The sequence below is a fragment of the Lactuca serriola genome, chromosome 6, assembly GCF_051521515.1.
Source record: "Lactuca serriola cultivar US96UC23 chromosome 6, Lser_US96UC23_V15, whole genome shotgun sequence".
In the NCBI taxonomy this organism is placed as follows: domain Eukaryota; kingdom Viridiplantae; phylum Streptophyta; class Magnoliopsida; order Asterales; family Asteraceae; genus Lactuca; species Lactuca serriola.
In genome coordinates, this window is record NC_136413.1 from 171887032 (window position 1) to 171959120 (window position 72089).

The following is a 72089-nucleotide window of genomic DNA, read 5'->3' on the forward strand; positions in this document are numbered from 1 at the left end:
AATAGGTTTACTCACAAAAAATCGGCTCATACACACAAGTATCATAGGGTTAACTGATTTTTGGCTTAAGGAGGTTCTTTATATAGTGTTTCAAACTCTAGGGTTTCATCCATGTAACCCTAATGCACCATGAACTTCCACATTCCTTAGGCTCCATGGGTTAAAGCTCCATGGACTATCCATGAACCATTTATCCCACCCTAATGAATCATTGGCCCACACTATAAGAATGATTGATTTACATAACGATTATATTTAATTAGTCTCTTTTGACCACTAAATTAATTCCAAATTAATTCTTGACCAATACTAATTAAATAATATTTTTTTTCAATTAATATATTATACTTATAATATATTAATAAATCATCGATAACCTTATTCTCAAAAGTCCATCCTATCGAATTGCACTAGTGAAGGCAACCCAAAAGGACCATGCTACTATCGGGTCAAGTACATACCAGATATAGTTATGGGCTTAGACACCAAATCCAACACAGATATCATGTTAGCTATAAAAGCTACATATACCACATAAGCCATGCATACTAACATATAAGGATACCATGGGCTCCCCCAGGGTCTTATACATTCATGTCATGGGCTCCCCCACATGGTCTTTACCTAGGAATGTCATGGGCTCCTCCACGTGGCCTTATATCCAATTGCCATGGGCTCCCCTTGGGGTCTTCCATGCAATAACATACACAAACAACTAGCATATCATATATCACAGAAGTGTCTATCATACTACATAACACATACATAAACATATAAGGATGTCGTGCTCCCCCCCCCCCCAGGGTCTTATAACATCATGCCATGGGCTCCCCCACTTGGTCTTTACCTAGTAATGTCATGGGCTCCCCCACATGGTCTTATATCCAATTGTCACGGGCTCCTCCCGGGGTCTTCCATACAAATATCATATAATCACTAGCATACCACTTAGCTAAAGCTAACTATCATACCACATATCTCTACTACAGCTAGTGTATCACATCACATAAAATGGGATGGACTTGGTTCCTTAGACCCATTGGTATGGTGAGAAGACTCACCTCTCACGAATGCTGAACTGACAAGCTAGAATCAGATACGTCCCATGTGCTGCTCCAACTCAACTGCCTATAAGCATCATAAGATAGACTTGTCATCATCCCAAAATTACCCTCAGAGTCAACCTTGGTCAAAGTCAAGGTCAATAGTCCATACCTCAACTCATCGAGTTCATCTAGCGACTTGTCGAGTTCCTATCGAGTCCTGAAAACTTGCTTAAACCTTGGCCAACTCGTCGAGTTATTTCATCAAATCGACGAGTTCACTTGATAACCAGAAGGCGGGGAAAAACGAATCCAAATCGTTGAGTTTCTAGGGCAACTCGCCGAGTCCCTCTTCCTGTTTGCTTGTTATGATGATACACCGAATGCAGGGACTCCACGGCTTGGATCTGAAGCCCTAAGGTGTCTTGAAGGATAAAGTTTCCAACTTTCCCCTCCAGAACCATTCTAAATGCTCTAAGGCCCTTATCAAAGGTTGGAAAGCTCTAAAGCTTTTCCATAAGGTCCAAAACTCTTGGGATCTGGAATCCCTCCTTTCCAAAAGAGTTTCTAGTCCTCAAAACGTTCCAAAGATGGAGGCTTTATGGACATGCATGTCCAATGCATGTCCTTAGGTCAAAATGGCCAAAAAGAGGGAAATAAATCCTAAAATCCCTTGCATGGCATCCTTGCTTGACCAAAGGCTAGATCTAGCCTACCTTGGGACCATTTTGACCTAGAGATCCATAAAGTTGCAAACTTTATGAACCCTATGCATGCAATCAACAAGAAGGATAGGAAATGAAGAGTAAACTCAATATCTAGCCATATTTTAAGATAAAAATCGAATCTTGAAGACTTACAACAATCCACAAGATGGTCAAGCTCAAGAGTGAGGGCTTGGTTTTCTGGATATTCTCCTTCTTCTCACTATCTCCTTCTTCTTAAGCTTCAAAAGTCACTCTAGCTCACAAAATGAAAGAGAACAGGGATTAGGGTTTATCATATACGTTCTTAGGGTTTGGAGGTTGATGGAAGGTCAACCTTAAGGCTCTTAAGGAGATTATATAGGGTAAAGACCCTAAAATTCGGGTTTTTCCCTTACAGCGCCTACTCATCGAGTTGGCCTTCCAACTCGTCGAGTAGGGTGTAGATCCCGCTGATGGGTTTTAGCCATAAGAACTTTCCTATGTGCGCATGCAAAACCCTAATGCTTGGATCTAGGCTTTCTAATTAAACATGCTTTGAATCCAAGACTTCTAACAACTAATTAAGTATAAGAACAATACAAAATCAGATCTAGAAGTTTACCTTTGAATCTCTTGTTTTGATCTTGTTGTCTTGGAGCTCTTGAGTCACAATTGTCACTCTTCTAATGGCTTACAAACACCAAATAACAAAGAAGATGATTTGAGAGAGAGAGAGGGTAGTAGGAAATCGGCCAGGGGTTCTCTACTTTAGATGAGATGCGGATTTCCCTTGGCCATGGGGTCTATTTATACTTGTAGACTCCTTAAGGGTTTCACCTTAAACCCTAGTTGGATAATCCTTCCTTAAAGCAATCCAAATCCTTTCCTTAGATAAGCATTGGACGATTTAAGGCTATCCCTAGCCCTAGAATCCGTCCACCCTTCATCCAATAAGGATTTACAGTCTCAAGTGTAACTATCAAACAATTGACAGTTTATACCCTCTTATTTAATTAATCTCTTTAAGTCACCAAATTAATCCTAATTAATTTATGACTTATATTAATCAAATAACAATATTATTATTCCTTATATTATTGTCATAATATATTAATAATATTTATTCTCTCATAATAAATCATCCTACCAAGTTGCTATGGTGAAGGCAACCCAAAAGGACCATGCACAATCAGGTCAAATACTTGCCTAATATAGTTGTAGCCTTAGACACTATTCCAACAGTCTCCCACTTTGATAAGTCTAGCAATTATATGCACAAGTACAATTCGATTTGCAATCGTAGCTCTCAAAGACGCTGTCAAATTCTGATCTAATCAATCTTGTCCTTTAGATAAGGGATTGTATAGTCATCTGTTAGATATCACGCTGACAATTCTATGGAATGATTAGTCAAGCATTTAGGTTTCTCGATCTCCGATTTATTTGACATAGAACTTAATCAAACACATCAATTCAGTTCTGACCGGGCCCGGCACATAAGTCAAATCAAATCATCGAGCGGCCGAGATATCGCTTTTACCTTCTTAGGATAAAAGTTACAGATAAACTTCGACTTATATGAATTTACTTATTCATTGATCAACTATACACAACAATGTGTTTTATAACACCGAGTTACTGATGCGTTTTCGCATCATCAATGTACAACCAATTAACAAATAAAAAACCATATATCTAGGTTTTAAGACTATATTATATTATCGTCTTGCGATCACCCTTTTATATCATATTCCATAAGGTGATTCCAGCAAGCGCGGGTTTGTTCCAATGCTCAAAACTAGTTCATAAGCACTCATGAACGTCGCAGCAATCTCTTGCTATGTCTAATACCATTTAGACAATCTACGCACCAATTCACGACAATCTTCATTCATACCTACTTCCAACATATGAACGATTGTGGACAATTTGAATAATTCGATTATTCTTAATAAACTCAATTATTCTAGAGTCAAAACATGCAAAAACGAAACAATAGTTAAACAATTAACATAAGACAGTAACATTACTCATAAATAAAACTCCTTTATTTAATCATCAAATGTTAATTACATTTATCTATTACACGTTTCTACTACTATCTAATCTATGCTAATATCATCCTTCAGCCCAATACTCCTAGCATGCTGCAAGTGCTTAACTCTACTCAGTCCCTTCGTAAGCGGATCTGCTGGGTTATCTTCTGATGATATCCTCTTCACTACGAGTTGTCCTTCTTCTACACGATGCCTAATAAAGTGATATTTTCTGTCGATATGTCTAGATCTACCATGATCCCTCGGTTCCTTGGTCAAGGCAACCGCTCCTTCATTATCACAGAAAATCTCCATGGGCTCCTTTATGGCAGGTACAACTCCAAGATCACCGATGAAGTTCTTCAGCCATATTGCCTCCTTCGACGCTTTGCTCGCTGCAATGTACTCTGATTCGCACGTTGAATCAGCTACGGTTTCCTGTTTGGAACTTTTCCATGTCACTGCTCCTCCATTCAGGGTAAAGACCAAGCCCGACTACAAACGGTAGTTGTCCCTGTCGGTCTGAAAGCTGGCGTCACTATACCCTCGCACCTTCAAGTCATCACTCCCTCCGAGGACTAAGAACTATTCCTTCGTCCTCCGAAGGTACTTAAGGATATTCTTCACCGCAATCCAATGAGCTCTGCCAGGGTTCCCTTGATATCTACTAACCATGCTCAAAGCAAAGGCTACATCAGGGCGAGTACAAGTCATAGCGTACATGATTGAGCCAACTGCGGAAGCGTATGGTACTCGGCTCATTTCTGCTATTTCTGCTTCGGTACTCGGACTTTGAGTCTTACTCAACTTGGCATTACTTTGTATTGGTAATTCTCCCTTCTTCGAGTTTTCCATCCTAAAACGTTTCAGTACCTTATCTAAGTAAGTGTTCTGACTAAGTCCTATTAGTTTCTTACTTCTCTCTCTTACTATCCTTATTCCCAAAATATAAGAAGCCTCTCCGAGGTCCTTCATAGCGAAGCACTTCCCGAGCCAGGACTTAACCTCCTGCAGAGTTGGGATGTCGTTTCCTATGTGTAATATGTCATCGACATATAGGACGAGAAAGCTTACTATACTCCCACTGGCTTTGACATATACACACGATTCATCTTCGCTTCGTACAAATCCAAACTCTTTGATTTTCTCATCGAAGCAAAGATTCCATCTGCGAGACGCTTGCTTAAGTCCATAAATGGACTTCTCAAGCTTACACACTCTATTCGGATGCTTCGGATCCACAAACCCCTCTGGCTGAGCCATGTAAACATCCTCAGCCAACTTCCCGTTAAGGAAAGCGGTCTTGACATCCATTTGCCAAATCTCATCATCATGAAATGCGGCAATCGCTAGCATCACTCTAATAGATTTTATCTTCGTAACTGGTGAGAAGGTCTCATCATAGTCAACTCCGGGAGTTTGAGTAAAGCCCTTCGCAACCAATCGCGCTTTATATGTGTGTACGTTTCCATCCACGTCGGTCTTCTTCTTGAAGATCCATTTGCACCCAACGGTCTTACGTCCGGGCACATAATCAACCAAATTCCAAACTTGGTTATCATACATGGATTGGATCTCGCTATCCATTGCCTCTTTCCATTTCACAGACTCCGGGCCTGCCATGGCTTCCTTATAGCTATTAGGTTCATCAAGGTTTATTAGTGTACCATCACTAATATACATGTCCCCTTCGGTAGTAATATGAAAACCATAAAACTGGGGTTGAACTCTAACTCTATCGGAACATCTAAGAGGTAAGGACTCGTCAATCGGTTCAACCGGAGTTTCCTCCTCGGGTTAAGTGCCAGCGGTAGAGGTTCCTTCATCTATCGACTCTTGAATCTCTTCAAGCTCGATTTGCCTCCCACTGTCTCCTTGGTCTATGAGTTCTCGCTCTCGGAAAACCCCTCTCCTTGCAACAAAGACAACATTGTCCTTCAGTCTATAGAAGAGATATCAAAAGGATTTCTGCGGGTAGCCGATGAAAATACATCGCTCACTACGAGGTTTGAGCTTGTCGTGAGTATCTCGTCTTACGAAAGCCTCGCAACCCCAAACCTTGATATGTGCTAACGAGGGAGCTTTCCCTGTCCACATCTCGTGAGGTGTTTTGGCAACCTTCTTAGTAGGGACTCGGTTAAGGATATGGGCGGCAGTCTCTAAGGCATTCCCCCAAAAAGAGATAGGTAGTGAAGCACGACTCATCATAGAGCGAACCATGTCCAGCAAGGTTCGATTATGCCTTTCTGCCACACCATTCAATTGTGGTGTCCTAAGTGGCGTCAATTGTGAAACTATTCCACACTCCTTGAGATAATCGTGGAATTCAAGACTTAGGTACTCTCCTCCTCGATCGGATCAAAGCATCTTGATTTTCCTGCCCAATTGATTCTCCACTTCATTCTTGAACTCTTTGAACTTTTCAAAAGTTTCTGACTTTTGCTTGATTAAATAGATATACCCATATCTACTATAGTCATCGGTAAAAGTCACGTAGAAGCGGTTCCCATCCTTCGTGGTTGATCTAAACGGTCCACATACATCGGTATGTATTAGGTCCAATAGACCCTCACACCTTTCGCAAGTACTTGTGAAGGTGACTTAGTCATCTTTTCAAGTAAACAAGACTCGCACGTGTCATCTTCCCTAAGGTCGAATGACTCCAACACTCCATCCTTTTGGAGTTGGGCTATGTGTTTCTTGTTGACATGTCCAAGACGACAATGCCACAAGGATGCTCTATCCATACTATTGGAAGAATCTATGTTCAAAACATCGTTTCCTAAGTTATCAACAATCATAACTGTTTCATATATTCCATTACATGGTATAGCTTCAAAATAAAAGACACCATTTAGATAAGCTAAAATAGAACCATTCTCATTATTAAAAGAAAATCTAAAACCTTGTCTAAACAAACCATGAAATGAAATGATGTTTCTAGCCATTTTTGGCGAATAGCAACAATTGTTCAAATCTAAACTTAAACTATCCCTAAGCACTAAAGAATACACTCCAATCTTGGTCACAGGCGACGATCTTCTGTTCCCCATGATTAGATTTATTCTTCCAGCCTCCACATCCCTACTTCTTTTTAGTCCCTGCACATTAGAACAAATGTGGTAACCACAACCGGTATCAAGAACCCAAGAAATAGCATGAGATGAATCGTTAGATTTGATTGTGTATATACCTGCGAAAGACGGCTTGATCTTTCCTTCCTTGATGGCTTGCAGGTACTCTGGGCAGCTTCTCTTCTAATGTCCTATCTTGTGGTAGTGGTGGCACTCTGACTCCTTTGGGTTAGGGCAGGGCTTAGTAGGATCAACCTTGGTCCCACTAGAGGAGGCACCATCTTGGGCTTTAACCTTACGATAGTTCTTAGATGAAGCCTTCCTCTTCTTTCCCTTTCCTTGTCCAATAGCCAAGGCAGGAGCAGCAGGCGGATTGGGAGTTGGTGCAACAGACTTGTCCTTGAAGTTGCTCTCAGCGACCCTCAAGAGACCTTGGAGTTTGCTTAGGGTGACCTCCTCTTTGTTCATGTGGTAGGTCATCCTAAATTGATTGTAGCTCGGAGGCAAAGAGTGAAGCACCATGTCGATCGCCAAGTGTAACGCCCGTAGATCAGGGCTAGTCAATTTAGAGACGATAAGCGTCAAAAATGACTTTTTGATTGAAGATATTTTAGGATGAATAATCCTAACTAAGTTTTAGTATTTGTTACAAGGTTTCCGTGCATATAATGAACGCCAAAATCCGAGTTACAACGAAGAAGTTATGACTTGTTGAAGTTTCGCGACAGAACCGGCACAACGTTGAATGACGTAAAAAGTGAATTTACGTTAGAGTGATATTTAGCCTTAGCGATCTAAACGAGAATCGAAGATCTCGTTGTTAGTAGCGAAATGATGAAAAGTTAGGCAAGAACGGACGTCAAACGAAGAAGTTATGAATTTATAACGAAATTTTCAGTCCCGGCCTGTTAAAAATAAATAATAAAAATAAATTTCAAAATTAACCGACGGAGTCTAAACGAAAGTCGTAGAGCGTAGTCTCACCTACGCGTGGATATAAATAACGTTGAAAACGGAGTTCGTATGAAGAAGATATGAATTTTCGAAGTTTATTAAATAATTAATAATTAAATTTAATTATTAAATCCCGGTATTATCCGAAGACGAGTCATCGGAGTCATCCGAAGTACGCCCCGCGTACAGCGAAGCATGACGACCTTCGCACTCGAGTTCTTCGGATGACGCATGCAGTGACGTTTCGGACACGTACGCCCCGCGTACTCCGAGGCTCCAGCCTCCTATAAATAGGATGCGAGGGCAGCCGGCTCATTTGCTCTTTTTCTCTCTTCTCTCTCCCGTTTTGCATCGTTTTGCGTGCCCGAAGTGTCCCGAAGCCCCGGTATCAATCCCGAGTCTCGAAGCAAGATCTGAAGCCCCGAGAATCCCGAAGAGCGTGATTCCCGAGCCGAAGCTCTGCCCGTGAGAAGTTCAATTTTTGTGAAGATCTTCCAGATCTGCGGAGATATACTACTTCTGCAAGCCGTAGTGCTGTCTGATCATCTTCTGATCAAGTGAGTGTATACTACCTTTCATAAACACGATAATAATACAAGTATGGTTTGAGTGTATTAAGTATATTGTTGTTTATATGCGTGAGTGTGTAGTTACTTTCTTCTAACACATAAATATGAAGTATTTGCTATGAAATACGTGCTATGTGTTTATATATTATTTGTCTATTTGAGATGGGTGTGGAATTGATGTTTTATACAAGTGTTAAATGATTTAAACTGTGTAAGTATTTATATCTACGAAAATGTTGAGTAGAACTTGGGTAGATGGGATAGTTGGTGACTATGGAGTTAGCGCCTATTGTATAAACCTTGGCGACGATGTGACTTCATGCCTATTTGATGAATCTTGGCGACTATGGAGTTAGCGCTTGTTGAGTAAACCTTGGCGACTATGGAGTTAGCGCTTGTTGAGTAAGCCTTGGCGACTATGGAGTTAGCGCTTGTTAAGTGAACCTTGGTGACTATGGAGTTAGCACCTGATAACTATGGATTTAGTACTTGATAAATAAACTTTGGCAGCAATGGAATTCGTGCCAATTCCTTACGAATAAATGAATGAAGGATAGTTGGTTCTTAGGGTAAAACCTTAAGAAGATAATGGGGATGGGTAATTGGGTTGATTGTTTGCTGATTAAATATAATAATTATATTATTGTGGGTTGAAAACCCTATATGCTCACCAGGCTCCCAAGCCTGACCCACTCAGTTTTCTTTTCATTACAGGTAATGGCACAAGTGTATAAGTTGGCGGACTTAACGAGAGATTTTGGATTATAGATCAGTAGTCATAAATAGCTATTGTAAGGTCTATTTTATATTGTTTATGCTTTTGGTCTGTATCGAACATGACATCCCAAGGTTTTATTATTTAATGAAAATACATTCTCTTTGAGAAATGTTTGGATAAATGGTTATCATATTTTTTGTTTTTGGGAACAAATTCCGCAACAGTTTTCTTTAAACGATTACTCTGATTTAAAAAAAAACAAACCATAAACAAATCGGTCTTTTCTGGCCGTGAAATTAGGGATGTCGCACCAAGTCTTCCCCAAAGTCAACATTTAACTTGCGAAGGCGGTCAACATACCTTTGCATCTTTTGCAGGTGCACGGTAAGAGACTTTCCATGACCCATCTTAGCGGAAATCATGTTAGTGAAAATCTCATAACGCTCTTGTCTCGCATTTTGGTGGTATCTCTCCAATAAGTCTTGATGCATCTCGTACAGTTACATGTCCTCATAGGACTTTTGGAATTCAGAGATCATGGTGGCTATCATGATGCAATGTACCTTCGTTGCATCGCGCTCATGAGTTTCAAAAGCGGTCATTTCAGCCGGAGTAGCGATTTCAGGGTTAATTTTCTCGAGCTTCTCATCGAGGACATACTCCTTATCCTCATAGCGAGCAATGGTGCGAATGTATCTTATCCATTTGCTAAAGTTCGTCCCATCGAAAGTGACCTTTTGACAAAGGCTCATCAATGTGAAAGAACTAGCAGCAGCGTTGTTTGCGTTCGACATCTACAAATAGAAAGGACAAAGATAGATTAGAATATGAATCCCTAATTATCACCCAATAAGAAAAATTAGGGCTAGGATCCAACAACAATATTTACATATTAGAAAAGGGACGCCGTAATCCAACATGAAAATAATATGAAGGTAAGTGAATGACGATTCACTAATTCTCCACCATAAAAACATAACTTTAAGTCCTAAATGTATTGAGAATTCCTAGGTTCGGATGAGATTCATTGAAACTATTCAATGGCATGTTTAAATCTCGATATGCCCCTCTTGTTTGTGACTGAGATACTGAGGATCACAAAGCGGGTGTGAATTACCATGCAAATTCACATGGTGCCTTCATTGTAATGATCACCTATTCGGTAAACCACACACGATCCATCGAACTATGATAAACAATGAATCACCCTTTGCCACCTTTGCTTAGAACCAATTAGTGTGCCGGTAAACCACACACGCTCCACTAACTTCTTAGCAAGGGTGCAAAGTGTAATTTCATGGGATTGCATCAATTCACTTTTCCTAAAGTAACTAAGATTGGGAAAAAAAATTTTAAATATGTAGTTACTTTGTATTTCATATTATACTTTTAATGAGAGGATGAGGTTTCCCTATCCTACCCGTTCGGCTAACGACCCTCCACTGATCAAGCAAGCGGTGGGTGTGAGTGTACACCCCTTAAGCGCCATTTTATAGGCCGCAACCTTATACACACCTTATAGATCAGCTTCGTGAATGAGGCCTACTAACGGTAAGACTAGCATTTTAGTTATACATATATATATATATATATATATATATATATATATATATATTAATGTTGTAATATTATATTAGTATAGGGTTGTATTTTAAACTTTTGAAAAATCTAGGGTTTGAAATTTAAATTGTCTAAATTAAAACTTTTAATCAAAAAACATAAATTTCAAAACTTGAGGACAAGTTTTAAACATTTAAAACATGGAGGATCAAATATCAAATAATCTTTATTAACAATTAATTCCATAATTATCCATATTTGATTTTTTTAAAGATTTCTTGCAAGATAATTACCAATTTAATCAAAATAATTAATTAATTATCACATAAGGAAATTAAATATTTTATTATTTGATAAATATCTTTAATTAGATCAAGATTATAGTCATATATATCAGAAAATCGGATTAAGATTGATCTAATATGATAAAGGCAAGTTTCCATAAGATAAATATGAAAAAATCCCGAATCTGGCCCTTCCTGACGCTCGAACTCGTCGAGTTCCCAACTGGACTCGTCGAGTCAGACCAACTCGTCGAGTTCATGACACAGAGACACAAAATTCGAATTTTGCAAACAAGATTCAAACAAACAAGCAACAATTTAATAGAAACCAATCTAGGCTCTGATACCACTGATGGGTTTTAGCCATAAGAACTTTCCTATGTGCGCATGCAAAACCCTAATGCTTGGATCTAGGCTTTCTAATTAAACATGCTTTGAATCCAAGACTTCTAACAACTAATTAAGTATAAGAACAATACAAAATCAGATCTAGAATTTTACCTTTGAATCTCTTATTTTGATCTTGTTGTCTTGGAGCTCTAGAGTCACAATTGTCACTCCTCTAATGGCTTACAAACACCAAATAGCAAAGAAGATGATTTGAGAGAGAGAGGGTAGTAGGAAATCGGTCAGGGGTTCTCTACTTTAGATGAGATGCCGATTTCCCTTGGCCATGGGGTCTATTTATACTTGTAGACTCCTTAAGGGTTTCACCTTAAACCCTAGTTGGATAATCTTTCCTTAAAGCAATCCAAATCCTTTCCTTAGATAAGCATTGGACGATTTGAGGCTATCCCTAGCCCTAGAATCCGTCCACCCTTCATCCAATAAGGATTTACAGTCTCAAGTGTAACTATCAAACAATTGACAGTTTATACCCTCTTATTTAATTAATCTCTTTAAGTCACCAAATTAATCCTAATTAATTTATGACTTATATTAATCAAATAACAATATTATTATTCCTTATATTATTGTCATAATATATTAATAATATTTATTCTCTCATAATAAATCATCCTACCAAGTTGCTATGGTGAAGGCAACCCAAAAGGACCATGCACAATCGGGTCAAAAAGTTGCCTAATATAGTTGCAGCCTTAGACACTATTCCAACACCCGCGTCCTTGAAAAGTCCTCTACTCGACGAGTCGGTGATACAACTCGTCGAGTCCCATCATCAAATTCCTAAAACTTGGAAAAAATCAAATAATACTTGGGAGAAGTGTTACATATATGATTAATAAATAGCAATAAATAATTTGTTAATATATTATGCGATTAATATATTAGTTAGAAATAGTATTACTTAATTAAAAATTAATCAAAAATTAATTAGAATTAATTGTGAGATTAATTAAAAGTGTAGGGACTTAAGCTGTAATTATTCAATAGTTGAACAAGAGAGGTTCCAAAACCTTCCATCGGTCATGGACGGTTTTTGGAAGTCTCTTAAGGGTTTTAGATTAATCATTAAAGATAACTAAGGAGTTGGATAATTACCAAATTTGAAATAATAGTATTATATTCAAATTAAGGTTTCCAACGCTCCTTGTATCAGTTATAAATAGGACCATTGGGATCCTATTCAAGTTTTCTAATTAAATAGGGTTTGCTACAAACCATTAGAGGCATTGGATTTCTAGTGCTTGCTTTCCAAGACATTTGAAGAAAGGAATCAACTTGATTATTTTCTATAATAATCAAAATGTATGTAAACCCTAATACCTTGTAATTTTCGATTATTGTAGGGTTTCTTAAGGTTCTTGATGTTCATAGACTATTGTTATCAATAGAGAAAACTTAGATCCAAATAAATTGCATGTGAACTTAAGGGTTAAGTTATTTCATTTCATGGTATGAATTATAACCTATAAAACCTATCAGATAGTACAAACATATGGAGACTTGGAAATGACCAACAAAGAATGTAAAAGTGAAGGCTAATTGAAGAAACAAAAAAGGGTATTAGAGGTGATTTTATCTTGATTTGAAAGTTTTAGGACATAATTATTCATTTTTATAAAATATACGATCTTTTTGACATTTTCCTTAGGTTAATAAACTGAGTAGGTGATTTCTCTTTTACATGGTCTTTTCTTACAAATTAAGTTGGCATGAGTAAATAAATGTGATTTTGTTCTTTCTACATATATCTAAGAGTCATTGTTATGTTACCCCACTTTATGAAACATTTTATTTACCAAGTATTAAATACCTAGCAATATAACTAAAAATTATTGTGTTTACTTTAAGGGTGCGTTTGGTACAGAGAAATGGAATTGCAACAGAGAATGGAAATGCAGAGAAAGAGAATTAAGCTAGAGAAAGGGAATTGACTCCCTTGTTTGGTAGAACTGAGAATCCACTAGAGAAATGTTTTTGATAATCATTTCTCTTGTTTGATTGTATTAAGTAATGAAATGGAAATGAGTTTTTTACCTTGTTTTTTCATTTTCAAACAACATTTTTTTTTGTAAAAATGGATTATGATTTACATCTTAATTAATCAAAATATGCATCTTTTATGATTTTAAATTTTCATTTTAACATTAATTGCTACCAAATAATTTATTTTCTAATCAATTAATATTATTTTATATACATCTTGTATTGGAAAACATATTTCTAATATAAATAAATAACTTACAAATAGATTTTAAAGAAATATGAAAATCATACTATTCAAAAACTATGTCCAACATATTATATGCAGAAAAGTAAAATTCAATATTCCTAACAACTAAAAAAAGATAACTATGTCTACTATAGAATGTGCAAATGGTCAACTTCAATATTCGTAAAAAAAAAATTTAAAAAAAAACATAACTTAAAATCGTCTAATCATGATATTAAGCCATCCGCAATAATTTCCATGTAACAAATCTTTTATTCTTCCGTCATCTTAAAAAATGATCGGGCGCGAAATTTATCTTTACTAAATATGCCAATCGCCTTAATTCACTATTTGACATTGATATTTGGCATGTGTTGTATATCTTCGATAACTTTATCTATCATATCATATGCTTCCTTATTTTCTTGTCTTCCTATATTGTATATTGTTTCAGTAAGTTTCTCACCAACCTCCTTGAAAGTATCTTTCATTTCTTTCGCTGCTTCCTTATAAGAGCTATCGGTGTCATCAAATGGAGGCCTTTTGCGTTTACTATTGACACGAGCAGTTTGTTGTGTCTCTTCAATAATATTCCAACCCTTCCACATCAACATGTGAGTTTCTTTGTGTCTCTTCAGTTACATCTTCTTCTCCAAGATCAGTAGCTCCATTACCAGTAGCTCTATCCTTACCAAAGATTTTATAGAGGTTATCGAATTGGGGAAATGGTTTATCGCGAAAACATGCAACACCTTTATGACTCTACAAGAAATATAAAAAATTAATTGGTTAGTATAATTTGACAATCTATATTAATGACGCTAAAAATACTACAAACATAATCATTATATTTTTTTTTCGAATGGCAAATTGAATTAAAAGCTAGCGAAAAACTAGCTAAACCAAAACAAAACAATTAGTTCAAGATAGGGTTTTTCAACCAATCAGTCCACTTTATGCTAGCCTTACGATTCCTATCACTATACCAATTAATAGAGAAAGAAACAATGGAATCAAACAAAACTTCCTTTTTCATCTTCTTGTTCCCAAACAGGATATCATTTCGAAACGTCCACATCACCCAAAGCAAAGTGGAGCAAACTGAATCCATAATCAACCTTTTAAACCACACGGTCGTCAACCCATCGACCCACTATAACTGCTCTTCAACACTTGAAAACGAAGGAATATGTAGGTCCACCCACTTTGCGACCTTAAGCCAAAGATGAAAATCCACTGTACAACTAAAGAACAAATGATTCACGCTTTCCCGTGCTTGTTGACACACCGAACACAACATCGAAGTAATGTCTAGCCCCATTCTATCCAAATTATCTCTCGTAGGAAGTCTATTTAGCACCACTCTCTAAATAAAAATATTAATTTTTATTGGGAGCCACGTATTCCATCTAGTCTCCACACCAACTAAAGGAAGACTAAGCCGATCTAAAAGCAGTCAAGTCTCTTTCACCAAATACGTATCTTCGTCCCCAATAACCCACCGCCAAGAATCCCTACTAGTTGAAAGGCGCACCGACTGCAACAACGTCATCAGTTGAAGAAGCTGATCAGCCAAAACCCCACCATCAAACATCCGAACCCATTAAAACCTCCAATCATCCCATCCCGATAGTCACTAACCAATGCATTAACATTACTAGCTACAACACATAAACGAAGAAATCTAGCTCTAAGAATAATGTCACCACACCAAACATCATTCCAGAAGCTAATACTTTGGCCATTCCCCACCCTCCTACATATAGATTCGAACAGAATTAAGCCTCTATAGTGCATATCCCAAACTTTATTAACAATCCCCATCCAAACTCCTTTCTTTGGTTTGGATCGAGAGGCCATGCAAAACCCTCCATCACTCCCGTAACAGCTTTTAATGAGGTCCACCCAAAGAAGATTAGAGCTATTCAAAAACCGCCAACGCCATTTATAAAGCAAGGAGTAGTTAAACGACTCCAAACTACCAATGGAAAGTCCAACATTTTTTTTTATCATTTAACACCATCTCCCATTTAACCCAATGTAAGAATCTTTGACAATCATCACCTTCCCAAAAGAATCTAGCTTTACTTCTTTCCAAATCCTTACAAACCAAATTAGGCATCCGAAACATGGAAAGAAAATAAATTCCCAAGTTGCCCAGCAATGATCTAACCAAATTTAATCTGCCTCCAATAGATAACATCTTTGATTTCCAACCCGAAAGTTTTTTACAGAACCTGGTAAAAATTGAGTCCCACGCCAACTTCCTATGCATAAGCTGGCCAACAGGAAGCCCAAGATAAGAAAAGGAATCGATTCTACACCACACCCTATACATGCAACTAATTGCGCAATATCGTCCTGCTCAACACCAACCCCGTACAATTTTGACTTATGAAGATTAATCTGAAGCCCAGACTCCATATAGAAAACCCTAAGAATTCGAATTAAATTCTTGATATTCTCGGCATCCCCTTCTCCAAGAAAGATTGCATCATCTGCTAAAACAAGTGCGAGATATGCAAGTTCTATTCTCCAATAGTAACACCTTTAAAAATCGAATTGTGAGTAGCATCTTCAATACACACATGGAAACCTTCCATAATCAGTATAAACAAAAACGGAGATAACGGATCTCCTTGACGAAGACCACGTTGCAGTTGAAACTCAGCTGTCGGATTACCATTCAGAAGGACCGAAGACCTAGTAGACTGCTGGAAACCCCTAATCCACATGCGCTATTTCTCACCAAAACCCATTACCTCCATAATCTTATCTAAATACACCCATGAGACTGAGTCATAGGCTTTTTCAAAGTCTACTTTAAATAACAACATTTTCTTTTTTTTTCAACTTGGACCATCTAACGATTTCATTAACCATAAGAGACCGGTCTAAAATTTGCCTTCCTTTTATAAAGGCAGACTGAACTGGATTGACTAAATACTCTACCACCTTAGCCAATCTATTAGCCAATAACTTTGCAACAATCTTATACTGCAACCCAATTAGACTAATCAGCCTATAATCTTTAATCTCGGTTGGATTTTCAACTTTAGGAATTAACGTAATAAAAGAAGAGTTACACCCTGGCGAAATGATACCGGTATAAAAAACTCCCTCATGAAGTCATACACATCCTTCTCAAACGGACTCCAAAATTGTTTCAAGAACCAGAATGTAAACCCGTCGGGCCCCGGAGCCCTATCACTCCCACATGACCACACCGCCTCCCTGACTTCATCATTCGAAAAATAAGCTTGTAAGGACTCCGCCTGTTCTTCATTTAGTTTTCGAAACCGAGAGCTAGGGGTACCCATCCTGACCACCTTAGAATGCTTGAATTTATTTTTGTAAAACTTTAAAAACGCCTCCTTAACTAAACTTGGATTAGTCACCCAAGTACCATCTTGAGAGATTCCTTTAATGGCCATATGTTTTCTTTGTCTTTTTAACATGCCATGAAAGAAATTTGAATTCTCGTCTCCTTCTACCTCCTATTTAACCTTAGCCTTTTGAGCATAGTCCATACTCCCCGCCTTGTCAATATCTGAAACCTGTTGAAGAATATTCTTCCTCTCGACCATGTCATCAGCCGAAACAGTCCCACTATCAATCAACTTATCAATATCAAGCAAGCGATTAATAAACTCTTTTCTTTGCTCCCCTTTCAACTTACGCATATCAGCTTGCCATTCCTTAATCTTGTCTTTAACGAGTTTGAGCTTATTCTTCAGGTGAATACACTTATTTAAAGTACAGTCTGGAACAAATTCTTTAACTAGTTGAGAAACCATCAGAAAAACCATCCATTTGAAGCCACGAATTAAAAATCTTAAACGAAATTGGACCATAATTATTATGATCTTCCTTCAAAAGTAACGGGCAATGGTTTGACCACTTCCTATCCAAAGCAATACACGAGATATCTGGAATAGCATCTAACAAACTCTCAGAAATAAGGAATCTATCCAACCGACTTAGTTTCACACTATCCTTGTCCATCCGGGTGAATTTCCTTCCCTCCATAGGAATGTCAAAAAGATTTGCCTCATAAATGAAATTATTAAAATCAGCAGTCTCGAGACAGAGAACAAAGACCCACGTCTCTCATTAGAAGATCTGACCACATTGAAATCACCAAAGACTATAAAATCACCATTTACTATGGACATATACGAGATCACATATTGCCATAGATCCCTTTTCTTTCCAACATCTTGAGGAGCATACACATTGAACATAGTACATTTAATATTTTTTCTAATCCAGCAGCCTTCAACAATCACCACATTTTCATGACAATGTATCCTCTCCTTCTTAAACACCGAAGTATCCCACACCGACAAAATACCACCTGAGCATCCCCTAGTCGTACTACAAGCAAAATCAAAAGCCGAATTACCACAAAGAGACCTTATTTTAAAAAGGTCTACCCGAGTCAAACGCGTTTCTTGAAGACCAATAAAATTCACCATGTTACTATTGCAAATCTCTTTAACCCATCTACGTTTTTAGACGTATTTAGGCCACAAACATTAAGGGATACACAATTCATAAAGACTGAAGCACTCCCATACCGACTAGACGATTTTTCAAACCCGCCTTAGCATTCTCCACGTCATAACCTAGGATTTTTCCTTTCTCAATAAACCTACTCACTTCTTCACACGAGTTAGCCCCCACCGATGGGATAGCTTTCTTCAAAATCTTTACTGATCCTATACTCCATGACTTCCTAAGATTATCCTCTGAATATTGAAAAGGCCTACGAGTTTCTTTGAAAACTTTACCCACGAAACCTGTTGGCTTCGAGATACTAGCACTACTCCTTTGATCCTCCGACTACACATTCTCCATTTTATTAAACTCAACTTGCGAAGTTGAACCATGACCAATACCCATCGATTGCACAGGAACATTGTGAGGCCTATTATTATTTCCTAGTTCATCATTACCAGCAACATTAATTTTCTCCACTTCCTATATAAAATCAGGTTCGCTATTCACTTCATTAACATTAGCATCCTCACGGTTCTGATCATGCTCCTCATTTTCTTTATCTGAATTGAAGCCAAAAGACTCATCTTCTCCTTCGTCAAACGATCCAACGAAATTATTGTCTTCCTCTACAAAACTCCCATCTTGTGCCACATCAAGTTCCCACAGTGCCACTTCTTTCACATATACCTGGTAATCTGTAGCTTCAATAGTTACCCATAACGATTCTTGAATACTTGCCATAATCCCAGTAAACACACATACTTTTCCGGTTGACATGCAATTATTCTCATCATCATCTGAAAACAGTACTGATCCCCATACCGAAGAAATCTTCTTGAAAACACATGGATTCCATGCACACATAGGCAACCCAAGAATTTCCAACCAAACAGCTCTTTGCGAGATAACAAAATCTTTAGTTATACCATGAAACTTACAAAATTATATTCTGGATACCAGCATTAGATGAAAAATTATTATAGGCTTTAGCATATTCAAATGACGCCACTACCCACAATCCACCGACATACCTGATTTTGATATTAGAAAATCCTTCCTCGGAGCATAAGTTAATTAGATTCGGAATCAAAGCAGCTTCCCTTACTTCAGCAAGCACTGTAGACTGAAACTCGGTCATACCAGTTAATTCTCTACCCCTAATTATGACCTTTCGACCCATACTAGTATCTTTATGAGTACTAGTCCCTTCCCCCACAACAACCTTGGCATAAGATTTCTATTTCTGTCCATCTCTATCTTTCAATTCACTCGTCTTCTTTTTCTGGTATTGTTTCCCATAACCTGTATCATATTTGCTTTGATTTTGTCTAGTGAACTTAGAAATCGAGGCAAAAACATGATAGTTTCCAAACCATAACTCACACAATCTCCTCTCCAATTCCTGATTGTGTTTAACCTTAATGAAACGTACAAAACCAAACCGTCTCCCCAGTCTAGAACGCTTCTGGTCAATATACACATCTACTACATTCCCAAGTTTCTCACATGCATGCCGTAATTCCCTTGGTTGTAGGTCAGGAGGGAGGTTAGCAACATAGAATGAGATAGTAACTTCACTTACTGACTCTGCATTTGATTGTTAGCCTCCGCTTCTACCATTCATTCGATCGCTCTCATTATCTGAAAAGAACCCTACTCTTCTGTCGTTCCTTCTTCCTACATTCCTCCATTGTTCCTCACGTTGTCTGGACATACTGTCAAAGCTGATAGGTTTTAGCCATAAGAACTTTCCTATGTGCGCATGCAAAACCCTAATGTTTGGATCTAGGATTTCTAATTAAACATGCTTTGAATCCAAGACTTCTAACAACTAATTAAGTATAAGAACAATACAAAATCAGATCTAGAAGTTTACCTTTGAATCTCTTGTTTTGATCTTGTTGTCTTGGAGCTCTAGAGTCACAATTGTCACTCTTCTAATGGCTTACAAACACCAAATAACAAAGAAGATGATTTGAGAGAGAGAGGGTAGTAGGAAATCGGCCAGGGGTTCTCTACTTTAGATGAGATGCCGATTTCCCTTGGCCATGGGGTCTATTTATACTTGTAGACTCCTTAAGGGTTTCACCTTAAACCCTAGTTGGATAATCCTTCCTTAAAGCAATCCAAATCCTTTCCTTAGATAAGAATTGGACGATTTAAGGCTATCCTTAGCCCTAGAATCCGTCCACCCTTCATCCAATAAGGATTTACAGTCTCAAGTGTAACTATCAAACAATTGACAGTTTATACCCTCTTATTTAATTAATCTCTTTAAGTCACCAAATTAATCCTAATTAATTTATGACTTATATTAATCAAATAACAATATTATTATTCCTTATATTATTGTCATAATATATTAATAATATTTATTCTCTCATAATAAATCATCCTACCAAGTTGCTATGGTGAAGGCAACCCAAAAGGACCATGCACAATCAGGTCAAATACTTGCCTAATATAGTTGTAGCCTTAGACACTATTCCAACAGTCTCCCACTTTGATAAGTCTAGCAATTATATGCACAAGTACAATTCGATTTGCAATCGTAGCTCTCAAAGACGCTGTCAAATTCTGATCTAATCAATCTTGTCCTTTAGATAAGGGATCGTATAGTCATCTGTTAGATATCATGCTGACAATTCTATGGAATGATTAGTCAAGCATTTAGGTTTCTCGATCTCCGATTTATTTGACATAGAACTTAATCGAACACATCAATTCAGTTCTGACCGGGCTCGGCACATAAGTCAAATCAAATCATCGAGCGGCCGAGATATCGCTTTTACCTTCTTAGGATAAAAGTTACAAATAAACTTCAACTTATATGCATTTACTTATTCATTGATCAACTATACACAACAATGCGTTTTATAAGACCGAGTTACTGATGTGTTTTCGCATCATCAATGTACAACCAATTAACAAATAACAAACCATATATCTAGGTTTTAAGACTATATGATATTATCGTCTTGCGATCACCCTTTTATATCATATTCCATAAGGTGATTCCAGCAAGCGCGGGTTTGTTCCAATGCTCAAAACTAGTTCATAAGCACTCATGAACGTCGCAACAATCTCTTGCTATGTCTAATACCATTTAGACAATCTACTCACCAATTCACGACAATCTTCATTCATACCTACTTCCAACATATGAACGATTGTGGACAATTTGAATAATTCGATTATTCTTAATAAACTCAATTATTCTGGAAGTCAAAACATGCAAAAATGAAACAATAGTTAAACAATTAACATAAGACAGTAACATTACTCAAAAATAAAACTCCTTTATTTAATCATCAAATGTTAATTACATTTATCTATTACACGTTTCTACTACTATCTAATCTATGCTAATATCATCCTTCAGCCCAATACTCCTAGCATGTTGCAAGTGCTTAACTCTAGGGGTGGGCATTTGGACCGGTGGACCGGACCGGACCGGACCATTTTTTTGGACCCCCGGGCCGGTTCTCGGTTCTAAGATTTCTCGCCGGTCCGGTCCGGTTTTTTTCCCGGTCTGGTCCGGTTTTTACCGGGTTTAGAACCGGTTGGACATGATTAAGATTTTTGTGACGTTTTTTAAACGCACATAACTCATTCGTTTTAAGTCAGATTGACCTGCGGTTTTTTCCAACATTTAGTTTATAACTTGTAGATGAATTTAGACTATAATTTTGTTTATTTTGGTATTATATTCACCGTGTTACAATCCTTCAAAGTAGAGCTATCAAAGCTGAAAAAATTCAGCTTTTCAGCAACATTTTGTAAGCTGTGACGTTTTTTAAACACCCATAACTCATTCGTTTTAAGTCGGATTGACCTCCGATTTTTTCCAACATTTACTTTACAGTTTGTAGATGAGTTTAGACTATAATTTTGTTTATTTTGGTATTATATTCACTGAGCTACAATCCTTTAAAGTAGAGCTATCAAAGTTGAAAAAATTCAGCTTTTTAGCAAGATTTTATAATCTGTGACGTTATTTAAACACCCATAACTCATTCGTTTTAAGTCGGATTGACCTACGGTTTTTTCCAACATTTAGTTTACAATTTGTAGATGAATTTAGACTATAATTTTGTTTATTTTGGTATTATATTCATTGAGTTACAATCCTTCAAAGTAGAGCTATCAAAGCTGAAATATTTCAGCTTTTTAGTATTATTTTATACTATAATTCCGAGTCCGCGTTTAGCACTTGTGGTAGAGTTGTAAGTGAGTATCAAACTAGTTTATCGACATTGATAGTTGAAGCTTTGTTATGCACCTAAGATTGGGTGATAAAGTTTACAAATCCGATAGTTGACAACGTTGGTGACATCTTGTACGATGATGATATAGCTTTGGGTAAAAAAAATTACAATCTTTATTCTTTTTTTTATACAATTATTACTTTTTATTAAATACTAACATTTTCATTTGTGTTTATATAGAGATTGCACAAGCTTTAAATATGTTACATATGGATGACAATGATATGGGGAAGAGGCCAATGGAAGATTAGATTATGAGTTTATGAAATTTGTTAGTTTGATTGATTTTAAATTTTAAACTATGGTTTTTGTTGTTACGGTAATACTTTTGTATGTTTGTCTTAAAATTGTTTAACTTTTGTTGGTGAACTTGATTTATATGTTAGTTGCTTTTATTTGGAAAATTAATTTTTGCAAATTGCAAGTTATAATATTATACATCAATGTAGATTAGTTAGGCATGAAACGAAAACATATTAATTTTGCAAGTTATAATATTATACATAAATGTAGATTACTTATTATACTCTATGCAATTAAAGTTGTACCGGTCCAAACGGGTCCAAAAACCGGAAAACCCGGACCTGGACCCGGACACGGACACGACTCATCCGGTCCGGTCCATGGTCCACAAAATTCTCCATAACCGGTCCGGTCCAAGAGCCGGTTTGGTCCGGTTCGGTCCGGGCCGGTCCAAATGCTCACCCCTACTTAACTCTACTCAGTCCCTTCGTAAGTGGATCTGCTGGGTTATCTTCTGATGATATCCTCTTCACTACGAGTTGTCCTTCTTCTACACGATGCCTAATAAAGTGATATTTTCTGTCGATATGTCTAGATCTACCATGATCCCTCGGTTCCTTGGTCAAGGCAACCGCTCCTTCATTATCACAGAAAATCTCCATGGGCTCCTTTATGGCAGGTACAACTCCAAGATCACCGATGAAGTTCTTCAGCCATATTGCCTCCTTCGACGCTTCACTCGCTACAATGTACTCTGATTCGCACGTTGAATCAGCTACGGTTTCCTGTTTGGAACTTTTCCATGTCACTGCTCCTCCATTCAGGGTAAAGACCAAGCCCGACTGCGAACGGTAGTTGTCGCTGTCAGTCTGAAAGCTGGCGTCACTATACCCTCGCACCTTCAAGTCATCACTCCCTCCGAGGACTAAGAACCATTCCTTCGTCCTCCGAAGGTACTTAAGGATATTCTTCACCGCAATCCAATGAGCTCTGCCAGGGTTCCCTTGATATCTACTAACCATGCTCAAAGCAAAGGCTACATCAGGGCAAATACAAGTCATAGCGTACATGATTGAGCCAACTGCGGAAGCGTATGGTACTCGGCTCATTTCTGCTATTTCTGCTTCGGTACTCGGACTTTGAGTCTTACTCAACTTGGCACTACTTTGTATCGGTAATTCTCCCTTATTCGAGTTTTCCATACTAAAACGTTTCAGTACCTTTTCTAAGTAAGTGTTCTGACTAAGTCCTATTAGTCTCTTACTTCTCTCTCTTACTATCCTTATTCCCAAAATGTAAGAAGCCTCTCCGAGGTCCTTCATAGTGAAGCACTTCCCGAGCCAGGACTTAACCTCCTGCAGAGTCGGGATGTCGTTTCCTATGTGTAATATGTCATCGACATATAGGACGAGAAAGCTTACTATACTCCCACTGGCTTTGACATATACACACGATTCATCTTCGCTTCGTACAAATCCAAACTCTTTGACTTTCTCATCGAAGCAAAGATTCCATCTGCGAGACGCTTGCTTAAGTCCATAAATGGACTTCTCAAGCTTACACACTCTATTCGGATGCTTCGGATCCACAAACCCCTCTGGCTGAGCCATGTAAACATCCTCAGCCAACTTCCCGTTAAGGAAAGCGGTCTTGACATCCATTTGCCAAATCTCATCATCATGAAATGCGGCAATCGCTAGCATCACTCTAATAGATTTTATCTTCATAACTGGTGAGAAGGTCTCATCATAGTCAACTCCGGGAGTTTGAGTAAAGCCCTTCGCAACCAATCGCGCTTTATATGTGTGTACGTTTCCATCCACGTCGGTCTTCTTCTTGAAGATCCATTTGCACCCAACGGTCTTACGTCCGGGCACATAATCAACCAAATTCCAAATTTGGTTATCATACATGGATTGGATCTCGCTATCCATTGCCTCTTTCCATTTCACAGACTCCGGGCCTGCCATGACTTCCTTATAGCTATTAGGTTCATCAAGGTTTATTAGTGTACCATCACTAATATACATGTCCCCTTCGGTAGTAATATGAAAACCATAAAACTGGGGTTGAACTCTAACTCTATCGGAACGTCTAAGAGGTAAGGACTCGTCAATCGGTTCAACCGGAGTTTCCTCCTCGGGTTGAGTTCCAGCGGTAGAGGTTCCTTCATCTATCGACTCTTGAATCTCTTCAAGCTCGATTTGCCTCCCACTGTCTCCTTGGCCTATGAGTTCTCGCTCTCGGAAAACCCCTCTCCTTGCAACAAAGACAATATTGTCCTTCGGTCTATAGAGGAGATATCCAAAGGATTTCTATGGGTAGCCGATGAAAATACATCGCTCACTTCGAGGTTCGAGCTTGTTGTGAGTATCTCATCTTACGAAAACCTCGCAACCCCAAACCTTGATATGTGCTAACGAGGGAGCTTTCCCTGTCCACATCTCGTGAGGTGTTTTGGCAACCTTCTTAGTAGGGACTCGGTTAAGGATATGGGCGGCAGTCTCTAAGGCATTCCCCCAAAAAGAGATAGGTAGTGAAGCACGACTCATCATAGAGCGAACCATGTCCAGCAAGGTTCGATTATGCCTTTCTGCCACACCATTCAATTGTGGTGTCCTAAGTGGCGTCAATTGTGAAACTATTCCACACTCCTTGAGATAATCGTGGAATTCAAGACTTAGGTACTCTCCTCCTCGATCGGATCAAAGCATCTTGATTTTCCTGCCCAATTGATTCTCCACTTCATTCTTGAACTCTTTGAACTTTTCAAAAGTTTCTGACTTTTGCTTGATTAAATAGATATACCCATATCTACTATAGTCATCGGTAAAAGTCACGTAGAAGCGGTTCCCATCCTTCGTGGTTGATCTAAACGGTCCACATACATCGGTATGTATTAGGTCCAATAGACCCTCACCCCTTCCGCAAGTACTTGTGAAGGGTGACTTAGTCATCTTTTCAAGTAAACAAGACTCGCACGTGTCATCTTCCCTAAGGTCGAATGACTCCAACACTCCATCCTTTTGGAGTTGGGCTATGTGTTTCTTGTTGACATGTCCAAGACGACAATGCCACAAGGATGCTCTATCCATACTATTGGAAGAATCTATGTTCAAAACATCGTTTCCTAAGTTATCAACAATCATAACAGTTTCATATATTCCATTACATGGTATAGCTTCAAAATAAAAGACACCATTTAGATAAGCTAAAATAGAACCATTCTCATTATTAAAAGAAAATCTAAAACCTTGTCTAAACAAACCATGAAATGAAATGATGTTTCTAGCCATTTCTGGCGAATAGCAACAATTGTTCAAATCTAAACTTAAACTATCCCTAAGCACTAACGAATACACTCCAATCTTGGTCACAGGCGTAGATCTTCTGTTCCCCATGATTAGATTTATTCTTCCAGCCTCCACATCCCTACTTCTTTTTAGTCCTTGCACATTAGAACAAATGTGGTAACCACAACCGGTATCAAGAACCCAAGAAATAGCATGAGATGAATCGTTAGATTTGATTGTGTATATACCTGCGAAAGACGGCTCGATCTTTCCTTCCTTGATGGCTTGCAGGTACTCTGGGTAGCTTCTCTTCCAATGTCCTATCTTGTGGCAGTGGTGGCACTCTGACTCCTTTGGGTTAGGGCAGGGCTTAGCAGGATCAACCTTGGTCCCACTAGAAGAGGCACCATCTCGGGCTTTAACCTTACGATAGTTCTTAGACGAAGCCTTCCTCTTCTTTCCCTTTCCTTGTCCAATAGCCAAGACAGGAGCAGCGGGCGGATTGGGAGTTGGTGCAACAGACTTGTCCTTGAAGTTGCTCTCAGCGACCCTCAAGAGACCTTGGAGTTTGCTTAGGGTGACCTCCTCTTTGTTTATGCGATAGATCATCCTAAATTGATTGTAGCTCTAAGGCAAAGAGTGAATCACCATGTCGATCGCCAAGTCTTCCCCAAAGTCAACATTTAACTTGCGAAGGCGGTCGACATACCTTTGCATCTTTTTCAGGTGCACGGTAACAGACTCTTCATGACCCATCTTAGCGGAAATCATGTTAGTGAAAATCTCATAACGCTCTTGTCTCACGTTTTGGTGGTATCTCTCCAATAAGTCTTGATGCATCTCGTACGGGTACATGTCCTCATAGGACTTTTGGAATTCGGAGTTCATAGTGGCTATCATGATGCAATGTACCTTCGTTGCATCTCGCTCATGAGTTTCAAAAGCGGTCATTTCAGCCGGAGTAGCGATTTCAGGGTTAATTTTCTCGATCTTCTCATCGAGGACATACTCCTTATCCTCATAGCGAGCAATGGTGTGAATGTATCTTATCCATTCGCTAAAGTTCGTCCCAACGAAAGTGACCTTTTGACAAAGGCTCATCAATGTGAAAGAACTAACAGCAACGTTGTTTGCGTTCGACATCTACAAATAGAAAGGACAAAGATAGATTAGAATATGAATCCCTAATTATCACCCAATAAGAAAAATTAGGGCTAGGATTCAACAACAATATTTACATATTAGAAAAGGGATGCCGTAATCCAACATGCAAATAATATGAAGGTAAGTGAATGACGATTCACTAATTCTCCACCATAAAAACATAACTTTAAGTCCTAAATGTATTGAGAATTCCTAGGTTCGGATGAGATTCATTGAAACTATTCAATGGCATGTTTAAATCCCGATATGCCCCTCTTGTTTGTGACTGGGATACCGAGGATCACAAAGCGGGTGTGAATTACCATGCAAATTCACATGGTTCCTTCATTGTAACGATCACCTATTCGATGTGCCGGTAAACCACACACGCTCCATTGAACTATGATAAACAATGAATCACCGTTTGCCACCTTTGCTTAGAACCAATTAGTGTGCCGGTAAACCACACAAACTCCACTAACTTATTAGCAAGGGTGCAAAGTGTAATTTCATGGGATTGCATCAATTCACTTTTCCTAAAGTAACTAAGATTGGGAAATTTTTTTAAAAATATGTAGTTACTTTGTATTTCATATTATACTTTTAATGAGAGGATGAGGTTGCCCTATCCTAACCGTTCGGCTAACGACCCTCCACCGATCAAGCAAGCGGTGGGTGTGAGTGTACACCCATTAAGCGCCATTTTATAGGTCGCAACCTTATACCCACCTTATAGATCGGCTTTGTGAATGAGGCCTACTAATGGTAAGACTTGCATTTTAGTTATACATATATATATATATATATATATATATATATATATATATATATATATATATATATATATATATATATATTTATACACACACACACACACATATATATATATATATATATATATATATATTAATCTTGTAATATTATATTAGTATAGGGTTGTATTTTAAACTTTTAAAAAATCTAGGGTTTGAAATTTAAATTGTCTAAATTAAAACTTTTAATCACAAAACATAAATTTCAAAACTTGAGGACAAGTTTTAAACATTTAAAACATGGAGGATCAAATATCAAATAATATTTATTAACAATTAATTCCATAATTATCCATATTTGATTTATTTAAAGATTTCTTGCATGATAATTACCAATTTAATCAAAATAATTAATTAATTATCACATAAGGAACTTAAATATTTTATTGGTTGATAAATATCTTTAATTAGATCAAGATTATAGTCATATATATCAGAAAATCGGATTAAGATTGATCTAATATGATAAAGGCAAGTTTCCATAAGATAAATATGAAAAAATCCCGAATCTGGCCCTTCCTGACGCTCGAACTCGTCGAGTTCCCAACTGGACTCGTCTAGTCAGGCCAACTCGTCAAGTCCACCATGGGACTCGTCGAGTTCTTGACATAGAGACACAAAATTCGAATTTTGCAAACAAGATTCAAACAAACAAGCAACAATTTAATAAAAACCAATCTAGGCTCTGATACCACTGATGGGTTTTAGCCATAAGAACTTTCCTATGTGCGCATGCAAAACCCTAATGCTTGGATCTAGGCTTTCTAATTAAACATGCTTTGAATCCAAGACTTCTAACAACTAATTAAGTATAAGAACAATACAAAATCAGATCTAGAAGTTTACCTTTGAATCTCTTGTTTTGATCTTGTTGTCTTGGAGCTCTAGAGCCACAATTGTCACTCCTCTAATGGCTTACAAACACCAAATAGCAAAGAAGATGATTTGAGAGAGAGAGAGAGGGTAGTAGGAAATCGGCCAGGGGTTCTCTACTTTAGATGAGATGCCGATTTCCCTTGGCCATGGGGTCTATTTATACTTGTAGACTCCTTAAGGGTTTCACCTTAAACCCTAGTTGGATAATCTTTCCTTAAAGCAATCCAAATCCTTTCCTTAGATAAGCATTGGACGATTTGAGGCTATCCCTAGCCCAAGAATCCGTCCACCCTTCATCCAATAAGGATTTACAGTCTCAAGTGTAACTATCAAACAATTGACAGTTTATACCCTCTTATTTAATTAATCTCTTTAAGTCACCAAATTAATCCTAATTAATTTATGACTTATATTAATCAAATAACAATATTATTATTCCTTATATTATTCTCATAATATATTAATTATATTTATTCTCTCATAATAAATCATCCTACCAAGTTGCTATGGTGAAGGCAACCCAAAAGGACCATGCACAATCGGGTCAAATACTTGCCTAATATAGTTGCAACCTTAGACATTATTCCAACTAAAGCTTCATTCACAACTACTTAGATAACCGTATAAAACCCCACCCCCACCCCAGCAGACTCCCCACGTCGAACCATATTAGAATCGACTTGAAAATCCACCAAAAATCAAAAGTCAACGCCGGAAAACTTCAAACGCCGTCTTTTTAAACATAATCATTATATTACCTTTATGTACTCATCCCAAACTTCAGCATCGGCTGTAACACAACATTTATCCATATCTCAGCCGAATCCACTCGTGTTTGTTCCATATACCATATCATGTACGATGTTGAAATGGTTTTTCCATGTCATCATCCTCGATTTAATATGAGGCTCTGCTTTCAAACCCGATTTAGGAAGACTTACATCTAGTAATTGTTGCACCGCTTTCAAATAACCAGGTTTGAATCCGTTGTCAGTACCACTATCCTTTTCGGATACATGTAACTCCAACAATGCTTCAATCAATTTTGCATCTTCTTCACTAGTCCATGTGTGTTTGTTTTGCCCTGCCATGGCTACAAAAAAATTTACAGTAAATGCTTGAAATAGTAATTTAACCATTAAACATAATATGATCACACCAAATAATGAATACAAAAGACAACAATCCTAACAAAAAATTGATGTCATTTGCCATATATGTATTATTATTGAATGAAATATGAAAAGTTGAAAACCTAAATTACTTATAGGTATTCGTATAAAAATGCACATATAAATTTGAAAATTAATGCATATTAAAACACCTTTGACCTATGTCGAAATCATTGTAATTCCAAATTATTGCAATATTAAAACAACCATGTGAAATCTTATGTACCATAAAAAAGTATCTACGCAAACCATTAACAAAAAAGTATTCCTATGAGCAATGGCTTTTTCAAAAAAGCAAACTGGAAACCAAATAAAAAAACGTTGGCGTCAACCAAATAAAAATACACACGAGTAATTGTATGGATGAAAAAGAAATAAAAAAAAATCGCCTTCAATCGAGCAATAGTAGAAATAGAAGTAGCGTTTGATCGACAAGAATTTGACGTGATTCGAATGTGATACCCTATTGACGCATAGAAGCGTGAGATCAATTCTCCCCCGATTTAGGAAGACTTACATCTAGTAATTGTTGCACCGCTTTCAAATAACCAGGTTTGAATCCGTTGTCAGTACCACTATCCTTTTCGGATACATGTAACTCCAACAATGCTTCAATCAATTTTGCATCTTCTTCAGTAGTCCATGTGTGTTTGTTTTGCCCTGCCATGCCTACAAAAAAATTTACAGTAGATGCTTGAAATAGTAATTCAACCATTAAACATAATATTATCACACCAAATAATGAATACAAAAGACAACAATCCTAACAAAAAATTGATGTCATTTGCCATATATGTATTATTATTGAATGAAATATGAAAAGTTGAAAACCTAAATTACTTATAGGTATTCGTATAAAAATGCACATATAAATTTGAAAATTAATGCATATTAAAACACCTTTGACCTATGTCGAAATCATTGTAATTCCAAATTATTGCAATATTAAAACAACCATGTGAAATCTTATGTACCATAAAAAAGTATCTACGCAAACCATTAACAAAAAAGTATTCCTATAAGCAATGACTTTTTCAAAAAAGCAAATTGGAAACCAAATAAAAAAACGTTGGCGTCAACCAAATAAAAATACACACGAGTAATTGTATGGATGAAAAAGAAATAAAAAAAAAATCGCCTTCAATCGAGCCATAGTAGAAATAGAAGTAGCGTTTGATCGACAAGAATTTGACGTGATTCGAATGTGATACTATTGACGCTTCGTGAGACCAATTCCCCCCCCTCCCCACCCCATCTTTTTTTTTTAATTTTATTTCCCAAGAACTGTTTCTTCCATTTTCTTTATAAAATATTGAGAATTAATTAGGTGGAAACGGAATTAAATTATTTCTCATTCTGTCCTTTTTAAGTACTAACCAAACAAGAGAAGTGAAATACATTCCATTTCTCTACCCCTAATTCTCTATACCAAACACCCCCTAATCTTTATTTTAACGGACAAAATAGTTATACATATGTTTTTCACTTTAATATCAAAATCTTATTTGTGGATAATGCAAACGTAGATTTAAGGATAATTATATGGCTTAATTTGTTAGTGAAAGACATATGTAACATTCTTCACTCAATTTTGTTGGTCACCCGACAAAAGTGCACGAGTCATGGATACGGACAATTTTTGTAGAGAAAATCTAATTGAAAAAAAAAACGGTGTCGATTTTAATCAAAAAATAAGGTAGTATTGAAATTGAAAATAAATTGAAAATTTAGTGTCAAAATCGAGAAAAAAAAATATAAAACTTAGTCCCTTTTTGTGCTATTTTTTTTTTCCGAGTTTGACACATCATAACGACATCAGTGTCACATAACCGAATAGTGTCATGATAATCTGTCACGTCATCAGATGTAACCGGGTAAAAAATGAGTGACAAATCTAATCTATTCATTCCATCAATAAACCAGATAGGATTTGAATAATCGACCTTAAGAATAAATGTCAACATCTGATATCGTCGGGTTAGAAACCCTTCAACAACATTGCAACAAATAAAAAAACATAATGTTAAATTCCAAAAAAGTCCAAATTGAAAACAATGACTTTTGTGTAATTTACCATAAATTTTAACATCATTCATCATTAATTAGTTCACAATATATGTCGTTGAGAAAAAAAAATCACTATGTATTTATGCTAAGGAATTATGGATATATACTTATAGTCATATTGTTAAATTCTATCTGTACTATCCATGTTTTCTTGTTATCACTATTACTAAATAGTATATGCACAATTGAAGATCCTATGTAAGAAGTGTTGGTCCATGTAGCTTTTTTTGTCTTCCTTTAGCATGTATAGGGGAGAGGAGACATGGTCCATGGGCATTGTTTGCTAACATCTTTAAGTTCCCTTTTCCTTTTTGACCAAATACATGCTTCTTTCCATAGCAAAAAAACAACAAGTTATGGACCAATTGTAAGACAAATAACTTAGAGACTTGTGGGGCTCACTTTTGTCATCCATAAGCATGTAGGGAGTGTAAGAAGGAAACATGGCTTCCATCCGTTTTTGGATATGTTTTTTAAAAGTAACTATTTAATAATAAAATCAGATATTCAGTTATAGCAAAAAAATAGTGTTAAAACATATGTATATTGCTTAAAAGTTTCTAATAATTGCTTCCAATGATGTTAAGTGTATAGTAAATTCTAGTTATTTAGATATATAACACACCAAACAAACCATTTTACATCATGCTCATGGAAGACAAGAATGTTTCAAAGGTTGCTAACCGGAGGGAGTGGGAGGGAAGCTTCCCTCACTTTTTATGGGTCATTTCCCTTTTTCCTTTACATTTCTTTCCCTCATCTAAAACCCAAGGAATGAGTGGGAAGCTCCCCTCACTATTTTTTATTATTTTTTTTAAAATATATTTCATACATATATTATACTTATTTCGTAGGGAATTAAAAACTATAAATTTTGATATATTTTTTATATTTTTTTAATAAGTATATAATTTTATAAATATTAAAAAAAATAAAAGAAAAGAAAAAATAAATAAATGTACCAATCATGTGAGGAGTGAGAATGCGGGATCCCCACCCCCCACCCTCTTCCCGCGCTAACTTTCCCGCACCCACGGTGCGGTGTTCCCCCTATGCGGGAAACGTCCCGCACCTCTCCCCGCTCACCACTCCGTCCGGTCTAAACAAATAACCATTTTGTATAAACATATGGAGCCTTTATAAAGGAAAATGGCAAATTTAACATAATTTTCAGAGTTTCTTTCAATAAGTAGCCAAAAAATTTTATAAAAATGACACATAAAGCCATTAAAACGACAGGTGGGCCTTCATATATTTTGATTTTGTCTAGGCTGTAATTTAGTGAAAAATATTAAAAAATCGATTTTTATCATTTTGGCAATGAGTAAATCGTAGAAGCCATTTGTGATTTCGTCATACCAAATGACAAAATCAGTTTTTTTTATATTTTTATAAAATCATAGTCCAAACGATTAAATTTCAGTCTATGAAGGTCCACCAACGATTTTGTTGGCTAGATTTGACTTTTAACAAAAAAAAAAAGATAATTATAATTGGTAGTAAGATTACCACAATTATGAAGACATGAAATCACAACAATAATCATTTTGAATATATAGATCCAAAATAGGTCGTGCTATATAATTTAAAAAGAATTAATCTTGCAACAATCATGTTATATTAATAACTTGAAGTTGAACATTGCTATAGGAGAAGGCCTACAATAAACAAACTACAACAATGACATCATTTATCCAAATCTTTTCTCCCATACCCAAATCATATAACTCTATTCTCACCCATTTGGGAACTAAAAGCAACTTATAAATCACTAATAACACCCTCAAATCCCAAACATAACCTAACCTACAATTATTATGGAAAGACTTTAACTATGGGTAGATGATTGTTTCATTAAAGGTTGTGAAGTTTTCCCCCATTCTTCAGGTGAACTCTTAACTTCCATTAACAATGCAACCACTTCTTTCATTGTAGGTCTCTCGGAAGGCGAAGAGTTCACACAAAACATTGCAATCCCAAGTGTTTGTAGCATTTCTTGCACCATTTGATCGGGTAGACCTTGAAGCTTTGTGTCAAGTATTGTTATTGCAGGCTCAAAGCTTCCCATTTTCTTTTTCACCCATTCGACTATATGTGAACCCTCTCTTACCCGATTTTCAACAGCACTACGCCCACTCAAGATCTCTAACAACACCACCCCATAACTATAAACATCACTCTTCTCCGTTATGTTCATCGTGTAGCCATATTCTGCAAAAGATTAAACAAGTTCCATATGTCAAAATAATCACATTTAAAGAAACATCTATAAGAATTTAGGGAAATTGTCAGAAAAGTCTCAATATTTTTGGAAAAAGTTATATTTTGGTTTAACAGAAAATCTTGATTATTTGATTTTACACTATAATATGTCATTTCCTGTTAAAAAATAGTTTTTTTTTTTGTTAATTTGAGCCAAAATAAAATAATCGGACTTTTATGTTAAAAAAATAAATTGAAACTAAAATGTAACTTTTCCGATAATATTATGACTTTTCTAACAATTTCTCTATTAACTTAATTAAGATTAATAGTTGTGACTATTTATGACATTCAATGGTGTAGAAACTTGCCTGGAGCGATGTATCCGTAGGATCCAGCTACCCTTGACATGGCATGCTGATAATTTGTAGTACTCATGAGCTTCGCTAGCCCAAAATCAGCCAAATAAGCTTCGTATTTGCAATCAAGAAGAATGTTGTTACACTTCACATCTCTATGAAGAATCGCAGGAACACAATCATGATGAAGATATGCAAGCCCTTGTGCAGATCCAACAGCAATCTTATACCTCGTTTCCCAATCCAAATTCCGATTAGTTAACAACAACTGCTGTAAATTCCCATTTGCAATATGATTGTAAAGCAAAAGCTTTACGCTTCTATTGGAACAATACCCTAAAAGTTTGACGATATTTCTATGCCGAATGTGACCTAGAATCTGAATCTCTGCTGAAAAAGAATCGATTGCGGGTTCTTCATCTTTTCTGGTTTTCCATAGCTTCTTGACTGCAATAATCTCTCCGTTTGGCATTTCCGCTTTGTATACAACGCCTGAACACCCTTTTCCGATCACGTTCTCGTCTTTTAAGCAATCCAAGATGTTATCGATTGAAAATCCGAGCTTTGTGAAGGGTATAAACGTCCACGGGTATGAAAAATCGTCGCCCCGGGAGTCGGGATTTTGGTCGGGTAAAGAATTCTTGATCATGTACCGGTTTCTTGACATGAAGATCCAGGTAGCGGCGGCGACGATGCTAATGGAAATGAGAATTACGATCACTAAACATGCAGTTTTTGCTGATTTTAATCGGTTTCTTGTGGGTGAACGTGAAGAACAGGAATACCCGTCGATTGATTCGCAAAGACCCGTGTTCTGAATGAAGGATTCCGGCGTTAGGGTTCGGAAAAATGGTGTCACTGGAATTGGACCGGAGAAGTTGTTGTAGGAAATGTTGAGGGAAGTGAGGGAAGTAAGTGAACTCAAGATCATAATTTTGCCATGAAAGGAGTTGTGTGAAAGATCGAGTGATTGTAACTGAGTCAACCCGTTGATTGACTCGGGTATTTCACCTTGGAATCGGTTCCAGCTCAAGTCAAGACTAATGGTTAAGCTTGTGATTGACCCGATTTCAGGTGGGATTTGACCGGAAAGACTGTTGGAACTCAGATCAAGAAGTGTTAACTTTTGCAGGTTTTTAATGGATGCCGGGATTATACCAGTGAGTAGATTGTTGTTGAGGATGAGTTTATTTAAGTAACTGAAGTTACCGAAACTCGCCGGAATTTCACCGGTGAATCCATTTTGACTCAAATCGAGCTGCTCGAGGTTCACCAACTCGCCTAACTCAGGCGGGATTTCGCCGGAAATGTGATTGTTATGAATATCCAAGAGCTCAAGAACTGTAATGTTACCGATTTCATTTGGTAAAACACCTGAGAAATGATTCGTGTATAAATCAAGAAACACAAGATTTGGTAATTGTCCTATTTCTTTAGGAATTGGACCCGAAAGTTGATTCTCTCCAAGCCTTAATCTAACTAATGATTGACATTTCCCGACGCTTTTAGGAACTTTACCCGACAGTGAATTCCCAAGTAGTAACAGTTTGCTCAGTTTCTTTAACCCGAATATTTCATCTGGGATTTCACCTGTGAGCTTGTTTTTGGAAAGATCAAGCGAGTAAAGCTCAGTGCAGTTGCCAAAAGATGATGGAATCATGCCGGAAACCATGTTTCCCCACAAGAAGAAGCTCTGTAACATCTTTAAGTTTCCAATTTGCCATGGAATTTCGCCGGAGATTTGGTTTTTGTCAAGCTGAATCGCTGTAAGGCTTGTGCAGTTGCTGAGCTCCGGTGGAATTGGGCCGGTTAATGAATTCTCCGACAGATGAAGCTCTTCAAGAACGGTTAACCTTCCTAATTCTTTTGGGATTTGACCACTCAGTTCATTAGCAGAGACATCGAATACAACTAGTGATGAACAGTTTGAAAGCTCCGGCGGGATTGTTCCGGTGAGGGAATTCCCCCATAGAAGTAAGCTAGTGAGCTTCTGAAGCTTTCCCAATTCACGTGGGATCGGACCATTAAGTTTATTCATGTGAAGGTACAAGTTTCTAAGCTCTGAGCACAACCCAAGTTCCGGTGGGATTGAACCGGTGATCTCTGTATCGTAAATGGCTAATGTTTGGAGACTGATCATGTTCTTGAATGTCGCCGGAATCACCCCGGAAAGTCCGGTGGCTGCAACTCCAAAAGTGGTGAGATTGGATAAAAAACCTAATTCCGACGGAATCTCTCCGGTCAAATACGGGTTACCTCCGATTCGAAACTCTTGGAGGGAAACCAATGATCCGAGTTGAGGTGGAATGGTGCTGTTTATGAGATTATCTTGGATACAAAAGTATTGGAGGGATGAAAGATTTGAAAGCTGAGGTGGGATTTTGCCGGAGAGTTGATTGGAGTCGAGATAAAGGAACTGAAGGGAACTCAGTTGGCCGAGCTCCGGCGGAATGTTTCCGAAGATGGAGTTTGAAGAGAGATCTAGGAGGCGGAGGTGTGGGAAAGAGCCGAACGACGGAGGAATTTGGCCGGAGATATTGGTGGATGAGAGGTTGAGAAGTTGCAGGGAGGAGAGAGAAGAGAGTTGTGGTGGGATAAAGGAGAGATTGAGGAATGTGTTTGGGATAGAGAGAGAAATGACTCTGTTTTGTGGTGAACATGTGACGCCTTGCCATGAACACGGTGTTATTGAAGATGAGTTCCATGACGAAAGAACGGCGGATGAGGTTTTAGAGAGAGAATCGGCGGAGGTGAGGAGTGAGAGTAGCGTTTGACCGTCGGGAGAGAGGGAGGAGACTGGTGGCGGGAGAGAAACGTAGAGAGAGAGAATCAAGAAACTGAAAAAGTTTGAAAGTTTATCCATTTTGTTGGGTATAAACTTAGTAAACCGTGGTGGCGAGTTGGTGCAGGAAAATGGGTATCAATGGAAATGACGGTGGCGGATGGTGGTGGTGGGTGGTGTTTGGCGGTGGTGTTTAAAAAAGTTTCATTCGTGGGGGACAATATGCATGTGAACGAGGGTTTTGAGGTAGTGGGGTATGATGCTTAAAACTCACTCGTGTGTTTATGTAAAACTGGAAAAAACAAACCCATGCATGTGAAGCAAGAAAAAGAACTCTATCTTTGCTTCTAATGAAAACTTACACACATAATCTCACCAGGAAACTGTGTCCTCCGCCTTACATGGCGGCGCTTCGGTCCTCTACTGGTGGTGGAGATAGAAGCCGAATAAGATATGATGGCATTTGTGGGGTCTTTTTAGTTCAACTTAAGTGTTCCATATGTTCTTGATGAGCTAACAGAAGAAAAGAAGAGGGCGGCGGTGGGTGGTGACGGCGGCTGCGGTGGTGGTTATGGTGGTGGCAGAGGACATGGGAGTTTGAAGGTGTATGGAGAGAGAGAATGGGTTGGAGTTTGGAGCTAGGACATGGAGATGCTCAAAATGTTTGGTTTTAAATACCAACAATTTGTTTATTTTATTTAAAATGATTAGGGCACCAAAACACTCACCAAAAATACCAAATTACCCCTGTAATGGACTCATTAGGAACCATTTACTACATATGGTTTAAAACTGTAAATAAATTACATTATTTATTTAACGTATGTAACAATAAGGGGTATTTATGTAATTTGAATATCGGGTCGGACCCAAATTTGGCAAGAATCTCAAGATAGAATTCAATGTTTTCAGAGTCCATGCGAGGGAAGTGGACAATAATATCTAGGATATTGTGAAAGGCTAAAGAAAGCTTGAATTAAGCATGCAAATAAATTCATACATGTTTATTTTTCCATTTCATGATTTCAATGCTTTCTTTTCATTTGTTAATTTTTAATTTAAAAAATACTAACACTTGTTATTAGAAATTTTAAAGTTTTATTTCAAATATAATTGCTCCCATTCCAAAGAAAAAAGAATAAAAGATTCATCATTAAAAAAAACTATAATTAGTCTTCAGAAAATTTTAACTATTTAGTTTTTATTTTATTTTACATATTTAAAAGCTACCGATTATTTTGGTAAAAAAATTATTCACAAATAAAATGTACAACTTTCGATTTTTAGCTACCATTTTCCAAATTTCAGCTTCTAAATTTAGTTGTTAGTTATTTTTTCAAACACCCTAAATGTTTTAAACGTATATCCGTTATTCATAGCATGATTGTTTAAAAGACAACATGCTCTATTTGGTTTATGAAATTGTATGTCAAGAGAACGTTTCTCCAAATTAATCCTACATTTGTATAAAAAATAGTTAAACATCAAGTCATCAAGATCATAAATTAATGATAAGGTTATGAACTTATGATTGCAAATAAAATGGAAGTCCATGACAAAAGGAATGCCATTGAAAAGGTAGGTGAATATAAGATGTTTAGGGAATTCATTAAAAGCAGGATATATGAGTCAACATATTGACCGGAATGGTATTGAAAACTCGTGTAGTTTTGTATATTAGTACTTCAAAATTATTTAATAAAAAATGAATTGTAGTTAAGAGACTGGATAGGCTGTAGATATAGAGATAAATTGTAACAAGAAACTTCCAAAACAAGGGTAAATTTGGTATTTCAAATATGTCCTTTATTAACAGTGTAATTATTGTTTGGCGCGGTAAAATTTATTTGGGTAACCCGAGGAAAGGGTGTAGTGGGTGTGTTTTGGGAATAGGGTTAAAGTTTAAAATATTAATTAATTTATTGTTATTATTTTAATAATATCTAGTCACATGAAAAATTAAAGAAACAAATGTTAATAATATGACAAAATTATAGTATAAAACAGTAACAATGAGAAACCCAAATAGAGGAAGGCAAGATGTGTTAACTCATATAGTCATATTTCCATCTAGAGGTAGAGTCTAGAGAAATTGTTTTAAAAATGCCTCCGACTTCCCACGTATGAAACTTAAACACACGATGTTGAAAGGAAAAATATTAGCAATATATCTAAAAACATATAGTAATATTAAAAATGAAAGTAAATGGACAAAGTAACAATTTACACATTGCATGGAAACACAAGTACTGAAAGAGAAAAACTATAACTAAACAATTCATACAACTTTTAATATGAAGTCATGTCATTGGTAAATCATCCATAGTGATTATCTCCATCCTCTTAAACTTGTTAAACTCACATTATCTTCTTACATTATTTTCGGGTATTCTCTTCTCCTCACACCATCGATCGTTACTAAAACACCACTTGCATTTGCTACTTTTAAATAGTAATTTAAAACATCTTTTCAAAGGCTAAATTTGCAGAAGTCCTACACATCAAAAATCTTTTATCAAGCAAAGTAGGTTGTTAAAAGTGTATACGTGGATATAACAATCAACAAAAGAGATTAAGTTTACTTACATAGTTATACTATATCAAACATGTCAACAATCTTTAAAACAAATATTGACTTCATGTCTTTAAAATCTCCAAAATAAGCATTCCCGGATAGCTATTAACATTAAAACATATCAATATAATGTAATGAGCTTGAAATGCCTAGTAAGTAATATTATTATTAGCCGATCACACACACACACACACACACACACACACATATATATATATATATATATATATATATATATATATATATATATATATATATATATATATATATATATATATATATAAACAAAAACATGTTTGATATTTTTTATAATTGTACAAAATCTATTTTTTATAATTATGAAAACTTTTAAAAATATATATATATATATATATATATATATATATATATATATATATATATATATATATATATATATATTTAAAAATAACTAACAATAACAATAGTTAAAAATAACATTAAATTAAAAATGATATTGCTTCTTGAAAACAAAAACATGTTTGCCATCTAAAATAATAACTAGCATGACAAATAAGTTATTTTTAAATTAATATTCATAACAATATCTAAAAATAAAACTAAACCAAGTATTATATTGAAGTGTATTTACACACAATTGGTATATGATTATGTACAATATATGTATATGTAAACTAATTAACCATACCAATAGTTACAAAGCAAAAATCAAAATTTATATTTAGTTTATCCACATACAATTCATGAGCGATTTATATTATATGATTTTAATGAATGTATATATTATTACATGGTTCAAAATACTTACAATGTTATATATCAAATTGTTTTAATCGTATACTTGTATGTTACAAAGATTGAATTAGGGAAAAAAGGATATAGACACATTTTAAATATGAGAATTATGATGATATCGAATCTAAATATTTCCAATAATCATTAAGTTGAATGCCATTAACATATCTTAAGTAAATGGTAGGGATGAGCATAAACCAAACCGGAAATTGATAACCCAGAAAAAAATTGATTGAATAGGTTTGAAAATTTATAAAAATAGATATTAGCGATTCAATTCGATTCCGTATTATATATTCACCTAGTAAAACTAAAAATACCCATATATTTAAAAGCGACCAAAAACTGATCCATCATAAATATTATTTAATATTAATTCACATCTAAATATTTCTATATGTATTATATACATCTTACATCTTATGTTTAAGAAATGTTAATTATGTTAGTACTATCTTTGAATTTTGTTTTGTTCCGGGACAAAATTGAAGTTATTTTAGTGTACTTACCTTTGCGTAGTTCTTTTAGTATATTTAAATTGGATACGGTACCATTTATAGTAACGTACTTCAGTGAGTTTGAACATGAAAAAAAAATCAGAAAATTAGAAAATTAGAAAATCAGAAAACCGTGAACCCACAAAACCCAAGGTTTCAAACCGAAAACTCATAAACCCTAACTGAAAACCGAAAATCTAACCCATGCAAAAACTGAACCCATATGAGTTTTAAAACCGGAAAAAACGGTATTCTATGGTAAGGTTTGGTTTTAGCGAAAAAACGACTTAAACCAACCCATGTTTGTCCCTAGTAAATTGTTCATTAACATATCAGTAAATGGTTACCAAATAATCTTTTCAGATATCCGATGATACCAACCTTTATAACTTGATTTTCTATGTTCATTAACTTTTGACTCTGTTTTCAAAAATCTTTTCAATCGATAGTTATACATTTGAGAATTACCAGCTAAAAACGTAAATGCAATAAAGAAAAATAGATACTATCTGAATGAAATCCGAATAATAAAATATCTCAAACAATATTCAAATGTGTAGATGCACATGCATTAAAATCAAACATTAATGATTAATCACATTAAACATCTTGAGTCTATTCCAATCAACAATAAAGTCAAAGATTTGCTAAATAAAAGCTTAGGTACCTTCTGGATCAGATAACACAAGAGTATGGTAGGATAAGAAAAGCTTTAAATTCCTGATAAAGTTAAATTGATCATGGTTATATATGATAAAATCCATAGTATTTATAAGAATCTTTTTATAATAAGGTGATTAACTAAGATTGAGGAAATAGGAAGCAACTATCTTGAAATATTTGAGTCCAATTGAGTGAACTGTCTTTATTATAAGCCACAAATGAAGCTACAAGCAACCTTTATATATATATATATATATATATATATATATATATATATATATATATATATATATATATATATATATATATATATGTATGTGTGTGTGTATGTGTGGAAAGATCAAATCGAAACCAAAAAATATTATGAATTCTAGGAATTTATATATTATCAAATATATATTTGCAAACTTTGTAAAAGACATTTTTGTCTATCAATAAAAAGAATGACATTGATGATAAATATAGAAAAAAAAACCCAAATATTTAATCCAACATTAGATGCTTTTTTTTTTCATTTTGTAAAACACACATCCTTTAAACTTAACAACATTTCTTACCTCCTACCATAGTCGGAAGATCACCACCGTCGGCAAATCGTCGTCGTCGCTGCTTTAACCGATGGCCCGACCTCCTTTTCTTCTCACACTCGTTGCTTACCTACCGTCACATCCCTCCTCTATGCACATCATATCTTTTAACGTCCCAAAAATAAGACCCGAAAGTTTCATTTTTAAATTAATAAAACCAGTATCCCAAAAAATATCATCATAAATCCAAATAAAACAAATGTATCAATCATCATATCACATCAGAGTAAATCAAGAAAATGTGGAACGAGGTGGTGTGTGCTCTGCAATCATCTCGATCTATTCCCTTTGAAAATAGAAGTACCTGAAAAGCATAATCACAAAGCTTAATGAGTTCCCCAAAATACCATATACCATACATATAACACATAATGGGCCCCGCCCCATAAGTATAATGGGCCCCGCCCTAACTCGCATAACGGGCCCCGCCCACTGAGTATAACGTGTCCCGCCCTAACTCGCATAACGGCCCCACCCAATGAATATAACGGGCCCCGCCCTAACTTGCATAACGGGCCCCGCCCAATGAGTATAACGGGCCCCGCCCTAACTCGCATAACGGGCCCCGCCCACATACAATTCATATAAGCATAACAGGTAATACTATGCAAAATAATCATCGAGCCCCGCCTAGTAACATATTAAACATATAATCATATAACACACAAACACATGCGAAAATCACAAAGATAATAACATACCGTACAGTCATCAGGCCCCGCCCAAACTTGCATAACGGGCCCCGCCCACATACAAATCATATATGCATAACCAGATACTAGCATACAGAATAACCATTGGGCCCTGCCTAGTAAGCATCCAAACACATACACATGCAAGAGTCACGTAGCCATCTAGCACCCTACATAACTAACCATGGGTCGGCATTGGTGCCTTCGACCCGCAAAACATAGTGAGGAAACTTACCTCGCACAGTCGAATCTCACAGAAAGAATCCCTGGCTGTTGTCTCACTAAGATCCCCGCACTATCAATCACCAAAATAACATCCATCAATAATCGGATCCCGACCCATACTAAGTGTCCAAACTAGGGTAAAAGACCTTTTTACCCTTTGCCTAACTTGGTCCAAAGCCGAGGCCCAAACTACTAATCCAAAGGCCCAACTTCCAAATAAACACCCAAGGCCCAAATATGGCCCAATTTTCCAAATTAGGCCCAAACCCTTTCATGGGCCTTAAACCAAGGTCTAAAATGTTCTTAGCCCAAAAACACTTGAATTCAGATGGCCCAACATGGCCCAAGATAGCCAAGCCCACCTTAGCCCAAAATTAAAGCCCAAAACAAAAGAAACCCAACATGCTAAGTACGTGGGGCGTACTCAGCGTACTGCTTATAGCGCTTGTACGCGCAGTGTACATGCTTATACGTCGTACTCACCAAATTGGCCAACTTTCCCATTAAGCTCTTAATCGATTAATACCAGGACCCAAGCTTAGATTTTACTTCCTTTATGTGGTTAATCACATAAAGTTGCCAACTTTATGTGCATGCATGGCTTAATGAAGCTCTTAAAGCTCAAAAGGACTTAATAGATGATTTACTGCATGCATGAGACCATAAGCAGCATAAAGCTTGCACCTTTAAGCTTAAGAAACTCATAATATGCCCAAATCTAAAAGGATAAACCCCACAACTGACTTTAATCATCAAATTAACCCAAAAACACAAAACCAATGACATGAAGAGATCTAATCAAGAAGAAAACAAGGTATGAACTTGATACCTCAAAAGACTTGCAAAATGAGTGATGATTCTGGATTAATAAGTTTCACACTAAGCAATGCACCCTCAATCTTCTTCAATCCTTCCAAAATGAGCAAAATAAGCACCAAATTCTCCTCAAAAGCTCAAAGATACAACAATGGACGCTAAATGTCGAAATTTTAGGTTTAGGAGGTATGGAGGCTGGTAAAGAGGCCAGTCCTAGGGACATAATGAGTTTAAATAGGGTACAACATCTCCAAACTAGGGTTTCATTAACCCATTGTACGCTCATTATACAAGGCGTCACATTCGCGATCAACCCCTTTTAGTATTTTCCTGACCCCCCCCCCCCACACACACACAAATAGAACCAATCCAAAACATAATCATAAGAGCCTGATCCACCATCAAAACTGAAACCATCCCTTTAACCATGAACCCTTCAACGGATACCCTTGGCATACATATTCCTTAATTCATATCCTACTGAAATGAAGACCATGCACATAAACACCCACGATACCCAACACGAGTTCCCTCCAAAAACCAACATGGTACCTAAATTATAACCTGTGATCTAAGGATCTACACTTGCATTTCACCCAAAACCTTATGATTCACGGCAACCCCTTACGAAATCGGGATATAAAGATTCCCAAACCATCGATGAGACTACCAGTCTCGCACCTGGTCCAGCCACCAGGTTTTCAAGAGTCCAAAAAACAAGAATATCCTAGCCTAATCATCCCTCTGTGCCACTCACTGACCTCACACTCACTTCTGCAAACCAATATCCAATACCTCGATCCAACTGTCACTACCAGGTCCCACCTGCATTGCCATATACACACGAGCCTCGCCCATGGCTCCCACCCAATCTATACCACAGTGAGGCCATGCCTACGGGTCCCACCCATCTAGAGCTACACACTCCCGACTCCGCCTCAGACCCTAATGGTCCTCAATCTAAAATAGAGAAATGCTCCCCGACAATCCTGAATCGAAACCACATCCGACTGAATTCCAATTAGGTGTTCGAGTCATGCTTCGAACCTAGAGCCTTCATCATACAATAACAGGCAACGAGGCTCTAACACAATCCTCGGCCTGGATCCATCCACAAGCCTATTATGCAATACAAAGAAGACGCCGACCAGCTATTGGAAATTTCCTGAACTCCAACTTATACAACTTTAATCCAGATAGCCACTCTGGTCGTCTCTCCTCCTGATTGGGAGGTGGAACTTGCCCTAGTTCCACACCCGACCTAACTCCCGGAAATTCTGATTGATTCTCCCCCACTTGGATTCATCGAAGCTCTTCCATCCACAAAATTCGATGGATTCCCAACCCATCTTATCTTCATATACATGAACCGACTATGACCTGCGCTTACCAATACTAGTGTTCCATTACTAGCCAAACTTGATGATCGCTCGGCTCCAGAAATCCAACAAAATACTCCCGAAATCTTAACAAATCTAATAATCTCAATCACCTACCATGATACCGCACCAATTTCCTTAAGTCCTTTACTCTAGTGACTTAAGACCATCACCCTTGCTTTAAACCGGCGAATCTTCACCCAAATTTCCCATCCTCAAAAGAATTATGAACCCTAACCATCTACAATCCTTATGATAATAAAATTCCCCTGACACTTCCAATGACCAAACAACTCATGAAACTGTCACCACCATCTTCTTGCTATCGCTCCTTCCCTAGCAACAGTAGTGATTGAACCCAAAGGTTCTTTCATGGACAACTTCCGATAATACTAGAACAAAAGCTAACATGAGTGAACTCTGACTTCATTGGAGAACTAACCAGCTAGACCAATCATAAACCTTCCAAACGATACCCCTAAATTGACCCCACCAATGCATCGGAACAACAATCAAACAATCTAAAACCCTCTCAGAAAGATACGACTCATTAAAGGCTCTTGGCATGCGGGATGGCATATAAAAATTCTTGATGATATAACCCAGACAATAGCAGAGGACCAAACTAGAGATACTGCTTACCCAAACCAAAGCAAAATTCCAAATCCATATAAATTCTGATAATAACCAAGAAGAAAGCAAAAAATAACATTCTCGCAATAGTACCTGATGGAACCCTGGTTTCCTCCGGCTGAAACTGCAATACTCGGCTCCTCCCAGCTGGGGCTCCAAATCAATCTCCTGCTCCTGGGTTATCCAGACCATCCCATCATCCGTCTGAACAGCCAAGGTCCGACCTTGAACCCGACGACTAGTTTATCAGTGACATGCCCAATGATGTTGGGTAACTCCTCGCGCAAGGCTAGTGAAACCTCCACGACAATCCAATCGTGGGATTGATGTAACATCCCAAGATTTGTCATTTATAGTCCCTGGGGATGGAAGGGTAAAGCCATGAAAATCCTAAGGGATAAGTTGAAATTTTGGGACCAGGAGGAGTACGTCGCGCGTACAAAAGGGTACGCTGAGTGTACTAGGGTGCGTACACTTGTGTACGCTGGGCGTACTCATATCAAAAGGAAAACCCTAATATTTAGGCTTTGGGGGCTATATAAGCAACATTATGAGCACAAAACCCTCCCGTACACCAACCTCCACTGCTTAGAGTCATTTTTCCCCAAACCCTAGCCATTACCTTGAGTGTTTGAGCTTATTGAGTGTTTTAAGAAGAAGTTGTTGCATCAAGGAGTTGGAGAAGAAGATCAAGCTTGTAGATCTGAAGTTGGTTTGTGCCCTAGAAGCTCCAGGAGGTAAAAAGCTTCAAACTTTATGCATATATGTATAGATCTTGCCATTTTTGCTTTAAAGAACCATTTCTGGTCCCAAAAAGTCCCAAGATGGTGCATGATGTGATTGGGACGCAATGAACTGTCCTTCTAGACTCTTGAAGGGGTTTTGAGTGATAAAAAGGAGGTCCCAATGGCGTAAGATGTCCCATGCATGGAGTAGGAAGGTCTTAATGGATTAAGACCAAGTATTAAGAGCTTTCAGGACGTCCAAAGTGATAAAGTTCGTGACTTTATGGTTCCTAGGCACATTTGATCACTGGATCTGAAGTTTGGGCTTAAGTGCTTAAGCCATTAAGCTCTTATTCAGATTTTGGCAAACCACTACGTACGCCCAACGTAAATCCAGTACGCCTAACATACTAGTTTAACCACCCTGTTGGTGGTCAAGATCAGGACGAGTACGCCTAGCATACCAGAGGAGTACACTCCGCGTACGTCCTCTGTTGGGCCTTTGACAATTGGGCTTCAGGTTTTGGGCTGTTTATGGACTAGTTGGATTTGGGCCTTTGCTGGACTTTATGAATATAATGTTTTGGGCCAAGTTTTGATAATGGATCTTGGAATTAGGCCCAATTAGGGAGTTGGGCCCAATTTGTTAAATTGGGCCAATAATGGGTTTTGCATAAGGATTTTCAAGGTTATGGACTTGGCATTGGGCCTTGGCCCAATAAAGAGAATGGAAATGATGGATTGTGTGGACCCTTAGTCAAGATTGTTATGTTGTGTAATGACTTGGTATTTATTTTGTGATAGTTCAGGATTTTCGGTGAGACAACGATTAGAGGTTTTCGGTACTTCGACACTACTTGCGAGGTGAGTTATCCTCACTGTACTCAAGGGTCTAAGGCACCAAGGTCGGCCCTTTGATTTGTTATTTGAGATTTTTACTGTTGTGATATGTTAGCTCGGTATCCTGGTAGATAGGATGGTTATATGCTAGTATGATCTGTTAGATCAGTATCCTGGTAGATCGGATGTAGTTATGCTTAGTGATCTATAGTTTGGTCTGACTGTATGTATGCTAGTAGGAGATTACCTATTATATGTGCACATGATTGATTGGTAGTTGAGGGTATTCCATCCAGAGGATGATAGGAGCCTAGTATGTTGTCTCTATAGATTGTTATATGATTATCTGATATAGGTGCACATGTTTGATTGGTTATGGGGGCATTCCAACCCGATGGTTGTGGGCCGAGAGTATTCCATCCCGAGGATGATTAGAATCATAGTATGTGGGCATTCCAACCTGATGGTTAAGGGCCTAGGGTATTCCAACCCGACGGTTGATTGGACCTATAGTATGTTGGCATTCCAACCCGATGGTTGAGGGGCCTGGGGTATTCCATCCCGATGGATGATTGGACCCATATTATTTGTTATATATGTATTGTGTGTGGGCATTCCAACCCGATGGTTATGGGCCGAGAGTATTACATCCCGAGGATGATTGGACTTGTAGTATGTGGGCATTCCAACCCGATGGTTGAGGGCCTGGGGTATTCCATCCCGATGGATGATTGGACCCATAGTATCTGTTATATATGTATTGTGTATATGCATTCCAACACGATGGTTGTGGGCCGAGAGTATTCCATCCCTAGGATGATTGGACTCGTAGTATGTGGTCATTCCATCCCGATGGTTGAGGGCCTGGGGTATTCCATCCCGATGGATGATTGGACCCATAGTATGATGTTTGTTATTGTATATGTATGGGTATTTTGGGAGTAACTCACTAAGCCTTCGAGCTTATATTTATCGATTATTGTTTTAGGTACAGCGGATGACCGCGGGAAGGTGAAGGCGTGACCGTACACTTCCTCGATTTATGATTTCGATTTCTGGGAACTCTGATGCTTAAACTATTTTGAAAACATTTTGTAATAATTAATGATATTTTGGATATTTAAAAAGTTTTAAATTGGCTTGATTTTTATGGATGTTACAATTGACCCTCTTGAAAACATGGTGCATAACCCACCTTCAATCCCAAATGACAAGAACTAGCTATTGGATCCTCTTTCTTGAAGGATTCTAGGGGTCAACAAGCTTTGGGCTCCGGATGAGCCCCCAACCGCCTCACTACAATCTCGGCCTGAAAGGCCCTAAGACGACCTTCTAAAAGCTCCAAGATCCCTTCCTTGACTGAAACAAAGATCACATGATTCCATTCCAAAATATCGCGGGTAATCTCCAACGATATGAACTCCCGCATCCGCTCATCGATCAGCTCAATACTTGCACTTGAGCCAGAACCAGAACCCGAACCCCCTTCCTGGGTGCTCAATGCCATACTGAAAAACAACATGCAGAAGATCAGAAAATACCCAAGAACCCTCATCCCACAGGTTTCCTAGATTCTCTAAGACTCTCCCCGATTCGAGTATGTATCCAGTGCTTTCAGTGGTACAGGCCCAATACTACCTTCCACACCTATCCAAACTTTCCTTAAGAATCATCCCGAATCCACCAAGTCACCTCCTCAAACTAATACTCCAAGCACTTGCTAAACAACACAACAAAACCCACTGAATCTTTTCCTAGGGTTTCCTAGGTTCCTGACCTCACCCTTCCATCAGTTGTTGAAGAACTCCCCATAATTCCAGTTACCGACCTCATGAATACAATCACATGCAACAAAGCTTAGATAATCCTTCGAGTAACAAACTCATCCCTACAACGGTTGGAATCAGACAATAGCTGCACAATATGGTCAAATCCATCACTTTGAGATTATTCAACATTTTTCACATTAACATATTCACTTAGTAGCTAACTCCCATCACCTAAGAGTTCCAAAAAGCACAAAGCAAACAGCAATCGTGTAGTAGCACTCCAATCCACAGAATAACAAAAGAACATCCAATCCCACATATTACAACTCAGGCTAGGAACTTCCACTCTTGTTGTTGATTGCCTTACGCATACAAATTATACCTAAACTAGCATCCCATGCTTCCTAAGCTACAAGGCATCACATATCAGGCCATACTATCACTGACTAATCAGAACTAGCATGCAAGTCTAAAAGCTCATACAATAGGCATACAAGGCATCTCTCCAAGCATTCTGTCATAAACACTGAGCAGATTCTTAGCCCTAACTAGTATGTGATACACAGATCCATAAATCAAATCATATCAAATAACATGTATGGGTATTTTGGAAAAAACTTACTTGATCTCGACTGATTGCACGTACCACACCCTTTCTTATCTTAGAAAAATATTTTCTTAAAAATACTTTTCTTTTTTAAAACTTTACCAAATCCTCAGTTTGAGTTCAAAAACACCCGAGAGTATGTCCGAATCCCTCAAACCAAGGCTCTGATACCAACTTTTAACGTCCCAAAAATAAGACCCGAAAATTTTAATTTTAAATTAATAAAACCAGTACCCTCAAAAATATCATCATAAAAATCCAAATAAAACAAATGTATCAATCATCATATCAAAGTAAATCAAGAAAATTCAGAACGAAGTGGTGTATGCTCTGCAATCATCCTGATCTCTTCCATTTGAAAACAAAAGTATCTAAAACACAACTTGAAAACCGTAAGCACAAAGCTTATTGAGTTCCCCAAAATATCACATACCATACATATAACACATAACGCGCCCCGCCCAATGAGTATAACGGGCCTCACCCTAACTCGCATAACGGGCACCGCCCACTGAGTATAACGGGCCCCGCCCTCACTCGCATAACAGACCCCGCCCAATGAGTATAACGGGCCTCTCCCTAACTCGCATAACGGGCCCCACCTGTTGGATTAGGTGTCTAAGCCCATAACTATAATTAGTATGTACTTGACCTGATAGTAGCATGGTCCATTTTGGGTTGCATTCACAAAAACAATTTGATAGGATGGATATTTGAGAAAGAGGTTATTTGTGATTTATTAATATATTATAAGTATAATATATTAATTGAGAAATCATATTGTTTAATTAGTATTGATCAAGAATTAATTTGGAATTAATTTAGTGATCAAAAGAGACTGATTATGTAAATCAGTGATACATAGTGTGACAACCCGAAACTTTTTTCGTTATCCTTACCCAGTTTCCGTTAATAAAATTTGGGTTTTTATTAAATCCCATCAAATTTCTTAGTTTGGGAATGACTTTACGTTTTAAATAAATAATATGCATTTTATACGATTCAGAATAAACTGGGAATCACGCGAAAAACTTGAAACTTCCTTGAAAATCACCGAGTTCACGGTCAGGACGAGTTTACGACCGTAAACTTGTGTAGACCGTAAACCCATTTACGGTCGGTGCCAGGTGGACCCTAGCACCGACCAAACCCCCAGCCTATAAATATTGGACCCCCAACCTCATTTGAACCTTCTTGACCGGAAACACCCACTTTCTCTCTCTAAACCTCTTGACCGTAAACACCATAAACCCTCCTTTCACCCGAAAAACGTCGGAAATCGTCATTTGGGGCCGTTTGGGAGCCTTTGGAACATTTTTTCGTCGAAAAAAAAGCACCCTTGTTCTTGAGTTTACAGTCAATATTCATAGATCGTAAACCCGTTGCGACCGTAAACTCACCAGATATTCATAGACCGGAAACTGTCTGTCGACTGTAAACCCTATTCACGGTCTGTCGACCGTAAACTCCATTCACGACCGTAAACAGCTCTTTCGTGGGGAAAAGCTTGTTTTCTCAATTCAACCAAGTCTCGGTAACATTCCTTAACCAAAAACAAGTGTTTATCTAACACTTTATCTAACGAAATCGCTAATTTAGATACATATATGTATTTATTTGATATTAGGATTCCGTTAAGTACAACGTACACCAACTCAAGGATCGTCCAGTTCAATCCTTTGCATCCAACCAACTGTGAGTTCATACCCTTACACATTTATAGTTTTTAAAACGTTTTCAAGGGGGAATACAAGCTAAACATAAAGGTTTTCACAACTTAAAAACTGATGCAATTACAATGGTTTTACCTAACATCTAGATACTTTATCCCTTTTGTAATTTGCGGAGCATAAGGGACGTTTTCTAAACATAATTGCATGGTTTTTGCAGAACAGTACATGAACATAACTTACCAGTCAAACTATAATAGGTATAGTTTGGGGAATTCATTATCGATTTTACAGATTCAATCTACGTACCAAGTCAAACACATAAACTATGACAGATTTAGTTTATCCATACGAATAACAAGAGTATCTCACTAAATAATTATTTTGTGTATAATTATTTATACTCTACATTGTTTACTAACGACTTCGAACTCAAGAACAACCGAACTACACGTAAACTAGTTAATACAGGATTGTGAGACCTATCTTCGTTATGACCTTCGGGGTACCAATAAATTCTCACCATTAGTATAACCAAAATCTCTTGGAGGGAGAGCGTGAAATTTGTGAATAGATCTATTCGGGACCGACAATCCCACACCTAAATTGTTAGCTACAGTTAGGCGGGCACGCCTGGGGTGACAAATTTTGTAATCGTACGACGCTTGAAGAAACGTCAAAGAGGTCACCGGTCATATTAGCATGGTTATACGACTCACAATAAGTATAAACTAACATTTGATTACGTGATTTATTTCTTCAATAGTTTTATTTTAACTAATGAAACTACCTATCTACTTACTGGAGCGTATTCCAGGGACACAACCTTTAGTTTTATTTTAAGTAATAAAACTACCTTACTTACTGGTGGTAGCCAGAGTTTTCAAACGAAACATACCTCACTTACTAGTGGTAGCCAGGGTTTTCGAACTGAACATACCTTACCTACTGGGGATAGCTAGGGTTTTCAAACGGAACATACTTTACTTACTGGTGATTGACCATGATTTTGATACAAACGATATTTTACTTATAATGAAAAGAAATCATTTGTACAAATTCAGTGACTAGGTTTCAATACAAAAACATGCTTATGAACTCACCAGCTTTATGCTAATACGTTTTCAAAACCACTTGTATTCTCAGGGAAACGATAGACAGGTACCTTCGCCAGCTTTTGGAGAAGACGGAACATCTTGGAGTCTCGTCTTTAACTGTTGCTACTTCTGATATATACAAACTGTGTGTTCAAACAGATGTAAATATTCATATTGTAATGTAATGGTTGTGTTTACTTTTATTGCTATGATACGCTTATTGTGATACTACGCATGACGTCACCCGCCCCCGGACGTTTCCGCCGTCCGTTCTAACGGTTCGGGGGTGTGACACATATGGTTTGGGCTAATGATCCATGATTGATTTGTGATGGACTAAGATTATGAGATAGTCCATGAAGTGTTAGTCCAAATCAATTGTTGGATCATAAGCCTAAGTGTAAGAATTAGGGTTTACAAGAGATTCTTGGAATTCTACACTACATATGTAACCTCTAAGCCCCTAAAATCGGCACCAAGAGTATCTTAAGAGGATATAGCTGATTTTTGGTGCTCCTCTCTCTCTCTCTCTCTCATTGTCATCCAATTGTTGGTGGTGTTTTGTGAAACATTTGAGGTGCTAAGCTCTTGAAAGGCCAACTTCTACAAGCTACAACAAGAGGTAATCATCTAACTTGTTTTTATGATTCAAATATCAAATTGTATGCTAGTTAGGCTTCATGATTTGGAAAAGGAATATTGAATTTATAACTAGAGAAAACTTAGATCCAAAGCATTAGGGTTGTATGTGCACCATAGGAATGTTACAGTGCTCAAAACCCATCAGTGGTATCAAAGCCTAGGGTGTTTTCTGTTATATTGATGCAACTGTTTGATTTTCAAAGCTAAAAAATGTAATTTATGGCCACTGACTACTGGACTCTTCGAGTCCCATATGGGAACTCGACGAGTTGGATCATATGAGATGAACTCGTCGAGTCCATGCCATGAACTCAACGAGTAGGATCCCCTGTTTGCATATTTTCGAGTTTTTTTGGCCAACTTTGGATTAAGATCATTACCACACTACTAGAAAATAGACCTTTAATGACGCGCAAACAATGACACTCGTTGATAGAGGACGCGCATTGGTGTGTGCCCTAAAAAATGATGTCAATTTTGCAAAATTTGAAGGATAGTGGACACGCATTTGTGCGTGCCCTAAAATTAGTGTAAGAAAAGAAAAAAAAGAAATGCGGAGGGCGCCTTTCATAAAGTGTGCGTCCTCTACATGTGTCGCTTTATATTTTTTTCCTAAACGCGCGTTTTTAAAGGGGGAAAATGAAATCGTCTGAAATTCTAAAATTTTGAAGAACCCCGCTTCTACCCTCTCTCCTCAGTATCTCCCTTTTCATTCACTCCTTCCTTCTCTCTGTAAACCCTAAGCCATCGCCACTGCCACCGCCATTGAGCCTTAAAAACTTAATCCACACTAGAATCCTACAATAGAACCCTAATAATCCTTTTGAATCAACACATCCGTTTGAATCGGCTCGTCTTCCTTTACCTCTATACTCTCTCTCTCTCTCTCTCTCTAAGCCCTAAGCTGCCACCACCAACATCGAACCCGATAAGCTTTAAGAGTTTAGAGTGCATCTAGAAACCTAAGCACACACTTCCGCCATCTCAAGATACCAGTTCAAGATTGAAACACCAATCCCTTTGCCTCTATACTCTCTCTCTCTCTCTCTCTTTCTCTTGAGGACCGACTCTCGCAGGTACGTTTGTGTAATCAGAGTGGCAAAGGGAAGAAAGTTGACCCATGGAAGAGCATTAAGTCTGGGAAGAAATCCGGTGGGAGTTCAGGATCTAGGGAAAACATATACCTCCCACTGGTGCCTTCGAAGGATCCGAATTCAGGTTGAGTTTGGAGTGCGTCTAATGAAATCTGATCATCGGCGATGCAATAACGGTTCTCTCTCACACTCGAACCCTAGATCTCGCTTCCTACCCTCCTTCATCTCTATTCTCTAAGACAAAGGATTCCAATAAGAAGGATGTGGGTTGATTTGCGTTGGAGATGGCGCTCCTAGAGATGGGCTGCTTCCTCCTCCAATAAGAAGTATGTGGGAGCGATTCTTAATGTATACTGACGTTATCACCTTCACCTCCCCTCATCTATAACTTCACCGTGGTTCTGCACCTAACTTTGCCACCGGTCGCTTCTAGCTTTGCACTCATTGGTATGGAACGCCACCTCCTGTTTAGTTTGGAGTGCCTATGTTGAATCACTCTTACTACTCTTATTCCTTTTCTCTTTGCCGCCACCTCCTGCTGTGCACCGTTGCTTCTCCGAATCCTCTACCGCCACCTGTTTCTGGCTTTATTACCCAGAAATTTGAGGTTTACTTTGGTTTAGGTGCGATTCTTCTTCCTTTTCACATCGTATAACTTTATCTTCACTCTAATTCTCATCTTTTGCATTCCGATTTTATTTAGCCTCTCAAAATCGATCTCAAGGTCGATTTTGCATGTATTTTGACTTTAATCAATTCACTTTGACATTTGACTTTAATCTATTTTGACTTTAATCAAGGTCACTTTAGTTTTGGTTTATTTATTTATTAAGCAATTCGCTTTCATATTTGGAAATTCAGGGGGTTTGACTCTTTATAGTTTAAAGGAGGCAAGAACCTGTACTAAGGTTCAAATTTAAGGATTTACAGAATTGTGAAGGGGAGAAGTCGATTCACAGACTAGGCAGCGAGACCAACATTTGCTGATTGGAATGGCTCTGTAAGTAATACACCTTTTTCCTTTTATTATTATATATTTAACGAGGGTATTTTGGTCTTTTCATTTAAAACTTTACAAACTCCACTACTTTCCAGGATGTTGCAGTGACAATTCTTTTAGAACAAGATTTTCATCTAGAGAATCTCTATGAAAAAACAAGAAGGAAGGTGAAACGACAGTTGTGTCCTTATCCATTTCCAGGCCTTCATCAAATTATAATAATAGGATGGAATGGGCAATTGGACCTCAAAAAGGTATCAAGACACTGATACCTTAACTTTTAACTGAATGATTTTATTAGAAGTGAAACAGTAAAACTTAATGATAAACTTGTTTGTGATTTCCTACGGTTGGTCCTGTGGTTGTGGTTCCAGTTGAAAATGTTGATGGAGAGGAGGATGCCATTTTTGGTTTTAATAAAACCCCCTCAAACTCAAATGGTCCTGTGGCTGTGACCATGAGTGAAAAGACGTCTGAAGCATCTGAGGAGGCTGATGAAACTATAGAGGATCAAATGCAATCCAGGTTTCTGTTACTTAGGTTGTATTTCATATTGGAGTAGACAACAGTTTCTTATAAATGTATGTACTTTAGTGGTTCAAAAATGAAAATGCTGATGGAGAGGAGGATCATCTTGAACAACCTACCACATCTTCATCTAATGTACCCAAGAATTTACCAACGGAAGGTGACATGTCATTGAATACGGGACCCGAGTGCAGAGAGTCGAAGCAAGAGACTTCTTCTTCTTCTTCTTCTTCTTCTTCTTCTTCACTCCCTACTCCAAGTCATCAATACCCAGCTGTTCATACATCACCAAATCCAAACTTCAGTTTTGGGTTCATGCCACCAATGATTGGAAGCCAAGTTACATCTTTTGAAAACACCAAGTCTCAGGCACGCGATGCTTCTCATGTCCCAAGCTTTGTAGTAAGACCTTACCACCCTTATTTATTTATTTATTTATAATCCATTAATTAATTAATTAAAAAATAAAATGATTTTTTTGAGAAAATTATTTACAGGTTTAGCAACCGTTTGATCCAGCAAGCTATGGACCGTATGCTTCAGCAGCCCCTACTGGTTATAACTCTGCTTCGGTTGCTGCCAATTCCATGGAATCTTTTAGGTCATAATTATATTGGATCAGAGCACTTGCTTCCATGTTTGCTTCGTGAAGGTGAAGGTGTAGCAGCTCGTGTTCTTGAGAATTTAGGTGCTGACCCAAATAACATTCGCACACAGGCAAGTGTGTTCGCTTTATTTTTCATGTGCCGGAAATACCCTTGTCTTATGTGCAATGTTTATACTTGTTGAATGGGTGATTAGAATGGTTGGGGAGAGTGCAGAAGATGTGGGTGCTGGAGTTGGTGGTGGGAGCTCTGGAAACCAGATGCCAACTCTAGCTCTAGAAACCAGACGCCTTATCAGCACCACCACCAGCTTTCGATTTCATCAATGGATGCTTCCTGTTCTTCTTCCCCATCCCATTCGCCACCAACCACCGTGACCCCGCCTTCTCTTGTTTCAAATTCGAGCCCCACCCCCAAACTACACTGTACGATTAGATATTAGGTTTTGAATTTTTTTTTGCTAGATACCTATATTGATAAATGATTTTATATTTGTTATTAATTGGCTTATTTTGTTTTGCCTTTGTTTATTTTATTTTGCCTGTGTTCCATATATTTAGTTGGCTGTGTTTGCATTAGGACTCAACATATATATAAGAAGTATTCTTATCTATTAACCAAGTAATTGATTTAACTTTTACATTATGAAGTGCAGATTATAGTAGGATCATCAATTAACAGTTTTTCTTATCTATTACAAGGTATAACAGAGAATGCAATTTAATCACGACAATGTTAGGCCAGTACAGGTATTCTTGCTTGCCATATGCTGTTTATCCGCAACTCTATGCAGTTAATTTATACCCTTCTTATTTACATGGCAGTTGCAATCTGTGGAAGTGCTCCCTAAAAAGGCTGTTAATATCTTGAAGGAAATTAGGTAGGCCTCAAAGGATAAATTTTTTCTTTATTTTGACAATTCAAAGTTTTTATTTTTCTTTATGTTTCCTGAACATGGTTTTGATTTTGTGATAAATGGATCTTTCGGGGGTTCTTTCTGGATTAACCAAGGAGTCCAACATTGACAAGTTTCTAGGGGTATTTTTGGAATCCATCGTGGAGTACAGTCATGATGATGATTCGTGCCTTAAAGTGTTGCTTTCCATGATAAAAGTCGTTCCTGTTAATGTTTTAGTTGGTCGTTTAGTTACAAAACTTCTTTCAACATGCAATTGACAAGTTAATAAATCATATGTATATCTTGTTAATTTACAGGATTTCTTGAAGTACAACGAATCATCTCTAATGAAGCTGCCTTGTAAGATATTTGATCCCATTCCACTTGGTGAAGCTGCTGTTGTTGGGAGGATGAAGGATACAAATTCAGTAGCAATGCCTGAAGGTTCATCTTTATATGATTTGGTTCAAACGAGAATCACTACCACACATGCTTCTGTTGGAGTGGTGGTTTGCTTGAGGGAAGAGTTGTCTCTTGTAAAAGATAAACCTGCTCATTTTGCAATTGACCAAGTGAGTTGACTTTTTCTCTTTCTCTTTGCAAGTTTCATATTACTGTTATTTCTAACCATATATATATATATATATATATATATATATATATATATATATATATATATATATATATATATATATATAGAGAGAGAGAGAGAGAACAAAAGTTCAATGCTATAATTGACAAAAACTTAAAGGTACACTGCTATGAAAGGATAATGCTATATTCCGCAAAACATCATTTATTTGTTACTTTTGTTATGTGTGTGCATGTGTGTTGCTGTTTGTGTATAACAGAAAAAAAACACCTTAACATACACACACGTATTTATAACTCATAAACATTATAAAAAATGACCTTTATAAAAAAGAATTGAAACAGGGATTAGCATTGTTGATAGCTTTACGAGTTCTTATGGGTGGTGTTAGATGGAACTGTGATGATATACTCTCTAGTTCATAGGATCAAGAATTGTCATTGTTGATAGCTTTACAGGTAATATTTACAATTTGTATGAGGGTATTCTTGTCATTTTGATTGTCATTGTTTAAACACACAACAAAAATTGGAAAGCGAATGAAAATGACAAGTGATTTTGTGTTGTGTTTACAGGGTTGATGAAAGCGAATAGCTCTCGAGTTAGAAGTGGAAAAGAAAGCTCAAGCCGAAAGAGATAAGATGCTGAAAATGCAAGTGTTGTATTCTTCATTTCAATTGTTAGTATGAAACATAGAGTAGATTAGATGAATGCAAATTTATATATTGTAAGAAATAGAATTGTATGACATTAAAGTTTATTCAATGGATTGTATTTTTTTGTATATGGTATTTTATTTCTATTATGACACATTAAATGCAAATTTAATTTAAAAATTAATAAATATATAAATATATATATATATTTTAAATATTTAAATTTACGATACGCAAAAATGTGTGTCATCTTCATTTATGACATGGCCTTTCTTGACAGGGGCTTTCTTGATACGCATTGCGTGTCATTAACACGCGCGTCGTAAGGTTACGACATGCGAATGCGTGTCGTCTTCCTTTATGACAGGGCCTTCCTTGATACGCATTGCGTGTCGTAAACGCGCGTCGTAATTGCGCGTCGTCTATAGATGACGCGCAAAAGCGCGTCGTCTCTCTTTATGACAGGACCTTCCTTGACGCGCATTTGCGCGTTGTCTGAGCCTTTTACGACGCGCAATGAGCGTCGTAAAAGGCTGTTTTTCTAGTAGTGCCACAAACTGTTTTGATTGATAAAATTTGTTTTTATGATATGTTAATGATTATTCTCATCCAAATGAATGATGATTGTCAAATTTTAAGATAATTATTTGATTATGTGAAATGTTAATTATTTGTAGAATTTGATTTGAATCATCTTGCTATGTGAAACTAGATTGGGTCAATTTTGTGATATATTTAATTGTATGATTAGTTTAATTGCTATCAAATTGATCCAAGAGAGTATTAAAGAGTTTCAAAACTTTTCCTCAAGTTATGGAACTTGAAAAGTCTCATTTATGAAACATTAAATTCTAAAATTCAAGAGGTTTTGAAGATTTTCAAAACTTGCCCTCAAGTTTTTGAATTTGAAAAGGCTCATTTATGAAACATTAAATTCTAGACCCTAGAATTCTAAAAGTTTAAAAATCAACCCTTATACTATTATACTATTAAAGGATTAATACTTATATATATATATATATATATATATATATATATATATATATATATATATATATGTATAAGAAAAGTCAGTCTTACCGTTAGTAGGCCTCATTCACGAAGCTGATCTATAAGGGGGGTATAAGCAAATTGCCTATAAAATGGTGGTTGAATGGGTGTCCACTCTCACCCACCGCTTCCTTGATTGGTGGAGGGTCGTTAGCCGAACGTGTAGGATAGGACATTAATTCTCATTAATACGTATAATGATATTATAAAGTAACTAAACTTTTATAGATTCCAAATCTTATTTACTTTAGGAAAAATGTGAAAATGGTGTTATTCCATGAAATTGCACTTTAAACCCTGCCAAGTCGTTATTGGAGCGTGTGCGGTTAACCGAAACATTAATTTGGAACTAGCAAGGGTGGCAAATGGTAGCTTGATGTTTGTCATAGATTAATGGAGCGTGTGTGGTTAACCGGTACATTGATTTGGTGATAAATGAGATCAAGAGTACCAAGCACATTTGCATGGTTATTCACACCTTATTTGTGATCCTCGGTAACCCAGTCACAAACTTGAAGGGCATAATCGAGATTTAAACATTTCATTGAAAAGTTCAATGAATCTCAAAAGAATCTAGGAATTTCAATTCATTTAAAAGTTAATACCCTTTTTCGTTTTTCATGGTGGAAATTGGTAAATTGTCATTTACCTACCTTCAAATATTTTGCAATTGGATTACGATATCCCTCATCCGAATTGTAAAATATTATGTTAGGTCGTAGCCTTAATATTACATTTGGGTGTTATATTAAGGATTCTTATCTAATCTAAATTTTTTCTTTCTTTTCAGATGTCTACCCCAAATGTTGCTGGCTCCAACCCTTCCGACTCTTTCTCCCCCATAAACTTATGTGGGAGGGTCATTTTCGATGGATCGAATTTCAATGATTGGATTTGAAACATTCGCATAGCCATTCGATACGAGGAAAAAGAGTATATCCTCGACAAAGAGCTTAAGTAGATTGATGAATCTACTGCCACTCCTGAACATATAACTGAGTATAGGGCTCATGAGAAAGACGCGACAAAGGTGTCGTGCATCATGATAGCCACTATGACTCCTGAGCTTCAGAAGTATTATGAGGAGTTCTGACCTTTCGAGATGCACCAAGACTTGATGGAAAGGTACCATCAAAGTAATCGACAAGAAAGGTATGAGATCATTTCCTCCATCATAACAATAAAAATAAAGGATGGAGAGTCCATCACGACCCACTTGTAGGAGATGCAAAGATATGTAGACCGCTTGCTGAAGTTGAATGTCAATTTTGATGAAGAGTTGGCTATCGATATTATCCTACACTCTTTACCTTCTTGTTATGATCATTTTATAATGACTTATCATATGAATAAGGAGGAGGTCACTTTAAGCAAGCTTCAAGGCCTACTGAGAACTGCTGAAAGTAGTTTGACAAGCAAATATGTTGTTCCTACTCCTACTACTGCTGCCTTAGTCCTGGCAATTAGACATGGGAAAGGAAGAAGAGGAAGGCTCCTTCTAAGAGCCACAAGGGAAAGTCCCATGATGGATCATCTTCTAGTGAGACCACAGGTGGTTCTGCTACTCCCTCTTCCAACCCAAAAGAAGCAGAGTGCTTCTACTGTCATGAAAAAGGGCACTGGAAGCGAAGCTTCCCCAAATACTTGTAGGACATCAAGGATGGGAAGATAAAGCCCACCCATGTAGGTATTTACACTATTTTGTCTAATAACTCATCACATGCTAATTCTTGGGTCCTTGATATAGGATGTGGTTTTCACATTTGTTCTGAGTTGCAGGGACTAAAAAGAAGTAAGGATGTGGAGCACGGGAAGATAAACTTGATCATGGAGAAAAGGAAAGTATCACCTGTCACCAAGATTGGATTTTATTTTGTATTGCTTAGTGGTGGGTTAGAATTAGATTTGAATAATTGTTGCTACTCGTCCGATATGGCGAGAAACATTATTTCCTTTCATGGTTTGTATAAACAAGGTTTTAGATTTTCATTTAATAATGAAATTGGTTCTATTAATACTTTTTATACTGGTAAATTTTATTTTGAAGCATTGCCTTGTAATGGTGTATATGAAACTTTGATGGTTGTAGACAACTTAGGAAATAATGTATTACATATTGATTCGTCCAAAGGATGGACAAGTCATGCTTGTGGAATTGTCATCTTGGACATGTCAACAAGAAGTCCATAGCCCAACTCCAAAAGGATTGAGTGTTGGAGTCATTTGACTTAAAGTCGGATGACACATGCGAATCTTGTCTACTTGGAAAGATGACCAAGTCACCCTTCACTGGTACTTGGGAAAGAGGTGAGGGTTTTTTGGATCTCATACACACCGATGTGTGTGGACCCTTCATATCTTCCACAAGGGATGCTAACCGCTTCTATGTGACGTTTACCGATGATTACATCAGATATGGGTACGTCTACTTAATCAAGCATAAGTCAGAAACCTTTGAAAACTTCAAAGAGTTTAAACAAGAAGTGGAGAATCAGTTGGGCAAGAAAATTAAGATGCTCCGATCCGATCAAGGTGGTGAATATCTTAGTATTGAGTTCCACGACTATCTTAAGGAATGTGGAATTCTTTCACAATTGACGCCACCTAGGACACTGTAGCTTGATGGTGTGGATGAGAGGCACAATCGAACCTTGGTGGACATGGTTCGTTCCATGATGAGTTGGGCTTCGTTACCTATCTCATTATGGGGGTATGCCTTAGAGACTGCCGCCCATATCCTTAATCTAGTCCCAACTAAGAAGGTTACCAAAACACCTCATGAGAAGTGGACAGGGAAGGTTCCCTCGTTAGCATATATCAACGTTTGGGGTTGTGAGGCTTTCGTAAGATGAGAGACTCATGACAAGCTCGAACCTCACAGTGAGCGTCGTATTTTCATCGATTATCCACAAAAATCCTTTGGATATCTCTTCTATAGACCGAGTGACAATGTTGTCTTTGTTGTAAGGAGATGGGTTTTCCTAGAGAGAGAGAGAGAGAGAGAGAGAGAGAGAGAGAGAGAATTCATATGCCAAGAGGATAGTAGGAGGCAAATTGACCTTGAAGAGCTTCGAGAGTTAAGTGATGAAGGAAACCCAAACACTAGCGCTCAACCCGAGGAGGAAACTCCAGTTGAACTAGTTGACGAGTCCTTACTTCTGAGACGTTCCAGTAGAATTAGAATGGCACCTGAGTTTTATGGTTTCCATATTACTACATATGGTGATACATTTATCAGTGTTAGTACACTGGTAAATTTGGATGAATCTAACAACTACAAGGAAGCCATGGCAGGCCCCGAGTCTGCAAAATGGAAAGAGGCGATGGACAACGAGATTCAGTCCATGTATGACAATCAAGCTTGGAACTTGGTTGACAGTGTACTAGGTCGTAAGATGGTCGGGTGCAAATGGATCTTCAAGAAGAAGACTGACATGGATGGGAAAGTACATACATATAAGGCGCGATTGGTTGCGAAGGGCTTTACTCAAACTCATGAAGTTGAATATAACGAGACCTTCTCACCAATAGCGAAGATTAAATTTATAAGGGTTATGCTAGCCATAGCTGCATTTCATGCTTATGAAATATGGAAAATGGATGTCAAAACCGCTTTCCTAAATGGAAAGCTGGCTGAAGATGTTTACATGAGTTAACCAGAGGGTTTTTTCGATGCGAAGTACCCTAATAGACTGTGTAAGCATGAGAAATCCATTTATGGATTAAAACAAGCATCTCGCAGATAGAATCTTTGTTTCGATGAGAAAGTTAAAGAGTTTGGATTTTCGAGAAGCGGAGATGAGTCTTGTGTGTATGTCAAGGCTAGTGGGAGTGTAGTTAGCTTTCTGGTATTGTATGTAGATGACATACTTCTCATAGGAAATGACATTCCAACCTTCCAGGAGGTTAAGTCCTAACTTGGAAAGTGTTTCTCTATGAACGACCTCAGAGAAGCTGCTTACATTCTAGGGATAAGGATATTGAGAAATAAGAGTAAAAGAATAATAGGAGTTAGTCAAAGTACCTACTTGGACAAGGTGTTGAAACGTTTCAGCATGGATAATTCCAAGAAAGGTGAATTGCCCATTATGAGCAATACCAAACTGAGTAAGACTCAGAGTCTGGGTACCAATGCCAAGATAGCAGAGATGAGCCGAGTCCCATATGCTTTCGCAGTTGGCTCGATCATGTATGCTATGACATGTACTCGCCCTGATGTGGCTTTTGCTTTGAGCATGGTCAGTAGATATCATGAGAATCTTGGTAGAGCTCACTGGACTGCGGTAAAGAACATTCTTAAGTACCTACGAAGGACTGAGGACTGGGTCCTTACCCTCGGTGGGAGTGATGTTTGAGAATGACAGGGTATAGTGACGCCAGCTTTCAGATCGACATAGATAATTTCCGCTCTCATTCGGACTGGGTATTTACTCTAAATGGAGGAGCAGTAACATGGAAAAGTTCCAAACAAGAGACTGTAACTGATTCAACGTGGTAATAAGAGTACATAGCAGCAAGAGAAGCGTCGAAGGAGGCGATATGGCTAATGAACTTCATCGGAGACCTTGGAGTTGTACCAGCTGTAAAGGAGCCTATGGAGATTTTCTGTGATAGTGAGAGTGAGATCGCCTTAACCAAGGAACCAAGGGATCATGGCAGATCCAGGTACATCGACAGAAAATATCACTTCATAAGACATCGGATAGAAGAAGGACTCCTCGTAGTAAAGAGGGTATCGTCAAAGGAGAACCTGTGACATCCCCATTTTCCCAGCCATAAAAGACCGATTATGTTTATGTTTTGTTTGAAAATCATAGTAACATTTTAAATAAAAGTGTTGCGGAATTTGTCCCAAAACAAAATATGATAAAGATTTATCAAAAGCATTTCCAAGGAAATGTATTTCATTAAAAGACCTGGGATGTCGTGTTTGATACAGATCAAAATCATAAACAGTACAATATAAGCCTTACTACATTATTTCGTATCTACAGGCCTATATCCGTAATCCCTCATCCCAAAACATCACATCTATGCTCATGCGCCACTACCTGTAATACAAGAAACTGAGTGGGTCAGGCTGGGGAGCCTGGTGAGCACATAGGGTTTTCAACCCACAATAAATAATTTTATTAATTTCATCAATCAACAATAACCCGATTACCCGTTCCCGTTATCCTCACTTTACATCCCTAAACACCTATCATAAGGGACCTAGCCTAAGGATCATCATCGGGATGGACACTACTGCTAAGGGGATTCCTCAGCAATAAATGTCCTAAAGGAAACCATGTGGGGGATGGAGTACACCGGTGAACACACCGTTCACAAACACCTACAGGCTGCGAGCCTGCTAGTGTCCCACTAGACTGTCTAGAAGAGTCTGTGGTCGTCATCCATACTCCGCTAGATGACAGAATCAACAACATCAACATCGAGGCCTCTCATCATTTTATTACACATCACCTATTACATCTACCCATGTTTTACCCCAACATTTTTGTAGATATAAAATACATATACAGTTTAAATCATTGAAAACATGTATAACAATGTTCATCCAGCATAGATAGCAAGTATTCAGATAATATGCACACATAGCACGTAATTTATATAAAATACTTCATATCTATGTGTAAGCTGAAAGTAACTATGCACTCACCTGAAAGGTGGTGACTCAGTACTCGGACAGCGCTTCGATACTCTCAAAACAATTTTCCTTCGATAAAACCTAGTACCAATACCACTAGGGTTTAGTCTAACGATAACCGCGACAAATTAATAGTCTCACTATTATTATTATTATATAAGTGCTAAATAACACTCAATATAACTCATAATAATAGCCCAAATAATTATTTCAAGGACCTAATAACATTCCTATAATTATTTGAAAGCTATATTAAAAATTGCGTAAGCATAGCTCACTTACAGCGGATTTTAACGAAAACCGGAACTTTATTTGGAGCAGCGTTTCGAAACCGAAAGACTCTTTTTCTCGAGACTCCGGGAGCCTCGGGGCTTCCTTCGGGAGCTAGGGGCCTTATCTAGGGTTTAGGAGGGTTTAGGGCACTTAGAGAGAGAAAGAAGCTAGAGAGATTGGAATTTGGAGTGAAAAATGAAGGTGCCTCGGCCCCCCTTTTATAGCCTGCGAGGCCTCGGTACGCTGGGCGTACTTCGGACCTACGCGGGACGTAGTCATTGGATAAGAGTTACAGGTGGCGAAGGCTCGGTGGTACGACGTGGCTTCTCCTGGACCGAACATGGCTATGCGAACGCGGCGCGTACGAGACCGGACGCTGGGTGTAGCGAGGCGGCTATGTGTCATGATCCGAGGCGACTTCAGCGATTATCATCGGACGGCTGGGAAAGCGCGACGTCAGCGACTTCGTATCAGATCTCGCAAAATCGAGTACAAACTTTAAAAATTCGTAACTTCTGCGTACGAGCTTCGTTTTTGACGTTCTTTATATCCACGCTAAGGCGGGAATGTACTCTACAACTTTCATTTAGACTCCGTCGGCTAATTTTGACTTGATTTTAAATTTTATATTATTAACAGGCCGGGACAGGATTGGTCCGTTAAATTCTCATAACTTCTTCATCCGACATCCATTTTCGCCCATCTTTTTCTCGTTACGCTACCCTTAAAGAGATCCTCGATTCTCGTTCAGGTCGGGTCGGCTAAAAACCGCTCGTTCTAATATTCGAATTTCGGGCTGTACACTGCTAATCCGAAACTTCGAAAAATCATAACTTCTTCATACGAAGTCAGATTTGGGCGTTCTTTTTATCGATGTTCTTAGTTTAACATATTCTATGACTTTTGTTTAGAGTGCTAAGGCTAAATCCCGCTCTATCATAAATTCACTATTTACGCTTCCCGGTATCGTGCCGGTTCTGTCGCGAAACTTCGACGGGTCATAACTTCTTCGTTATAACTCGGATTTCGGTGTTCTTTATATCCCCGGAATCCTTGTTTCGACCACTAAAAATTCATATAAAGATATCGGGCTTATCTCACACTTTAATTTTGACGATTATTTTTATTCTTTACTAATGATACATTTATAATTAAATAATAAGCACACATAAACACACATAATTCACATAATACTCAAATATTTCATATTTATTACTTCAAAAAGAGTTACAATAGTTGACCTAGACTATTACATTGTCAAAAATGCTTATCCCTGAAACCCGGACGTTACAATTCTCTCCCCATTAGGATGATTCCGTCCTGGAATCATGCATCAGTAAACAGATGCGGATAGCGACTCATCATGTCATCCTCTGTTTCCCAAGTGAGATTTGGCCCATTCGAATGTTTCCATCGGACGAGCACTAATTCGACCATTTTGCGTCGTAACTTCTTAGTCTTACGGTCAACAATTGCCTCGGGCTCTTCGATCAGCCTCTTATTCTCATCCATACTTAACTATGAGATTGGAATTATGTTGGGAACATCTCCCGTGAATTTCCTCAAATAACACACATGGAAGGTTTTATGAATACCATTGAGTTCTTCGGGCAATTCCAGCTTGTAAGCTTGGTTCCCTATCTTCTGAAGAACTTTGAACGGTCCAATAAACCTTGGACACGACTTTCCTCATTTCCCAAATCGTATAAGTCCCTTCAATGGTGAGACTTTTAGCAACACCGAATCCCCAACTTCGAAGGTTATCGGTCGTCTTTTCTTTTCAGCATAGCTCTTCTGACGATCCTGGGCTGCTAACATTCTTTCCCTAATCACCTTCAACTTCTCAGCAGTCTCATGGACTATCTCGGGGCCCATAAACTGCTTCTCTCTGGCTTCAAGCCAACAAGATGGCGTACGGCACTTCTGTCCATACAAGGCTTGATAAGGTGCCATCTTGATGCTCGAGTGGATACTGTGGTTGTAGGAGAATTCTACCAGAGGTAAGTGCTCGTCCCAATTCCCTTGGAGCTCAAGGGAACATGCTCTCAGCATATCTTACAGTGTCTGAATCGTTCTTTCGCTCCTACCATCAGTTTGCGGAAGGTAAGCCGTACTCAAACATAATTTTGTACCCAATTCCTCTTGTAGACTCCTCCAAAACCTCGACGTGAAACGACTATCACGATCTGATACAATCGTAAGAGGAACACCGTGAAGTCTTACAATTTCCTTCACGTAAGCATTTGCGAGCTTATCCATAGACCACTTCTCGTTGGCTGCTATGAAGTGTGCACTCTTGGTGAAACGATCCACGACCACCCAAATCATGTCGTGACCACTCTTTGTCCTGGGCAGTTTAGTCACAAAATCCATGGTGATGTCTTCCCATTTACCCATGGGTATAGGCAAAGGTTCCAAACTCCCATACAGTTTTTGATGTTGTGCCTTAACTCTCGCACATGTTACACACTCGGCCACATACTTCGCAACATCAAGCTTCATCGTCGGCCACCAGTAGTAGGGTTTTAAGTCCCTATACATTTTAGTGCTACCAGGATGAATTGAGTACATGGTCTTGTGTGCTTCTCCCATCAGAAGGTCTCTTATTCCTCCCGTCTTAGGCACCCAAATCCGATCTTGGAATACCTTCAGTCCTCGACTGTTTGCACCGAACACTAACGTTTTGCCCAAACGTTTTTCCTTTCGGTCATTTTTCTCTAAAGCTTCTTCTTGAGCTTTCCTGATACTTTCCACAATCGTCGAGACAACTTCAATTCTCAACGCTCTTGGCCTTTTCCTTTCAAGGTTGACTTTCTGACTGAGAGCATCTGCGACAACATTTGCTTTACCAGGGTGGTAGAGTATCTCACAGTCGTAGTCCTTGAGTAGTTCTAGCCAGCGTCGTTTCCTCATGTTTAAATCCTTCTGATTAAAGAGATACTGGAGACTCTTATGATCAGTGAACAACTTGCACTTCATGCCGTAGAGATAATGCCTCCATATCTTTAGAGCGAAAACTACCGCTGCCAACTCCAAATCGTGAGTGGGGTAGTTCTTTTCATGCTCTTTCAATTGTCAAGATGCGTATGCTATCACCTTTTCTCTTTGGGTCAGAACACAACCCAACCCGACTCCAGATGCGTCACTATAAACTGCGAAGTCTTCAACTCCATCGGGTAGAAAAAGTATCGGTGCTTCACATAACTTCTTCTTTAGCTTCTTGAATGCCTCATCGTGTTTCTCACTCCACATATACGTAGCTCCTTTATGGGTCAAAACTGTTAATGGAGCAGCTATCGAAGAAAAGCCTTGGATAAATCATCGATAATATCCGGCTAATCCTAGGAAGCTTTGAATCTCCGTGGGACTCTTTGGACGTTCCCACTTTATTATAGCTTTGATTTTTGCGGGGTCAACTATTATTCCCTCCTGGTTAACCACATGACCCAAGAATTGAACTTCTTGGATCCAAAAATCACACTTGGAGAACTTTGCAAAAAGCTTCTCCTTCTTCAACACTTCTAATACTTCCCGTAGATGCTTGCCATGCTCCTCTTGGCTTTTCGAGTAGATCAGAATGTCGTCGATGAACACTATCACAGATTTATCGAGAAATGGTTTACAAAACCTATTCATCAAATCCATGAATGCTGCTGGAGCATTGGTTAGTCCGAATGACATAACCAAGAACTCGTAGTGTCCATATCTCGCTCTAAATGCAGTCTTCTCAATATCCTGCTCTCTCACCTTCAGCTGATGATATCCCGACCTAAGATTGATCTTTGAGAAGTAGCTCGAACCTTGCAGTTGATCGAATAGGTCATCAATCCTCGGCAATGGATACTTGTTCTTCACCGTTGCCTTATTCAGCTCTCGGTAGTATATACACATTCTCATACTTCCGTCCTTTTTCTTCACGAATATCACCGGAGCTCCCCAGGGTGATGAACTAGGTCGAATGAAACCATTGTCCAATAGCTCCTGAAGTTGCGTCATGAGCTCCTTCATCTCCGTCGGTGCTAATCGGTAAGGTGCCTTTGCTATCGGTGTCGTTCCTGGTAACAAGTCTATACGAAACTCCACTTGTCTATCAGGTGGTAATCCGGGAAGATCTTCGGGAAAGATTCCGGATAATCACACATAACCGGTATATTCTGCACCTCTTTCTTCTCCTTCTTAGCATCGATTACGAATGCCAAGTATGATGCACATCCTTTGGACAAACATTTCCTGGCTTTCATCAAGGAGATGATTCCAGAATTCACTCTGTGTTTGTCCCTGTACACCATAAATGATTCCTTTCCGGGTGGGTTTACCCTTACTATCTTCTTTCGGCATAATATCTCGGCATCGTTGGCGCTAAGACAATCCATACCCAAAACGATGTCGAAACCGTTTAACTCTATGGGTAATAGCTCCTCATGGAATTCGTTTCCGTTTAGGTCGATGACTACGTTCTTAATACGATTACTAACAGGTACGAATTTGCCACTGGCAACTTCTACAATCAAGGCATTATCAAATTTTTCTACAGGCAACGCTAATTTCCCACCAAATTTATGTGACACAAAGGAGTAGTTGGCTCCGGAATCAAATAGTATATTGGCAGGCAAACCATTTACAAGAAAGGTACCTGAAGCGACGTCTGCTGCCTCCTTCGCAGCCTCAAGCGTCATCTGGAAGGCTCTCGCCTTCGGCTTCGGTGGTATGTTGGGTCTTCCTGCCTCCTTCTTCTTCGGGCAGTCCTTCAAAATGTGCCCTTCTTCATTACATCCATAACAGGCCTTCTGGATGAGGGTGCATTCATTGGCATAGTGCTTAGGCTTTCCGCATTTAAAACAAGTGACCCCTCCGTCACACTTCCCAGAGTGCTTCATCTTACACTTGTCACACCAATTCGCTTCTGATCCTCCTCCTCTCGAACCAGACTTCGAGAATCTACTCTTCTTGTTGGACTTCGAGGATCCATCGAACTTCCGTTTCTCACCAACCTCAGCCCTTTCCAGACCTCTTTCCTTTTGTTGGGTCTCCACATTCTTAGCTGCTCGAACAACTGATTTCAGAGTGGTTGCCATCTTGACTATTGGGCCAAAGTCAGCCGGCAGTCCGTTTGCGAACTTCTCAATTTTGGAAAGTTCGGTTGGCACTAGGTATGGGAACAACTTCATCTTTTCTGTGAATGCAACAGCATAGTCATCGATGCTCATTCTTCCCTTCTTCAAGTTTTGGAACTCATTGTTCAGATCAATCAAATCTATCTTTGAACAGTGTTGCGCCTTCAGTTGTTCCAAGAACTCATCCCATGACATTTTCAGAGCTTCTCCTCGCGACATTGTATCTGCCAATAGCTTCCACCAACTCAAGACTCCATTTTTCCATTGCCTCACAGCGAAGACATTCTTCTGCTTCTCGCTACAGTCGCAGCTCTCAAACACCATCTCCATCTCGGAGATCCAATCCATAATCTCAACAGGCTTTGGGCTTCCTGAGAGACTTGGTGGTTTCGCACCCAAGAAATTTTGGTACATCCGCCCATCCTTGTTGTTTCTCCCTTCTGGGCCATCCCTTTTCTCACCATGAGTTCCTACTTGACTCACTTGGCGGCTGTAGTTCCCTTCCTCAGATTTCTCGGGAACTGGCTCCGTCGGTTCAACATGTATGGTAGGTTCGTCCCTATTTTCGTGGAGCATCTGTCTCATTTCTTCCCTTTGTTCAGCTAGCATAGCCCGAATCATGGCTTGAACTCCGGCCATGGTGACTGGCTCAGGTGCTACTTCGTCTACAACAGGTATTTGCTGAACCACTGGGGGTTGGTTCCTATCTCCATTTGTGTTCACGTTTCCGCTACGGGTCCTTGCCATCTTGATCTATACACTGAATAAGGTGAATTTAGATCTTTAATTAGGATAGACGCTTAAATCGTCCTTATCACTCCAAAACGTTTACATGCTAGTTCTAATATCGTATTCGTACGTTTAGAATCCTAAACACATAAGGTTTCCAGATCCCGTCGGCAACAGACCATAGATCCGAACAAATAATAGCATGTCAGGCACAAAGCATTTAGCACATAAAAGCATTTTAGGCATAATTCCTAAAATAAGCTAGTGCTCACACCTCACAATCATCTCTTAGCATTCTAAGTTTAAGTCTAGAAATCCTACAAATTCCTAGTTCGCTTAAACTAATGCTCTGATACCAACTGTGACATCCCCATTTTCACGACCAGAAAAGACCGATTATGTTTATGCTTTGTTTGAAAATCAGAGTAACATTTTAATTAAAAGTGTT

At 38.0% G+C, this 72089-nt stretch overlaps 1 protein-coding gene and 1 pseudogene across 1 annotated transcript; both read right to left on the bottom strand.

Annotated features, from left to right (window-relative positions):
- Positions 1-14123: 14123 nt before the first annotated feature.
- On the bottom strand, positions 14124-30518 carry LOC145060416 (uncharacterized; annotated as a pseudogene).
- A 3001-nt stretch (positions 30519-33519) lies between these two features.
- On the bottom strand, positions 33520-37921 carry LOC145057368 (Leucine-rich receptor-like protein kinase family protein). The gene is made up of 2 exons (XM_079005187.1): positions 34492-37921; positions 33520-34129 (listed from the first exon to the last, which is right to left on the bottom strand). The coding sequence occupies exons 1-2, from the start codon at positions 37340-37342 to the stop codon at positions 33747-33749; spliced, it is 3234 nt and encodes a 1077-aa protein (XP_078861313.1). The 5' UTR covers positions 37343-37921; the 3' UTR covers positions 33520-33746.
- Positions 37922-72089: the final 34168 nt, after the last annotated feature.

Coding starts and splice junctions, on each gene's coding strand:
- LOC145057368 (XM_079005187.1), bottom strand. CDS start 37,342: ATGGATAAACTTTCAAACTTTTTCAGTTTCTTGATTCTCTCTCTCTAC. Junction 34,130..34,491: donor CTACGGATACATCGCTCCAG/GCAAGTTTCTAC, acceptor AATCTTTTGCAG/AATATGGCTACACGATGAAC.